The 72,089-nt window shown below is 31.4% G+C and overlaps 1 protein-coding gene across 1 annotated transcript; it reads right to left on the reverse strand.

The window, feature by feature from the left end:
- Positions 1 to 8,719: 8,719 nt before the first annotated feature.
- On the reverse strand, positions 8,720 to 30,211 carry LOC133337481 (phosphatidate phosphatase LPIN2). The gene is made up of 12 exons (XM_061545700.1): positions 30,011 to 30,211; positions 26,863 to 27,068; positions 24,148 to 24,291; positions 23,845 to 23,974; positions 22,496 to 23,652; positions 22,331 to 22,427; positions 20,039 to 20,167; positions 19,564 to 19,786; positions 19,260 to 19,489; positions 17,326 to 17,826; positions 17,149 to 17,252; positions 8,720 to 8,980 (listed from the first exon to the last, which is right to left on the reverse strand). Exons 1-12 carry the CDS (start codon positions 30,188 to 30,190, stop codon positions 8,722 to 8,724), a joined length of 3,360 nt encoding a protein of 1,119 aa, XP_061401684.1. The 5' UTR covers positions 30,191 to 30,211; the 3' UTR covers positions 8,720 to 8,721.
- Positions 30,212 to 72,089: the final 41,878 nt, after the last annotated feature.

Raw genomic sequence — 72,089 nt, forward strand, 5'->3', positions numbered from 1 at the left:
CTAGAATTGGTGCAATTTTAAAAAGAATTTTGTAATATCACAGGTAAAACTAATATATCTATATTTATCCTCTCAGGTATATGTTTTTATCAGCTCTATGAGATATCTTAATATATAAAAGTGCTTAGAGAGAGAGAGAGTGAGAGACTGACAGATCTTTGCCCAGACGAAACGTCTGAAGCTAGAAGCTTGTCATTTTGAATGTGGGTTGTTGTTGGTGTATAAGCGTGAGATAAGGCTGGGTTTTGGGAAATTCGAACTAGACGGGTATGAAAAGTACTAAATATGGCACCCTTTGTATTAGGCGAACGTGACCACTGATGGAAAGTTAGAAAAATGTACAAGAAAAGGGTTTTGGAAATTCGATCTATAAGTGTACGAAAAGTACTAAACATTAGTAAATTTAGTTCTAATTGTATATATATATTGAATGTATATAACTAGAATCTTGAAATTTTATATAGAATACAGTTTGGGAAGTAATGTTAATGTATGGAAATGGTTTATGAAATCCGTACTTATGTGTATAAAAAGTACAAAATGGTACTAAATTTGGTACTATTTGCATTTAGTTGAGCGAATAGAGATGTAATCCTGAAAAAGGAATTATAACTACTATTGGAGCTGGAGCCTACAAATGACTGTTAGGGTGTAGGATTGAGGTAGTTTAGGAAATTCGTACTTATTGGTACGGACAGTACTAAATTTGATAAAACTTGGATTTAGGTGAACGGAGATACCTGAAATTTTTTGAATTGGGATATGAAGGCATCGTACTTAATACTCAATTTGGTACAATTTGATTTTGTGTGAACGGATAGAGCTGGACTCCAGAATTTTGGAATAAGAAATACTTTATTACTGTATGTAAACAAAAAGTACTAAATGGTATCAAAAATTTTACAATTGGTTTTTGTGTGAACGCATAGGGCTGAAATCGTAAAATTTCGAATTAGAACTAGTGTTGAAATGTAGGATTGAGACATGGAGGAAGTTATGTTGTACCAAATGCTACTAAACTTGGTAAAATTTAAATTTGATTGGACGGATAGAAATTGAAATCTGCCACAGGATAAAGTTGGAATCCTGAAATTTGGAATTTAGGTTACTGTGGGAGTGCGGAATTGAGATATGGAGCTACTTTTGAAAATTCATAATTATGTGTACTAAATTTGGTACAATTTAGATTTAAGTGAACGGATGGAGATGGAAAAGCACTAAATGGTTCTAAATATGGTACTATTTGTTTTGTGTGAACGGGTAAGGTGGGAATCCTAAAATATGGAATCGAAATTACTGTTGGAGTGTAGGATTGAGACATGGAGGTAGTTTTGAAAATTCGTAATTATGTGTACTAAATGGATCTAAATTTGTTACAATTTAGATTTGAGTGAACGGGTAGAGTACAGGATTGAGGTAGTGTTGGAAATTCGAACTTATAAGTACGAAAAGTACTAAATGATGCTATATGTTGTACAATTTGGATCAATGTGAACGAATAGGGCTGGGATCCTGAAATTTATCATTAAAAGTACTGTTCGAGTTACTGGAATTGAGGAAGTTTTGGAAAATCGTACTTACGTTTACGAAAAGTACTAAATGATACAATTTGGATTTTGGTAAACGGGTGGAGGTGGAATTCTTAAATGTGGACTTAAGGTTATTATTGGAGTGCATGACTGATGTAGTTTTGGAATTTAGATTACTGTTGAAGTGTAGTATTGAGCTATGAAGACAACTTTGGGAACTCGAATTTATGTGTATTTATGAAAATGCACTAAAAATGGAACAATTTGGATTTGGTTAACGGCGAGAGCTGGAAACCTAAAATTTGGAATGTGGGTCACTGATGGGGTGTTAAAAAAAGTACCAAAGGGTTTTTGGTACAAAATTTAGTGGTGGTGGTATGGATGTAGTCTTGAAAATGTGTTCTTATGTGTTTGAAAAGTACTGAATGGAACTAAATCTGTGTAATGGAAATAAGAAAGAGATTTTGGAATGTGATTATGTGTATGAAGTGGTATTAGATGTAGGAAAGGATGTGGAATTCAGAATTTTAGTACAACAAATTATACAGTATTCACGATGAAATATTATTTATTTGTTTTGTATTCCCTTTCCGCATACGAAGTAGAAGGCAGTTCGGCAGTTAAATTTTGTTTCGATCTGGCAACTCCTTCATATAGAAACAGGTGTTAAAAAAACGCATCAGCAATTTATCTACAATGAAAGCACGCATTTCTATTTTTTCCATTGTAAACAATTGCGGAAGCGTCTTTTTTGAACCCTTGTTTCAATACAAAGGAGTTGCCAGATCGAAACAAAATTTAACATGTGTTCATAACAGAGATGGAAATTTCCAAAAAAACATAACTTTTTTCTATTTATACCGCGCTTTTTGTGCTAGGCTAAGAACTTTCCGAACTGCCCTCTAGCAGGCACTTTGCTAGAGTAAAATATATTTATCAGTTTATATCATCGATATAATTCACTGACCACCCATAGTATTTGACCACATCATGATCATCATCATCTCTCACATTTCTTTGTGGTCAAATTTGTGTTCATTCTTGTTGACATGCATTATTCCAGAAGTGTGTTGTCTGTCTATCTCTCTGCTATCCACATACATATATCAGATTTTTTTTGTATAGATTCAAATTTCCGAACAATAGCAGCAACCAAAAAAAAAAAAAAATGAAAAAAGAAACGAATTAATTCGAGTACATAAAATGTAATTTGACCACTGACAGACTGATGATACACAACTGTCAGGTACTTGTCTCAATTATGTTCACTTTAAATGTAACTGTTCTTTTCTCGAATTCTATGGTTGTATATTAAGTTTTTATTTATTTAATAAATATATACAACAATTGAATACCACTAAGCGATGTATCACATTTGAGAGTGGACCAACCAATAAACAATTAGAAATGTCATTGACTAAGGACGTGTGGGTGTGTGCAGGTATAACACCGGTATAAAATATAAAAAAACCATATACAAGTAAAAGCGTTTTTAAATTTAGTTGTGCCGAACTGTTTATACCCTTCACGACGTTATCCAAATATCCCGCAAATAGTTCTACCCTTTATTTGATACCGTTCATGGCTACAAATTTCACCGGACCCTTGACCCTCAGTAGCCATAAGAGGAGGTTATAATAAGGTCGATAGGTTTGGCCGCGACAAATTTTTTATACCCTTCACCATAAGTTGTTGATTAAAAATACCTATTGTCGGTTGAAATATTAATATAGGAGCTAATACAAAAACATACAGACACTGCGGTTAGATATACAGGGTGAGATAAATTTTAGAATAAGTTTAGATTTTTTCGAATTGATCACCATTGACACGAATTATGGCCTTCAAACGGCAAATGAAACCGTTACACGCTGCCGAATGTTGCTCTGCGATATTTTGAACCATTCCCGGCGAAGCGCTTGCTTCAGGTAATCGACACTTTGGTATTTTTTTAGTGCCAATCTTGTTTTCCAAAATACTCCAAACACAATAGTCCAACGGTTTGGTATCCAGTGATTTTGGTGGCCATTGTGCGCTGGAAATGAAGTGAGTAACCTCATTTTGTAACCATTTTTGGGTGGCGCGTGCTGATTGCGATGGTCCTGAGTCCTGTTGGATTGTCCAAGGACTGCGGCCAAAATATTTGCGTGCCTAAGGCTTTAAGGCAACCTGCAGAATATTTTCGCGATAATATTCGGCATTCATTCTGATGTAGGGTTTGGGCTCGGGAATTCCCGTCCCAGATATTCCCGGGATTTCCCGATTTTTTTGACATCGATATTCCCGGGAAAGCGGGAAATTATATTTTTAAATATATATAAATACGGAATCAAAAATGTCAATGCTTGCCGTTGATCCATCCGTCGTATTATTTGTTATCGACAATGATTGAAGAAAAGCTGCTGGAATTATTTTTTGAAATCTACATTGTAGCAACCGTTTCAGGTAGGCGAACGTCATGATAAAATTTATTCTTAATGTCATATAGATGGGTTCCTTTGCTGGAATCATGCCGGATTTAAATTATTGCTGTCTTGAAAAATTCAATTTCACAGATATTACAAAAAGAAATAAGTGACCACCGTGACTTAAACTGTATATATCAACTACAGTTTTTAAGAGGCCCAAAAAGTTTGGGGAATACGAATTTGCAAAAAAAAAAAAAAAAAAAAAAATCGCAAAGGTGTATGAGGAAGATATTTAGATTTTCAATGAAGTGGAATCTGGTCACCTAGTAGTGATTAAGATACTTAAAGGCATAAATGTTTTGAAATTAATTAAGGATTGCAAAGTCAACCCCTATAAGATCAAAACCTTGTCACAGTAGTTTTTTTTAAAGAAATAAGCTTTATATAAAGTGAGTAAAAATCCATCAAAAGTGGGAGAATATGTTCAATTATATAATATAATCAATTTCCAAAAACATACTAAAATACTTTTATTTAAAAGTGAATTCTTAATTATTTATTTTTATGTGTTATTGTAGAACGTACATTTTTTATTATTCTAATTATTTAATTAAAAATATATCATTCCTGCCCTTTAATATTTATACTTACAAAGGTTGTGAAAATTCCCGGGAATGAAAATTCGTAATTCCCGATTTCCCGGGAATGAAAAAAAGTCGAGAATTCCCAAACCCTATTCTGATGCCACGGCCGATTAATACGAACGGACAGCGCCCTGCCCTTTAATATTTTTACTTACAAAGGTTGTGAAAATTCGGAAAACCGAAAAAAATTGTAAAAAATATTATGAAAGAAAAATTTGCATTCCCAAACACTATTATGATGACACTGCCGATTAATACGGACGGACAGCAACCATCGGCTGTTATGGCGGCCCACACCATCACCATGACCGGCGCTTGAGTTCTGGTGGCCAACCGAAGGTGGACATTTTCAGCTGACCTCTTTGGCATGTAAACATGTTGCGGTGTATGTTCTTGCACTTTTTGGAATTTCAATGGCTTTAACCCGAGCTCATTTTTCAATGTTTGCCGCATGGAATATTGCGATATGTTCAGCTCAAGAGCCATTTTCGGCCCCTGCGACGCGGGTTTCGATCAAGTCGCTTCTTTACTTTTCGAACCATTTCTGCTGATGTTGCTGTTTTCTTCCGTTCACTTCGACACAAAAGATTTATTCACATTTAAATGCTGGAGTGCTCTACCGATAGCCACTTGTGGTTTTCCAGTCAAATATAAAGAAATCACACTATCACGCTTGAATTCCAGTACGAATAACTTTTTTTTTTGAAAATTCTCACCAAAATGCTTTTGTACGCGTGTGAACAATATAATGAGCTGTTACTGGAATAATAACAGCTGTCGGGCGAGTGGCTTAGAAATGGCAGCTGTCTGAAGCTGGTTACAGAACGGACATATTTTGCATGGCTACGAAAATATACAGCCTTATTCTGGATATTCGCTAGGGAGATATCTCACTTGTGAAAAATTATTCGCTTCCCACCTTATTCTGAATGAATCGGTAGAAGCCGAAAATGCGAGATGCGGATTCAAATTTTCGAAAATTTTTGAAAAAAATAATATCTATTTTAGTTTTTCGTTGGTATGCGGCTCATCAGGGAATTTGGTTTTTCCAAAATGTTTAATATATTTTCTTGTGACAGATCCTCACCCAAATGTCTGTATTTCGCCTCCATATTGCCTTTATACATTCCATGGCAATATTTGGTTGAGCATGCGTAGTTATCAATAGGATTTCCAATGACATTGTATTTGCTGTTTATGTATTAAAAATATGCATACAAGCATTTATAATATTCGAAATTGTCTTAGAATAAGTATTTTAATTTTTAGACTTCCTACGTTTTTTTTTTTTTGGGTTAATAGTTATTTTTCGTATACATACTTACGGATATGTACGCAGCTTAGGCATAATAAAACAATTAACATTTATGCAACGCGTACTATGATTTTAGCTTTATTTGTTATATATAAAAAAGTAATAGTAATGATAATTATACATATATAATATATTGTAATTAACACAAAGAGAGCAAATTATTTATCACAAAAATTAAATTATGAAATATGTAGTATATTCAGATCAATGTTTTTTTATTTATGTTATTTAAAAAATAATATTTAAGGAAATGTTTTCAAGATTTGAAATGCTCAAACACATCTGAACCTTATTGCTTGTAAACATTAATGTTATCAATGTGTATTCAATCATTGATTTTTTTTAATAAAAAAATCTTATTATATTTTGCAAATTATATAAAATAAGATTATATTTATGATTTGAAAACTATTTAAGTAAAAAAAGCTTTAACGTATATTTGTAACTCTAATAAACACATATCTTAAACGGCAATCAAACGAATTTAAATGTGTTGAATCTAATTTCTTTGTTTGTGTTTTATTTATAATAAATAAAATTGTTGGTGTACATGAACTTACGATTTATGTAAAAAGGTTTTATATTCCCAAGAACATTTCACAAACACCTCTAATAAAATGCGATTAATTTAAATTAATTCGCAATTTATTATTTCACTTCATAATTGTGTGCCGTTTTATTTAATTTCAATATTTTATCTCTCACAAAATGTCATCACATTCTCGCACTCCCTGTAATCCAGAATAACTAATGTTTGCCCAAAGCGATTTTTTCGCTTTCGAACTTCAATCAGAATAAGGCGAAAGTGAGAATGCGAAAAAAATCACTGTGAAAAGTTGTTCAGAATAAGTCAAAGGGGAAGAGCGAGTAAAATCACGTGGAATTGACATCAAGAATAAGGCTATATATGTATTATAGGAAAAAAGTACAACAAAAGATCTTCGGCATATCAGAAAGGGTACACAAGGTTATAAAAAGGCTCATTAGTGATGCCATATCAGTATGAAAACGTAACAAAGAGCAAATTTTTGACATTAGACTAGAGAAAAAACAGCTGACTTTCGCTAGTTGGGTGACCTTATTAATAGATCTTAATAGAATCGGCGTGAAAAATATTTGCCTTAAGGATCGAATTCCCTTCGAATATTCATGATTGGGCCGATAAACAAGGCTTTCTTTAAAGTGTTCCAAATCTAATCCTATACTCATCATTACGGACTTATTCCGATTTTTTATTGTTAAAGGTTTTAATTCTTGTTAGATACTGGGACCGATATTGCTTTATACAATAAAAAAAAAACTTCTGAATTGGAATTCGCACCAAATGAAACACTAACGTCAGGAGTTGGAATTCATGCCATGTATGGGGTCTATAGACATAAGGCTGAGTGCGGTGATCCAAAAAATTACAACGATCGGAATGTTTCTCTATACGAAACAGAACTTGGTGGCGAATTCGGTGATTTGGTCCCAGGTTTGATAAAACCCAAAAGTCGTGTTTTTAGTCAAAGGCAAAAATTGAAAAGTTTAACAGTTGACTTCCTTATTTTCAGCAGATCCATTGTCGAGCAAACGCATTAAGACTTTTCTAATTATTTTGATTATAAACTTTATGAGGAATTTGCAGAACATTTTTTTGAAAAATTATTTTCCTATAAAATTCACAATTATTCAGTTTTCACATTAAATGATATTCAAAACTTATTGGACTTATTTTTTTTTGTAAAGATTCAGACCTTAACAATTTCATATAAAAAATCAAATTACGAACATTTTTCTAGTTTGAAGCAAGTTTAAATAGAATAATTTATTTGCTTTTATAAATATGAAAGGGAACAATTTCAAAATCGACAACATTGTTGTTGTGTCTATTTTATTTTTTCTAAGATTATCTATTCGTTAGATCATCGTTCGATAACACATGAATAAATCACAATAAAAAATAATTAAAAAAATAGAATTCTTTTTTGTGTTTTAAAGTCTTCGGAAAAAATCACTATCACTGAATGTACTTAGTTAATACTTAAGTTTTGAATTGTTTTAGTATTTCAAAACAAACTAAATTGAACAAAAACAAAAAATGTTAGAACATCACTTAAAACAAATAAAATTAAGGATTTGCCTAAATTGAAATGGGGGGTTGTTATTTTGGGTTCCATTAATTTGTTTTTCTTTTTTTTTAAGATGACCTTAGTAAATTTGTGTAATGTTATGTATGTATGTGTGTTCGTTTATTATAAATATTAATGCATATTTTCTATATATGTATGTATTTTGTTTTGTCTTAGATTTTTTCTTTTTCTGCATGAAATATTTAATTAATTAATTGTTTTTATTGTTGTTTGTTTTTCATTTACTTTTAAAATAGTTTTGTTTGTATTATATGATTTTCATTTAATATAATTCATATTTCATTAGCATTATTCTTTTTGAAAATAGTTGTTTTTTTTCATTAAGATGTTTTTTTGTTATGTTTTTAATATGTATTAAATACCAGGAAAAAATATATAAATTATAAATAATAATTTTCTTAAAAGATAAATAACACAGAATTTAAATCAAATTATAATAATAAAATTATATACTAATAATAAAAAAAAAATAATAATAAATTTTATAAAGCAAAAAATTATATATAACAATAATAATTAATTTGGTTTTGTTGGTTTGTTTTTTATCTCATTATTCATAAATTCATTTGAAAATTATGAAAAAGAAAAATAAATTAAATTTATAAAAAAATGTGTGTGTTTGTTGAAATGCTTCGTTCTCATTCGGGGTTTTTTTCCAAATTTCTTGTGACGTAGAGTTGTTCTTGTTGTAATTTAATTTTCTGGAATGGTCGTTAGAGTCTTTGAAAGCGAAGAATTTACACTGGCGTTATTATCCGAGTTAACACTGTTGTTCAGTGTTGTATTGGCCGATCCTCCGGCTGTGGTGTTGTTGGCACTTTCATCTAAAAATAAATCAATTTCGGGTATTGGGTCACGCCAGTAGTTGAAGTTGGAGAATTCAAATGCTGCTGCCTCGTCGGGTTTGATGGGCGGAAATAGTTGATCAACAATATAGGTCATACTGCAATAGCTGAAATTATAAGAAAATTATTGGAAGGTTTATTATAAGACTTTAAGGCTTGGGTTTTATTTTTATATGTTTTGAGGTTACAATTAAAAAATATATATTTATATACATAAATGTAATAAAATATTAAATATAAATTCTATTTTTTAAATGGTCAAGTTGTGGAATTTCATATCCTTATTGTTTCCATTGGGAATGTAGGAATGCTCGTCGGCATTACCAAAAAATAGGAAAACTTTCGATACATTTTTTAGAACAAGGGGAGTGAAGTCTAGATATAAGGACAGGATGAACTCAGTGGGTTATAAACTGCTCCCAACACCTGTTTGAAATACATGAGCACCATATATCTGTACAGGGAATGGGATTTGCACTTTGTGAGGAAGGAGAGAAAATAAAATAGACCAATATATCGTATAAAAAGAAATTTCTAAGTAAGACCAAAATATCAACTTATAAAAGGGCTTCGTTAAAGAGATGATGAAGATATAATGAGATATCATTAACGCTCTCAAATTTGCGTTTTCCTTTAGAAAAAACTCAGAAAACTGAGAGGAATACATTTTGATTAACACTTCTTACTAGATTTTGTAGAAAAAGAAATAGAAAAATATTTAAAAATTGCTTAAAATAAATTGTTGGTTACAGCCGCTCAAATATGTTTCGATCGATCAAGGCCAGGGTGAAAAAATTTATCACATACGTAAACCGGCTTTTTATTTTTTATTCAATACAACAAATTATGTCTTTTGAAAATGGTATTTACCCTTCCCTTATTTTCTGAAAGAAAAATTAACAAAATCTCACAAATAGAAAAATTGCATAGCAAAAACAAAAAATAGTCAATATGTGACGCATAAAAGAAAGTTTACAATGCAAAATTAATATATAAATAGATATAATAATATAGATATTAATACTTTGTTTGCTTCCCATTTGCTTGAATTACAGCCTGTAATCTTATCGGCATCGAATTGACTAAATTGTCGCTTACTTCGCGTGAAATTTTTTACCATTCCTCCATTATAACCGATTTGAGCGAATCCTTGCTACGAATTTCTTTCTTTATTAATTTACGATCAAGATATTCCCACAATTGTTCGATTGGATTGAGGTCCGGAGATTGGAGAGGGTGATCCAATTGCTTAGGAGTGCGATAAAGCAGTCATTCCTAACCTATTTATGAAGTATGCTTTGTATCATTGTCTCGTTGAAAGATCCAACCTCGATGCATGCGTAACTTTTCAACACTAGACTTCAAATTTTATTTTAAAATGTTAAGGTATTCCATTTTATTCATGGTGGTTTCTATGAAAAACAAGTACCAACCAAATCCACCAGCTGTCATGCACCCCAGACCATCACTGAACCTCCACCGTGCTTTACAGTGGATAATAAAGAACTGTTCGGCAAATTTGCTGGTTTCCTTTTCCAAAAATTTCAAACTTGCTTACGCCGCAAATTATTATATTATTCCAGAAAGAAATATATATTTTTATATTTATTAGGAAAATCGATTCGACGTTTTTGGTTGGTTTTGGATATTAAGGGTTTTTTTCTTGGAACCCTTCCATGAATCCCATTAGCGTGTAGTTCTATTATACTGACACTAAAAGTAGTTCCAGATGATTCTGAAATGGATATTTTAACGCCACTTTCTACTGGGGGTTTCTTTACATTTCTTACAATCGATGGTATTCAGTTTAGTTTTTTTTTGTTTTGTTTCAGTTTTTTTGGCCTGCCACATTTAGGACGATTTTCCAATTTTTTCAAATAAGAAATTAAAAAAAAATATGACCGGTCAAGAGAGAATACGTCATTCTTGACTCTATTCAATAAGTTTTGGAAAATTTCGTTTAATAAAAAAGAAAAGAAAAATGTATGCCAAAAAAAGTTTCGTCCCATTCGGATCATAAAGGTGAACTGTAACTTTTTTAAAATAATAAATGGACTCAAAAAGTAATTCGATGTATATACTAAAAAGTAACTATGGGTCTATCTCGTTTCCATTTGGATGTTACAAACACATGTACCAAGACATAATGCCCTGTGCCACAGTGTGGTGAAGGATATAAACACACTTTTGCACAAAAATACCAAACAAAATGAACAGTTGACTTCTATTTTAGATGTGTTTTCTGTTTTATTGATATTATCGATAAATAGTCGACATCGTCGCATGAGTGTTACAGAATACCAAATTAATGTCAAAGTGATGTCGATGCGAAGTGATGTCGACGAAGAAACGTCGTTGACAACGACGACGACTTACGGAATAGGGGTGAATATTTAAAGCATATTTTTAGGAGCTCTAAATTTTTTTGCATCGTTTATTATTTTCAACTTTTTATTTTTATGTATAGAGGAAAAAACTGGAAGTTGTTCAATATCTATTGGCCTTAGGACATATCTTATAAGAAAATATATAATTCATGCAAGAAAGCCCATTAACAATTTTATGATCTTTTTTTTTAATAAAAATTATTTACAAAATATTCTGTATTTGGCTATAGCCTCTATCATAGTATAAAGGATATATTATTATTTTTAAAACATTTTTTTAGGAGCCATATTTAAAAAAATTAAATTAATAAAAAATCTAAAAAAAATCCTTATAAAAAATTAAAATATATAAAATATATTTTGAATTGAAATACATACTTTGTTTTGAGGAATGTGAGTTAAAATATTTGATTTATTCACAATATACACGTTTCATGATACTTTATATATATATATAATATATATATAAAATTTCTATGAAAAAATTGATTTTTTTTTCTTTTCAAAAAATTAACGTCTACATACAATAATATTCTCTGAATAGTTTAACACATAGAAAATTTTTTAAAGCATATCTTAAGGAGCTCAAAAACGGTAGATCGTGATTATTACTTAAAAAAATCTATATAACGTTTTTGCAGAAAATTTAACTATTCGTTGTTAATTTATAAATTATGTTTCTAGTACTAAAACATTGCCTTTTCAATTTCAATTTTTTTGGAATACTGAAAATTTTGAAGCATATTTTTAGGCGACATTTTAAACATAATTTTAAAAATGACTTTAGTTCCTGAATTTTTGAAGCATTATTTTAGGCGCCATTAAAAAAATAGTATTTTAATTCATAGTTTATAACCTCCTATTGCAATTGCTAAATAAATTGTATTCTTACGAATTTTTACATTTTTAAATATATTTTGTAGCATATTTTTAGTCACAGTTTTAAGAAAATGTTAAAAATCTTTATTTAAAAGCATATTTTTAGGGTTTTAGGCAGATTTAAATTGCAAAGATTTTTGAAGTAACCTTGTAGTTTGAAGAAAATTATAACAAATATGTATTTTATAAAATATTTGTATTCGCATTTTTGCTTTGCAATCAGATTCAGATGACCTTCGATTTTGTAGCATATTTTTAGGCGCAGTTTAAGATATAATTTCAAAAGCGTTTGTGCGAATATAAAGCCGATTTTTAGTGCTTCATTTATATGGATAATTAAAATATAATTGTTATAATTTTTATTTACATATACATAGATAATAATTGGCATAGAAGAAACAAACGTAATCTATTTAAAATAAATTATTTATAAAAAAATATGTTTCCATTAAAATAAAATAAAACAAACAAAAAAGAAAAATTTTGAATAATTTTATTTTACCAAAAACAAATGTCATGGCTACATTTTCTTTTTATTAAATTCAAATAAGGAGACACAGCTCTAGGCTACATAAACTTATCAACTAAATACATATAAATCATCACAATGTTAAAAATATTTATTTACAAGAATATACATATTTATATAAAAATATGTATATGTATTGAGGGGAAGTTTTGGGGATGTATATAACTTCCATATGTACATGTTTTATGTACACACATTATATATTTTGTTATAAACTAGTGATTACAATAGGGCACTTTTGTTCCTAGAATATTAAGGAGGGGTATAAAAATAAACTGTTATAAACTATTGATTACAATGGGGGATTTGTTCTAGATAATATTAAGAAAGGGTATAAAAATTAACTAAGAAACCCTGGTAAACCTTTTTAAAGATTTATTTTTTTTTTTTTTTTTTTTTTTTTGCAAAAAAAAAAAAGGAATTTAGAAAGGTACTGAATGTAACGCTTCTTGCTTGTGTTTACTTATATAAAAATACAATATTTTCTTATTGCACGCATATATTGTATATAAAGTAACATTTAAACTTAACAAACGTAAGAAATACAAAAACTAATTAATAACTTAACTAATTAACTGTAACTAGTAAATGATTTCGTTTACCGACAATACTTTTTGCTTACGTTTAGTTGTTTTCTAAACACAAACATCGGAAAAACATACATATTGTATTTCTTTATAGATACCATTATATATGTGGACACAGAAAAAATAAAAACATTAGTTTATAACACTTACAGATCTATAAGGATAAAAGCAATTTAATTGCATACTAAAAAACCAGGTAAATAAATATCACAATTTTGTTGGTGTTAGTATTACATATTAGCATGTTTTTATATAATATAGGTAGGTTTGTTCCTTGAAAACTTGCTCCATCTGCCTCTCACAGAAATTGAGGGCATTTATAAAAGTGTTCCATGTTTTTTTGTTTTCAATTTCCCTTAACACACCGATGAAGTATTATTTAATATAACATCATTTTTATTGTTATTATTTAATTGTGTATAGGTGTCACTGCTGTGTATGCTGTTATTATTTGTGTTGGCCGTTTCCATGGAGGTACTATTCATACTTGTTGTCTCGGAAACATCAATGACAATACCATCATCCTCATCTAAATATTCATCACTAAAGATGTCCTCCTCGTCACTTTCGGTATCGCTGAATTTCAGCTCCTCCTCTTCTTCGTCATCGTCAAAGACATCGGTTTTATAATCGAAATCATCGTCGAGGGCAGGGAAATATTCATCAACTTCGAGAGATTGATTGATGTAACCACTGCATATTGGCGACAACGGATATAGAGAGTGGGTGGTTGTTGTCATGATAGGTAGGGTAGAGGTTGATCAATTCGTGATCAAATAATACATTTGAAAATTAAGAACGTAATAATTTTGAAAAAATAAAACAAAACAAAGGAAAAATAAATTTCGAAACATAGAGTTTAAGAAAATAAGTAGATCGTTTTTTTTTTATAAATAATATCGATAGCAATTGTAAAGTGGAGATATGAAGCGTAAAAAATATATAACATAAAACAAGAGATTCATACAAAATAATAATAGTAATTTGGAATTTAAATTATGGAAAATCAAAAACATATTAAAAGAATCAAACAATAAGAAGGGAAACAAAAATGTAATTATAAAATTTTGAAGTGTTACAAAAATAATTTTTTTTTTCGAAACATTTAAATTTAAAAGATAGATTTATTAAAAAATCATTAAAAATGATATATAATCGTATGGTACGGTTGTCAGGCAATAAATATTGCAATACTGTTATTAAGAACTAGGCATTGATGTATGTTTCACTAAATTTCAAAATTGGTGGTAAGACCTTGCAAATCGGGCGGTATATGGAAGCTATACCAATATGCGAACTTAAATTGCTGACATTATGTACACATATATAAAAATATATATTTGAAATTGTATGTACAACAATTAATTGATTTCTTCAGAGAATATATGTGGAATAGTTTCCAATTTATTTGGAAAAGAAAGTACAAATTTTTATCAAAATAGAAATTTGCTGGATGTACCCATAGATAATTTTTTTACAAATAAATATCCTACAAAAAGGTTTTCTTTTGTAACCAGTTATGAAATTTGATGTAGAATAACATTGTCTTTGATGAAATACTCCTAAGATGTAGTCTTATTGAAGATTTTGGCATATATCTGCAAGGTGTTTAACATTTATTGAAGGCAACACTGAATTTGTTGCCCAAATAGTTAATTTTATACAGTACATTTCTAGAAAAACTATTGAATTTAAATAAATAGTTTTGTTTGAGACTTATATTGAAATTTGATGTAGAATATTTCATACTTTAACACTATATACGAAAAATTAAGTTTCATATTAATTTCATACTTTTTTATTCAAAATAAAAATCTACAGAAAATTTGTTGTATATACCCAAGTTAGAGATAATTTTTTTACAAATAAATATCGATATTACAAAAATCTTCTCTTTTGTAACTATTAGTGAAATTCGATGCTGAATCATTTGTCTTTGACGAAATACTACTAAGATGTAGTATTATTGAAGATGGACATATTTGAACAACGTGCTTAATTAACACTTACTGAAGGCAACAACGAATTTCTTGACGACATAGATAATTTAATACTTTAAATTTCTAAAAAAAAACTATTGTATTAATATACAAAGTTTTCTTTAGACTTATAAAATTGATGTAGAATATTTCATTATCTGACACTATGCACGAAAAATTAAGTTTCATTTTTAAGTTTTCATACACTTTATTGGTAAAAGTCCTGGGAAATTTCTATGAAAAAAATTATAATTTTTCGTCCCAAATCAACGTCTACATATTCTGTGTATATATTATATAAACAGAATTCGCTTGTTCAGTGACTTATACTAAAATTTGATGAAGTGACTTATACTAAAATTTGTCTTTTATACTAAAACGACACCTAGTGGGAAAACTTGGTACAAACTGTATAGTTTTTAATCTTAAATGAGTTTTTCATATTTTTGACGTTTAGGCTGACATTTTGGTCATTTCTGAGACTCATAGTAACATTTTATTGCGAATTTGTAGAATATTATGACCTGCTATAACCCCATATTAAATGAGTTTTCAATCATTTCTGGAAAAAGGACCGAAAATACACATTCAGGGAGTTGATTGATGGTAAACGTATTAGACAATAATATTGCTGATGTATAGATAGTGCCAAATACAACTAAAATGCAGGGGTTTCGAGAAATCCTAATCCGATTATTTTCAAATTTCTTAAAATGGGTGAATATTACCTCACCTCTTTAGGTTACCTCCCGACATAAACTTTTTAGTTTTCTGTCCCAGATTAACGTCTACATATTATGTATATATAATATATATACAGATTTCTTTTGTTCAGCGACTTATACTAAAAATCGATGGAGAATATTTTTGTCTTTAGTATCATTGTTCTAAAATGACATCTAGTGGGAAAAATTGGTACGCACTCGGTATAAGGTCGTTTTTAACCTTAAAATTAGTTTTCTTATTTTTAAGATTTTTTGGTCTTTTGGTCTCTTCTAAGGCTTATAGCAAAACTTTATGGCTAAAATGCAAGAGTTTCGAGATATCCTAATGCGATTATTTTTAAATTTCTTAAAATGGATCTCAGCTTTTTAGGTTACCTCCTGAAATAAACTTTCAAAACGCCAACACACGTGTCTTCTATTTATAGCTGAACTTTCATAATCCGTTGGAATTTCCTGATAATTGTCAAAAAAGTTTAAATTTCTTGCAATCCCTGTATTTTGATTTTCCATATTTAAACTCCGTTTTTACATATAAATAGACATTGAAAAAATTTCGCATACATGAATGTAACTTAAAAACTAAAACTTTGCTTTATAATGACAGTTTTTTAATAATGTGGTGGATGTGATGATTATTACAATAGGATAGGAGGCGAGAAAAAGAAATTAATGTAATAATTTAAAAGAAAATTATAATTTTTTTCTAGGTTAGAATAACTAACCTCTAGTTGGTTGGTTTAATACATTACAATTCGATTACGTTTTTGTTTGTTTCTTCTTTTGTTTCTTGGCCAATTATATTAAATGAGAAGTAATGTGTTTTTTTTACATATATGACACATACTCTACCATGTTTATGTTAACCTAACCAATGGTGGGATTTAAAAAATATGTGACAATACATTCAAACACCTGTTACAAAAAGATACATATATAATCTTACAAAACTAGGTTATATATAGAGAAGGCATTCAATTGGTAGCATTTTTAGATTATGACTATTAATTGTGTGGTTTTTCGTTGTTGTTGTTGTATTAAACAGTACACCAGGTGAGTGTGTGTGTGGTTATGTTGTAGTTTTTTTTTTCATAAATGAAATGCTATGCAGTAGCACACAACAACAAATCGTACAAAGGCAGACTTTTTTGAATGTTTAATAAATATAAATACATAAAAGAAAGGTACTTACGAGGATTGGAATGTTTGTGTCAACTCATGTTTTAATTCTCCTTTGGTATTTATTGTGAAAATACGCTTAATGGGTATGCCAACAGCACGATAGGCCCAGACATCCTGAAATAGAAAAAAAAAACATATATATTTTCCCAAAACCATAAAATCAAGTAGAAGAAAAACCGATACTCACATTTATACGATTACCATAACCAGCATAGAAGGGATCTTTGTTGGGGAACAAATCCCTAATATCCGATAGACAAGCAATTTTAAATTGTTCAGGTTTTCGCTCTATCACCTCTCGATGGAAGGCTGAGATCAATGATGTTGGATTTAGCAGTAAGGGGCCATCGGGCAGCTTTACATCACCCTGACGTATTGATCGTAAATATTCACGTGTTGCCCTCGATTGACCAATTGCACGTGCCGACAAATATAATAGCTTATAGCCATTTTGTTCAATTTTTGAGAAGAGTTGGGCGACACCCAATTGAGCCCAATCCTTACCAACCATTGGTAAAATGTGACCCAAAACATCTGATTTGGTGATGGTGCCATCAATATCAGATATAACAACTTTATCACTGTGACGCCAACGGAACAAATAACATTTGCAGCGTGTTGTACCCTGATAGGCGGTTGTAACACTAAATTCAATTTCATTCATACCTTCTTTGAGGTTAAGTTTTTTCTGAAAGGAAAAAAGGAAAATTATTAAGAAATTTCAATAGATTATTAAACGAAAGAGATCTAAAAATATTATTAAACGAAAGAGATCTAAAAATACAAGACACGTTTATCGGTGTTTTAAAAGTTAACGTCATCGTAACCTAAAATGCCAATATTTCCCCATTTCAAGAGATTTGAAAATATTCGGATTTGGATTTCTCGAAACTCTTGCAATTTTTTGGGCCCTTTTTCCTCATTTAAGACGAAGTTATATCATGTCAGTATTTTCTACAAGAATGTTCGCCATAAAATTCTATTATAAGTCTCAGAATAGACCAAAACTCAGGAATCAGTCTAAATGTCAAATATCTAAAAAATATGAAAACTCATTTTAAGGTTAAAACCAAGTTTATGCCTTATTCCGAGTTTATGCCAATTTTTTCCACTAGATGTCATTTTAGAACGATGATACCAAAGTCAAAATTATTCTCCATCAAATTTTAGTATAAGTCTGTGAACAAGAGAAATCTGTACATAAAATATATATACGGAAAATATGTAGACACTAATTTAATAAAAAATTCAAATGTTTTCATAGAAATATCCTAATACTTCTTTCAATAAAGTGTCTGAAAGTAACATGAAACTTAATTTTTCATGTGTAGTGTTAAAGAATGAAATATTCTACATCAAATTTCAATATTAGTTTCAAAACAAACTATGCATTTAAATTAAATCATTTTTCGAGAAATTTACAATATAAAATTAATAGTATTGGCAACAAATTCGATGTTGACTTCAATAAGTGTTATTTGAAGACCTTGCAGATATACACCAAAATCTTCAATAAGACTACATCTTAGGAGTATTTCATCAAAGACAAAATTATTTTACATCGATTTTCACTATTAGTTGCAAAAGACAAGATTTTTGTAAACACAATATTTATAGTAAAAAAAACTTTTAATTACTTTTTAACTGTCGTAACAAATTGATAGATTAGGAACAATCAGATTTCAACGATCACTATAAGATATATTACAAATATCCTAACAAAAAAATTGTTATCAAATTCGAATCATCCTTCCAATTTATACAATCTTCAATAGACCCTCAAATTTTCCGTATTTTGAGGATTTTAGAAAAAAACCCTCAAATTTTATGTTCATTTTAAAAATGTATTGTATTCAAATCTTACTTCAACTCATCTTCTATTTATATCGTACGTTTTTCGTTTTGTTTTATTCCTTATGCCTTTCTTTTTTCGCCTTAAGGTTTGACAAATATATTTAAAGATAGTAGCTTCCAATTTTCGGTATTTTGAAAAAATCCTCAAATTATATCTTCATTTTAAAAGTTTCAATATTCAAATCTTATTTAATCTCATTTCAGATTTATATCGTACTTTTTCGTTCTGTTTTTCACCTTAAGGCTAACAAATATATTTTTACTTACAATTGCTTCCGAGCTGAGACGCAATGATTTCTTATAATGTTCATTTTTATTTTTATCCCCAGTCGATTCACTCTTTGAAGAGGCTTGTGATAAATCTTCCATATTCTCCATAATGGCTGAGGTATTTTCAGCATTCATTGTTGAGTCGGTTTTGCTAAGAGTACGATCACTTAAATCTGGGGAATTAGGTCGTGATGTTTGGGTGGTGGCCACAGCAGTTTGATCTAAGTCTAAAAAAATAAAAACAACAACAATATTTTAGATTATAACTTATAAATATTTTTAGTTCAAATTTAAAACTTACTCTCTTGCTTGTCTTCAATTTTAACCGATTTCTGGCTATTGACTGGGGCCTGATTGACATTTTGCGAACGGCGCCAATACCACCAGGAACGTTTGGCTTGATTTTGTGTGCCAGTTGGAGTACCAGCTTCAGTATCAGTTTTATTGGCAGCAGCCTCGGCCTCAGCAGCAGCTGCGGCGGCAGCATCTGCCTTGGCATTAACCATTAACTGTTCAATGGCATCCTTTTTTTGGTTGAGGGGTGAGGGAGGGGAAGATTGTAAATATTAAAATTGGAAAATTTTTCAAATTAAAATTGCAAAAAATGCAATCAAGTGCAAAGGAAAGAGTTGTGTAATTCTTTTTCGAATTCGAATGATATAAATGTATGTATTGTGTGTGTAGATATATGAAAAGCATAGAGTATATATGTGTATATGTATGTATTTATAATATATATAACAAGACAATAACATATATATGTATATGTAACTTACATTAGTCAAAGGCTTCTGGAAAGTTATAATGGTCATGACAATTGGACATGCAGCCGCCCAGCTGTAATATTTACCATTAAGGCGGACCACTAAATTTGGTGATGAGAAAATGCTGGGATTTTCACAGACCTTTTGGTAGAACGTAGAACGAGCGGATTCACATTTGTTTGAAAAGTGGCACATCATGATATTCATTTTTTGGTTTTGTTTTATTGTTTTTTTTTCACCAATAAGACAATTATTTTGTTCATTGAAAAAGAGACGGGAAAGTGGGGAAAATTGGGATATTTGTTTAAACGTTAGTTAGTTTTGTTTGCTTTGTATTTTATATAAATGAGTAATTAGTATTAATTGTTGTTTGTTTTTAGGTTAATATTGTTTCTTTTAAATGAAATTTGCAAACTTTACTACTAATATTTCATACACAACAATGTTTTAAATATGTAATTTGTTTTTAATTTAAAATGAAGTAAAATTTATTATTTTTTAATTGTTATAAAATTATTATACTTTAATTTTTATAAAATTTATTAAAATAAATTCATTATCAATATTTTGATAATTTATTTATTATATTAATATATATTTAATTTTTGTCAGTTTGAGCAAAAATTATTTTGTGTATTTTTTTATATTAACATATATTTTTTTTATATATTTAGATCAAACAATTTTAAATTAAATTTTGGTGAAAATAAACGAAATTAAGTGGTAATAATTAATTTATAACAATCTATTATTAGATTTATAAAAATCTATTAAATATTTATTTTATCAGAAATATTTCTTTAACATGTTTTGAATTATTTTTTAATTAATTTAAATAAAATTTTATGTAAATTAAAGTGTATTTTATATATATTTGGTATTTAGGTATTTAGTTTATATGAAAAATTATAAAATTTTGTTATAAAAATAATTTATTGTAACATAACCTCAAAATTTATCAAAATCATTTTGGCCGGTCTTTGTAAGAAATTTTGTGATGGTGCCAAAAAATTTTTAAACAGATGTTCATACCCTCCATAATACGGCGAAATATTGTGAGGTCTAAAAAGAGGTCTATAGAGCACGAGCAAAATAACCTAGAAGCTACCTTTATGGGCGTAAAAAGGAGGAGAATTGCTATGACATAGTATTTGTTATGGATGACAATTGCGGATATAATGGCGACTATAATTGATTCGGGCCCGACATTTTTATACCCTTCACCACACTGTGGTACAGGGTATTATGTATTTGTGCATATGTTTAAAACATGCAAAAGGAAACGAGATAGAACCATGGTTTCTTTTGAGAATATGCATAGAATCACTTTCTGAATCTATTTATGCATGTCGGTCCGTCTGTACGTCAGTCCGTCTGTTGATTTTAAATTGTAAACAAAGTACAGGTCGCTTTTATAATTCGAATTGGATGAAATTTAGTGCAGCTAATTTATTTGGCTCAAGGACGAACCCTATTGAAATTAGTGAAAATGGTTTCAGATTTTGATATAGCTCTCATATATATATTATCGTTCGATTTGAGGTAAATGGTGCGCCAAATTCCCTATATAACTTTCGATTTGCACGAAATTTTGCACAGCGTATTGAATTAAGTCTAGAATGATGTGTGATAAGATTCATGAAAATCGGTTCAGATATAGATATAGCTCCCATATATATTTTCGTTCGATTTGAGATAAATGGTGTACTAGTCCCTATATATCTTTCGATTTGCACGAAATTTGGTGCTAAGTTTCGTGAGAATCGGTTCAGATTCAGATATAGTTTCCATATATATTTTCGTCCGATTTAATGTAAATTGTGCACTAAAGACCCAAAACAGTTTTCAAATTATTGTCTGGACTATTTTAAAGTCCCCATCTTGTTTCAATTCCCAAACTTATTTATTACGTAGGGTACAAACAAATCTGTTTCAATTCGAATTTCAAAAACAAAAAAAAAAAACCGAAAATAAAACCAAAATTTTGGACTGTCCCGAAAAAAACTGAAACGAACTGCAGCCTTTTTTAAATGTTGGACAATTTACAAAAATAAAAGTAATAACATATTGAAAAACCAAAAGCAGGACAAAATTTCACAATTGCACAAAGTGTGTGTGTGTGTGTTTTTTTCGAGTGTGTGTGTTGTGTATGAATAAATAATAGTAGTAAAGTGCAAAATAATAGTTCAATTTTGAAAAGTAAATTAGTAAAAACATGCCATACGAAATAGAGATACATTGACAAGGCAGGCAAAAGAAAAAAAAAACAATTTTGTAAAGCGAAAAAATTGCAACTAAACTTACATCCTTGTATTTGATGGCATTGCGCTCAAATTCCTCATCGGAGGGATCACGATTTTCTTGGAGGCCACACAAGGACATGGCAACGAAATCCAAATATCTAAAAGAAAACAAAAATAGATAAAATTAATATAAAAAGTTCTCAGAAGGTGTTTAAGGCATACATACTTTCCATCGGGTGCCTTGCCATCCTCATAGTCCGAGTCCAAACTCTTTTGACCCTCCAATGAACTGGGCGAATGCGGCAACGAGGTACCATTACCACTTTCACGATCATCATCTTGACCGTGCAAATTGCCACCAGCACCCACTGCTGGTGAATTTTCTTTGGAAATTGATGCTGAATTTGCATTCGGTATATACATGGCCAACATTTCGGGATCCATGCCCTCAGCATCGGCCAAATAAATACCACCATCCGTGCCTTGTTTACGCATTTTGTTATTTTTCTTCATAAAATTAAACATATTACTCAACATGGAGTTGTGCTGTGCCTGGGCCCGTGCAGCCTGATTTTCAGCATTCACATCACCCTTGACTTCGGGTGTGGGTAGTTCGCCCCATTTCCATGAGGCCGACGAGGTCATAAGATCACTATCGGTTTCCTTTTCACGCAACGATATCTCCAATTCACTATCACTTTGGATGGGCGATGAAGGGCGTCCAGCACCCCTACCAATACCACAGGCACCATTACCACCCGATGAGGTAACTTCGGTATCCGAAAAGAAATGTATATCTAAATCGTGTATACGTGAGGTGGTTGGTGTAATGGGTGATGTTTTGCATTGCTGCTGTTCACGTTCGGAAATTTGACTTTCATCACCGGCAAGAGCGGTCACAGCTTCAACGGACTTGGGTGAAGCTTCATCATTTGATGAGTTGGTGGTGTTATTTGAGATCGATAGAGAGCTAGTGTCGGCATCTTCGGCCGCTTTGTTATTTTCGTCTGTGGTTGGTGTACCATCGACGGGGGTGTTGCTACCCAGCGAGCTGCTCGATGATGTTTTACGTTGAGCATTTTTCTTTTTCATTTGAGACTTCTTGCGGCGTTTCTTTTTGCTTTTCGATTCCTCTTTAATGCTATTTGTGTTGGAGGATAATTGTTGTTGTTGTTGCTGCTGTTGATCTTGTTGCTGTACATTGATTTTATTATCTGTGGTTTTGGATTTATCGGCAGCAGCAGCACTTTGTGATGTTAGGGTGGCATCTAAGGAGGAGGTTTCCGCAGCTGGTTGTTTTTTCTTGGCTTCTTCGACAATGTCATCTTCTTTGGTTTCACTTTCAAGACGTTTTTCATCTGTTTGAGTGCTGTTACTCCAATCCTGGAAAAAAGAGGGGCCATTAGAAATAGATTAGAGATTTTGAAAAATAATTTTTTAATAACTAATTTTTAAAATTTTTAATAATTATTTAACAAAATTTGAAGGAAACACCTTTTCATACACAGTTTAGAGGTTTTTAAAATTAATTTCAAATATTTTTTTATTAGGCCCTTTGCTCCGACTTTACTTTACCTTATCCTTATCAATTGCATCGAATTGAAAGATTTCTTCATGTTCAGCCCATTCCTGGCGCAATTTTTGTGTGGTATACTCTTTGAGTTTTTCGCTAAGGTTACGCCTTTCCAGGGTGTTATCAGTATGTCTGGAATAAAATAAGTATCATTGATGATAGATTATCTCCAAGTGGGGGAAAAAAGAAAAGGAAATCAAACAAAGAAATAAATTTAATTGTCATGCCAAAAACATTCACATTTTATTTTTTAATATTTTTTTGTTGTGTTTTAATAACTTTCATTTGTTTTCAAAAAATACTACCTTCTATGGCTATAATCGGATATTTGATTTTCAAATTTATGCGATGGTTCATCCGACTCCTTAGCTGACTCTTTAGAGAAATCAATGGAATTACGTCTGGGCAATGGCAATGTCATGGGTATTTGCAGCGTTTCACTAGCATTTCTATTTGTAATGGATGGTGGTGGCCGTCAGCGTTTCAAGTAATTGTTGTTGTTGTTGTTATAGTTGTTGATTGGTTGATAGTTTTGTGAATGAATAGAAAAATTGTACAAAAAAAGAAAAAAAGAAGAAAATAATGAGGAATAAAGTATAACAAAAGAAATTAAATAAAATTATGTTATATAAACTAATCTAAAATAAATAAATGAACTATTTACAGTGGTATATACAGCAATAAAGGTTTAAAAAAATAATAAAAAATAAATATTTACTGTTTTTAAATATAATATATAAAAATAACTAAGGATTATAAAATATAAAAAAGTGGGTTGCACACCATTTTCATAGGGAACCCGTTTTCTAGATGTTGTCTTTTTTAAAGTAAAAATATCCAATTTGTTTCGATTAAGTAGTTTTTTGAATTTTAAATAAATATAATTATATATTTATTTAAAATATTATATATTATATTTTTTTTTTTTAAATTAAAGCAAGAAGTTTTCATTTAAATATATATACAAAAAATTTTTTAATCTCAATCAGAAATCCGTTCTGCACCAATTTAAAAAAAAAAATCATATCTAAATCTGAACCGATTCTCACGAATGTTAACCCACATCATTCTAGGCTTAAGTTAGTACGCAATGCCAAATTTCGTGCAAATCGAATGATATATAGGGACTTTGGTACACCATTTACATTAAATCGGAGGAAAATATATATGGGACCTATATCTAAATCTGAACCGTTTCTCACGAATGTTAACCCACATCATTCTAGGCTTAAGTTAGTACGCTATGCCAAATTTCGTGCAAATCGAAAGATATATAGAGACTTTGATGCACCATTTACATGAAATCGCACGAAAATATATATGGGAGCTATATCTAAATCTGAACAGATTTTCACGTAACTTAACACACATCATTCTAGACTTAATTCAGTACGTTATGCCAAATTTCGTGCAAATCGAATGTAATATAGGGACTTTGAAATCAAACGAGAATATATATGAGAGCTTTATCTAAACCTGAATTGATTTTTACCAATTTCAATATGGTTCGTCCTTGGGCCAAATAGATGACCTGTGCCAAATTTCATTCAATTAGGATCATAAATTTAACATGGACAGGCAAACAGACGGTCGGACGGATATGCATAAATCGAATCAGAAAGTGATTTTATGCATATTCTCAAAAGGAACACTGGGCCTATCTTGTTTCCTTTTGCCTGTTACAAACATATGCACAAAGACATAATATCCTGTACCGCAGTGTGGTCAGAAAGTGATTCAAATTCTCACCAATTACTTCGTTTACATAAATTTATCGACAAAAATATAGCCAGACGAACGGATAAGCTTAAATCGGCTCTGAAAGTGATTCCAAGTATAATCTCAAAAGTAACAATGTGTTTATATTTTATAATTTTATAAATATTTCGAATCTCTTGAGGAAATTTTTACAAAATATTTTGAATTCTAATAGAAATAATCATAAATTTTTGCTATTTGTTTTTTCCGATATCATAAAGGAGAAATTGTTATCGTAATAAAAAACTGTACATACAGATATAATATTTACAATATATACTTTTAAAACTGTGAATCTTGAGTTTTAGACCATTTTTTGGAATTAAAAATACTTTGATTTGAATTTGAATTGCCCATGAAAATGGTGTAAAAATAAATAAATCAACTAATTTATTTAATATAATAAGCAAATGATTGTATTGTATAATGACGCGTGTATGTATGTGTGTGTGTGTGAGAGAGGTGCAACAAATTCTATAATACATAATTCAATTTAAGATTTGAATTTTGAAAACGTTTGATTTATTTAAATTTGCAAACAGTACGGCCTCAACTGGGCAATCAACCACTTCTTTATTAAAAAAATACAATTATTATTAAAAGAGGTGGGACACATAAAAATGGAGAAATTTGTTTTTCATTCAAATTTTAACTGAAAATATTAATATTTTTTTAATTGAGTCTCCCTCATCCTTGAATATGCTCATAGCATATTTTTTGTGCAAAGGAATTGCTACTAGTAGCATGATTTAATTTTGAAACAAAATATAAAATATTTTAGTCTAAAGTCTCAACCTGAAATAGTTTCAAAGTAAAGTGTAGGTGCAGCAAAGGTCTTATAAGAAAAACACTTCACAAAAATTTAAACTCTTAGGAGGTGTTGGTTAGTGAAGAAAATATTAACCCCTTTCAGGTCGTATTTCACAAAATTTGTAACTGTTTTTTTTTATAGAAGATAGTTTGGCGGAGAAAATAAGAAAAATTGTAGGCCAACTGTGGCAAGAACATTTTTGAACATCTTCCAGGCCACATCCTTGGTCGTATTGCAATAATTTGCAATGTTTTCTTCCTTTTAGAGGTAGGCATATTTAAGCCCGTACTGTTGAAAATTTAACCAGGAATTATTATTTCTTTGAAATTATTTTGAATTTAATTTGTTCGTGCCCTGTGCGATTGTGCCACATTTAGAAGAGACAATGTGCTGTTGATAGAATATTGCATGCATGCATTTGTTTGCTACTTTGTTGTTGTTTTGTACGTACTTATCTAAATCGTTGTCATTATCTAAACTAGTTCCATTTTTTAAATATTTATCGGGAAAATGATTTGTGGGTATGGGCGATGTTGCCATATTATCGGGTAGCTCTTCGACATCTTCTTCGGGGCATTCTTCAACGAAAAACGCTTCACCAGATTCGCCCAATTTCATGTGTATGTCGACGGGTTCGCCATTGATTTCAATGTCGACCTGAAAGGAGACGAAAATAATTAAAGAAATTAATTTTGAATTTTTTAGTAAATAATAAATATAAATATTTTATAATACAAAATTAATATATTTTGAGAATGTTATCATAAAAATATTTTTTTTTTGTGGCAGAGATGATTCACTTTGGAACAAGTAAGCGTGCACTATATGGAAATTCGATAGATAGAACTTTAACCTTATGAGTTTTATAATAAAAAGAAAATCAGACGACCCTTTAATTGCCTCTGAATATTTTTGGTGGCAGGGATGATTCATTTGGGAACTAGTAAGCGTGCACTATATGGAAATTCCGATAAATAGAATTTAGAGTTTGGAAGTTTTATAACAAAAAAAATTCAGCCTGACTATTTTGCAAAAACAAAATACAAATGGTATCCCAAATAAACCGCCAACACTACAAAAAAAAAAAAAAACATTAATTGTCTTTCAATAATATCTGTGCCAAAGTTTTGTATGACACATTTCTTTTAAAATGTTTATGATTTGAATATTGCAAAAAAAAAAATAATAATAATTACTCCAATGACAACAACAACTACTACTGTTTTCTTTTTAAATTTCTTATCTATGGCGGCCCATAAAAATATTTAAAATAGAAAAAAAACATTATCGATAATTTTTACTGTCAGGCATGTTTTGTGTATGAGAAAGAAATAGCAATATACTATTTATGCTGTTCGAATTCTAATCTAAATTCTAATCTAAATGGGGGAAATGATTGAACTTCAAACTATGTAGAATAAGAAATTGGGGATTTTAAAAGTAGAAATGAAAAAAATCGATGAGCAAAAAGGGGACTTTAAAAAATATTATGATATGATATTGAAATTAAATCTGTTGGTGGTTTTTTTAAGCCTACCAGAGGCGTGAATTTCTTAAATGAAATTTTTTAAAGGACCACACTAGGCATAGCTTTTAAACCCGTTTTTTCAAGCACTACCAGAGGCGTGGTTTTCTTAAAGAATATTTTTTCAAGGACTATCAGAGGCGTGGATTTTTTTTAATGAATGTTTTATTCAAGGACTGCAGCGGCGTGGATTTTTAAGGAATATTTTTTCAAGGACTATAAGAGGCGTGGAATTTTTTAACGAATGTTTTATTCAAGGACTGCAGCGGCGTGGATTTTTTAAAGAATATTTTTTCAAAGATTTTTAAAGATTTTTTTTGAGGACTACCACAGGCGTGGATTTTTTGAAGAATATTTTTTCAAAGATTTTTAAAGAATTTTTTTGAGGACTACCACAGGGTGAATTTTTTGAAGAATATTTTTTAAGGATTAGAAAGACGTTGATTTTTTAAAGAATATTTTTTCAAGGACTACCAGAGGCGTGAATTTTTTAAAGAATATTTTTTCAAGGACTACAAAAGGTGGTAGATGTTTAAAGAGTATTTTTTCAGGACTACATAGGTGTAGATTTTAAAATAATATTTTTTGTAGGCAGGTAGTGCAAGTTTTTTCTTTTGAATTTTTAAGTTTTAGCAACATCTTCCCGCCGAAGTGGAAGAAATACGACATTATGGGTCTTTGCAGAACATGGTCCATGTCTCGACAGAGCCTCCATATAAACGTCCGAACCCATTTTAAATAGTTTCATGATCCCAGGGGCATTTTCCAACCGAGGTGGCTGTAAATGGGTCTCACATGTTCTTAATGTGTAAAAATTTCTTTGCAAAATATTTTAAATAAAAAAGGCCAACCCTTTTCTAACAAAGTAGGTTAAGGTTTTGGCATAATCGACTTATAAAACCCCTTCTCTCACGTTGGGTACATGAAGTTCTTAGCCGAATGGTCCAACCTCAGTGTCTGTAATTTGGTACTTCGTTTTCTTTGAGGCTCAAAATACCTCCTGGCCGAAAATTTACAATAACGATTTTAGAAATGTTTAATGCGCATAGAGGATATAAAAAGGTTCGATCCGATTTCATGAAACGAAGTTTTTATTTGTTAAAAACAGGGTCTTCCGAACGTAGTGGAAAAATATGGCCTTCCTACATAAAATACAGTGGAATTGTCTTTTATTATTAGAAGACTCCATAGGACATCATTTACACCAAATGAGACTTCCATAGGATAGGATACCCTATTTTTGGGAACATAGAAGGTCATGCACAAGACATCGAAGATTCTTCTATATATGGAAGACTTAGGGTTCTTCTATACATTGAAGACTCAATATTATTCTACACCTAGAATACCATATAGTCTTCTTATGATAGGAGAAACTAGACCAATAAAATTAAAATGAAAAAGATATTTTCTTTAAAGAAAATTGGTCATAGGTGGTCTTGCATACATAGTAACCCAATAGGATATTTGATAGATAAAAGTCCTATGAGGTATTTTTTTTATATAGGGCCTTTTATACATAAAATAGGAATATGGTCCTCTAAAGATAAAACGCGAATAGGAATTTCTGTATTTATAGGGTCTTCTATGGTCGACTATATCGACCTTCTGTCTAGTGACGGCCTTTTCGAGCTTCTGTCTATTGAATTTTGGAGTTGGTTTTCTATATATTAAAGTCCTATAAGGATAGGAGTTGAATGGGACCCTCAATCCTGTCCAACTAATTTTTATAAATATTTTTTTTTAATTAAAAAGGTCTTCTCCATCTATTGAAGATATATTTGTTGCTTTATCCTATTACGATAGGAGTTAAATAAGACCCTAGATCTATATATTAAAGACCTATTGGAATAGTAGTTGAATGAGACCCTCTATCGGGTCCAATAAAGTTTTATTTTTTTAATTAAAAGGGTCTTCTATGGGTGAACATATCGGAAGACGCATTAGGTCTTCCATCTATTTGGTGCTTCATCCTATTACGATAGGAGTTGAAAGAGATTTTCTATCCGGTCCAACTAATTTCTATATATATTTTTTTAATTAATAATTTTTCTTTAATACTCTCGTTACTCACCACTTTCTCACGACTCCTGAGGACACCCAGCTTGCCGAAACGCACATGAAATGGTGAACACTGGAATTCGCCATCGGGCTGCTCAACAACAATTACATCAATGGCTCCCGTTAGGGTGGCACCATTGATTTCACTGTAGAATTCCTTAAAATTACTGAAAACTTTTACCAAACTATTCATGTTGTTGGAGTTGTTTGTGTGTGTGTGTCTATAGATTTAAGCTTCGGATGAAGATACTTTGATGTATCGGATCTCTGCTGATAAATTACTTTGTGTGATGTTGCTCAGCTGTTTTCTAACCACCCAGCTGCAAGTATGTCCGGTGGTTTAGTCAATGACCAACTGAAACGTAAATTGGCTCAGGTGTTGCCTTAACTTCCAATCAATATTGCCAATAATAATAAATATGAAGTATGAAAAAAGAAACGGCGACTAACTGCTATCGTGTGTTTTTTTTATTTTTATGGCAAGCGTATTGATGAGGAGGTTCTGTAGTGTGTTATCGCTCCGATCCGTATCGATGATTACGTTTTATGGGGGTGATGTATTGTTGCTGTCGACGCAATTTTTTTTTGGGAGACGTCAAACACCTAACGTTCAAAAGTTCCTGTTACGAATATGTGTCCTCCGCAATTTCGTCGTACTGCGAAATTCCTCAATAAAAAAATTATTTTATTAAGGCTATTTTATTGCTCAGCGGCAATTTGTTGTTGTTTTCCTTTCTTTTCTCGGCTTTTCTGTTCAATAAATAATTGTGTGTGTTTTTTTTTTTAATTTATTTCTTGGCCATTTTATGTGGAGTTATTTTTGTTGCTGTTTTTGGTTTAGCTGATATCTATCGATCATTCGATATTCCTTCGGCTAGTTAAAACATTTCTTGTTGATAATTTTCCACAATTCAATATCTTTTGTCTAGCTACTCCGATGGTGTTGTTGTTTTTTTATCTGCAATGAAAAAAAAATGTTGAAACAATTGATTATTAATTTTGAAAATTGTTTGCAATTTTTTTTTTGCAATTTGCTAATATTTAATACAATGTTTTTTTTCGCCTACGATAAGAATATACTTATTGTGTGTCACACAATCTATAATATATATTTTGTGTGTGTGTTTTTTTTGTACAAAGTCCATTTGTTGCTAGATGAATCATCAATAGGACCATTACTTAATATTAAATTTCATGTTCATTTAGTTTGACATCAGTTGCAGTGGGTAACAGTGGCGAGGTGATGCAAGTCGATATATAACTTGAAGACCTATAACAATCGGAAAGCTCTTATATATCTTTCCATTTGCACGAAATTTGGCGTAGCATATTGAATTAAGTCTACAATGATGTGTGCTAAGATTCGTGAAAATCGGTTCAGATTTAGATATAGCTCCCATGTATATTTTCGTTCGATTTTATGGTAATGGGGCAACAAAGCCCTTACATTTCTTTCGATTTGCACGAAATTTGGAATAGCGTATTAAATTGAGTCTAGAATGATATGTGTTGAGTTTCGTGAAAATCGGTTCAGATTTATATATAGCTCCCATATATATTTTCGTCCGATTTCATGTAAATGGTGAACCACAGCCCTTATACTTCTTTCGATTTGCACGAAATTTGGCATAGCGTGGTGAAATGAGTCCAGATATATTTTCGTCCGATTTTATGTTATTGGAGCACTAAAGCCCCTATATTAATTTTGATTTGCACGAAATTTGGCACAGCATATGGAATTAAGTCTAAATTTATGTATATTAAGTTTCTTTAAAATCGGTTCAGAATTAGATATAGATCCCATATATATTTTTGTCCGATTTGATGTAATTAGTGTACCAAAGTCCCTATATTTATTTCGATTTGCATGAAATTTGGCACAGCGTGGTGAAATGAGTCTAGAATAATATGTGTTAAGTTTTGTGAAAATCGGTTCAATTTTATATATAGCTCCCATATATATTCTGGTCCGATTTTATGTAAATAGTATAACAAAGCCCCCAAATTTCTTTCGATTTGCACGAAATTTGACACAGCATATGGAAGTAAGTCTAAAAGTATGTGTGCTAAGTTTCGTGAAAATCGGTTCAGATTTAGAAATTTTCGTCCGATTTAATGTAAATGGTGAACCACAGCCCTTATACTTCTTTCGATTTGAACGAAATTTCGCATAGCATACTGAATTGAGTCTAGAATGGTATGTCTTAAGTTTTTTGAAAATCCGTTCAAATTTAGATATAGCTCCCATATATATTTTCGCCCGAATTTATGTAAATAGTACACCAAAGCCCTTATATTTCCTTCGATTTGCATGAAATTTGGCATAGCGTACTGAATCGATTCTAGAATGATGTGTGTTAAGTTTTGTGAAAATCTGTTCAAATTTAGATATAGCTCCCATATATATTTTCGTCCGATTTCATGTAAATAGTGTACCAAAGCACCTAATTTTCTCTCGATTTTCACAAAGTTTGGCATAGCGTACTGAATTAAGTCTAGAACTATATGTGCTAAGTTTCATGAAAATCGGTTCGGATTTAGATATAGCTTCCATATATTTTTTCGTCCGATTTTATCTTACTGGAAGGTCCCATAAAATATTTATAGAACCTAAAAAAATACCTATGCATAAAAATGCCTGTATTGCAGCCAAAATGTCTTCCTATTTGTTACATTCCTAATCTTGTTCAGCCTTCTTCTGATGATCTACATTGGTTCCGAATAGTCTGGTAATGGTCTGTAAATATCATCAACATGTGCCCAAGGTTGCACAATATGGATTTGCATGCTTATTATTTTGTTTGAGGCAATAAGACCAATATTTTTGTCTTCTTTTTCAGATTCTTTTTTTTTTTTTTGCTAGACAAGAAAACACGGGACTAGAAGAAAAAAATAATAAGAACGACAACAACAACAAAATATATTATGAAAACAAAAGTCTAAAGGTAATGAATGATGTTCTTATTTTATTGTTTTTGAAAAAAGTGGCCAACAGTTTTTTTTGGCAATGACCAGCAATTAAAGAATCTACAAATGAGCGGAAAATCGCCAGAGCATGTGTGTGAATAGATTTTCTTTATTTTTCTCTAATTGATTTTTCCTTTCAGGGAAACTAGAAGAAGAAAAATCTATAGTATGTACGTACAGATGTGACATACAAATTGCGCCGTTAAAAAAATAAATTTTTATGAAAAAATTTGAAGAGAAAATTATGATAATAAATATTAAAAAATTTAAATACAATTTTGGTAAAAAAATATAAATATGTAAATTTTTAAGAAGATTTTGGTAATATTTTTCACATCACTAAATTAAATGTGAAAAAAATTAACGAAATCTAAATAATAATTTAATTTCATTAATGTAAAAGTTGGTTCATAAAAAAAAAAATTAAAAATTTACAAATATTTAGGGCAGAATGGTTAAAGTATTCCAAAATCCCGCCCTCCAAAATGTTAAAATTTATCTCAATAAACAAACTGTAAATAAATAATAAACATACACACAGTTTACAAATATGGATGTGTGCTGAGACCCTTATCCCCAAAAGTCTACCCACAGTCCTAAAAAATCTGAGTATGTATTTCCAAATCCAAGTGGTGGGTGTGAAATTTTAATGAAAAAATAAAAACAACAAACACAGCTGCACTTGAACTTGACATTCAAATTTACGCAATGCAACTACATGGTCATGCGTCAAGTTTTGATAGCTGCGGAACATATAACCATAGCTTTTTTATTTTAACCGGCCTTTGTTATTTTTGGACTTTGTCATCATCATCATCATTAACGTGACAACTGGTATGTATTTGCCTTGCACTTGTAGCCACGTGTTGATAACATATGCAGAGAAATATGTACATAACAAAAATAACAACAACAAAAGGAAAATACTTGCAACAAACTATGTGTTGAGGAAACCCTTAAAGTGTTAAAGGCAATGTTGTTATTTAAGGGTTGAGGGTGGGTGTACGAAAAATGCTTAGTCTAGGGTTTTGTTTCTGGAAAAAATTGAGCCCCTAGAAATACACTAACATATACAGACAACCTACATAGGTAGACAATACTTTTTAGGTATTAGAAACGAAAAATTCCGAACCTGTCGTAATAAAAAATATGCATATACTCGGGGCTTTGCAAAAACATAAACCGAAATTGATTTTTTGTATGCAGATTTGATACCCCAGCAGAACACAAAATATTTAATAACAGCCAATCCGGTTGAAAACCCTACCAAAAATCATGAAAATGTCGAAAAATCGGAGAAAAAATTCTAGTTTCGGCTTGCCATCACTTGGTGGAGTGACTTGCCACTATCCTAGACCGCAAGTTACTGTGGAATAGGAATGTTGAGGAACGCTCCAAGAAGGGATTGCTGGCACTCTATTCATGCAAGAACTCCATAGGCAAGAGTTGGGGATTGAGACCCGGAATTATACACTGGTTGTATACGACGATTGTCTTACCCATACTTACTTATGGTTGTCTTGTCTGGTGGCAGGGGGTGAACAAAAAGAAGCTGCTGACAAAACTGTACTTAGTACAACGATCGGCTTCAATTCTGATCACCGGAGCATTAAGAAGCACACCACAGGCAGCCTTAAATGCAATCTTGAATCTCCAAACATTCCAGGCGGCCAGGTGTGCCCTGAGACTCCGGGAAACAGATGCCTTGAAATCGCTGAACTATGGTCAAGCCAGCATCCTAAACATAACACCAGATTATGACCTTTTTTGGGGGGGGGATAGTCATATCAGTGATTATATTCCCCTCCATAGGGACTTTAATGACATCAAAGTTAAATTTCCTAGAAGGAAATCCTGGACTAGTGGCTCCCTACCTCTGCCAGGTCTGTCAATCTTCACAGACGGGTCCAAGATGGAGGAAGGCACTGGTGCAGGCGTCTACTGTAGGGAATTAGGTATACAGAACTCATATAAACTCAACAATGACTGTAGCGTTTTTCAAGCAGAGATTCTCGCAATCACGAAAGCGGCCGAGATAGTAAAAGCACTTAATGCCGACATTACGGGACCGGTGACTATTTATGTAGATAGTCAGGCGGCTCTGAATGATATACGACAAATAGTTGGACTATGCTGGGTTCCAGGACATAACGATATTGAAGGGAATGAGATAGCCGACGAGCTTGCTCGAGGGGGGTCAGTCTTCTGATTGAGAGATCTGTGAAACCCCCCATCAGCTATTACATTGGCAGAATCCGTGCGTTACATTGCTAGGTAGTCGGTAATAGATGGTTAAGGGAACCTGCTTGCAGAATCTCTATATCTATCTGGCCAGAATTCTCTCTCGAAAGAAGGTATTCGTTGCTGGATTACAGCAAGAGGGAGATCAAAATCGTTGTGGAGATTATTACTGGTCACTGCAAAGTTAGATCTCTCACTTCTAAGTGGGACTCCATTGGAGAGGATTACTGTCGTCTATGTGAGGACGAAGAAGAACTGAAAACAATTGAGCACATCATCTGCAAATGTCCATCGCTGATCAGCAGAAGACATAAACAGTTTAGATGTCATGAAATTGATAATCTAGTCTTCTTCTCTAAAATAGACCCTAACCAAATTCTAGGCTTTGTCAAAAAATTGACTTGGCTAAAATAATCTCTCTTCCGTCCCCTTTTTTTCTCACTATTCTTCTCTCTACTCTTCCACTATATTTTTTCTTTTCTTTATAGGTATACCTATACATAAAGGATGATCACAATGGACATAGTTTCCGAGTGGACGGTTGTTTCAACAATCTTACATCCCCAACCTAACCTTATAGCCCATTACGAACACTAAACATCCTAGAAGTACTAGGAAGACTTATATCTTAAGGTTGCTGGATCACAGCAGCCCTTTATGAGAGCTATGCTATATATTCCGAAATTTTCTGCCAATACGATTTTATACCCCTCACCACACTGTGATATTATGTCTTTGTGCATATGCTGTCAGATAGATGCATGGTTACTTTAGATAATATGCATATAATCACTTTCTGAGTCGATTTATGTATGTCCATCCGTCTGTCTGTCCATGTTAAAGTGTAAACAATGTAAAGGTTGCATTTATTATCCGAATTGGGAAAAATCGGTTAAGGTTTACATATAGCTCCCATATATAGTTTTGTCCGATTTTTAGTAAAGAGAGCCGATTGCCGCAAAATTTTGCAGAATGGACTGAAAATACTATAACATGTGTGTCAAGTTTTATTGAAATCGCTTCAGATTTAGATATAGCTCCCATTTATGTATGTTCCGATTTAATGTAAGTTCTGCTCCAAAGTCCCTATATATCTTTCGATTTGCACGATATTTGGCGTAGCGTACTAAATTGAGTCTAGAATGATGTGTGCTAAGTTGCGTGAAAATCGCTTCAAATTTGGATAAAGCTCCCATAGATATTTTCGATACAGGCCACAGTTATGGACCAATCTTCACGAAATTTTGCATGCAGGATGGGTTCTGGCCAATGAAGACCCCTATCTATTGTTTCTGGTAAAGATCGGTTAATGTTTATGGGATGAAATGGACCAAAAACTTTATTTTTGTCTGATTTTCTGGTCGCTCCAGAGGCCGCAATTATGGCCAAAAGGTCGCGAATTTTACATGGAAAAGGGAATCGGGTCAAAGAATAAGCATGTCTGTTTTGATAAAGATCGGTCAATATTTAGCGGATCAAATGGACACTGACTTTTGTGTGAAAAATGTCAAAATTTGTATTCTATGGCGTATATATTTAACCCTGAAGGTCATAGACCCGAGAAATTGATAGTATATCCAAGAGGAGTGATTGACCTTTAAATTGATACCAATTATATTGTCGTACATAGTCGGATGAAATATTTACAGGTGCTTACGTCTTCAGATATTATTTAGTAACCCATTACCACACTGGAGGGCGGAAATATAGCGCAGATCGCTTCGAAATGTTCCATGAGGTTCCAGTTACGGTCAAGGACAACGCCTATAATTTTCGGCGATAATAAACTTACTTTTTGGAATTTTTTCGAGTCGACTTATAAACAACAATTATAAGCCGAACATCACCACAGATCCCACGATAAATCGAATATGGAAATGCAATTAGAAGGGCTGTACTTAATACTAATAATATTTGTTGACCTCAACTCGGTCAAGAGAGTGCAACTATCACAAAATATTGCCCTGGATCGGAATAAAAATCCGCAGAAAGTTAGAGTTCTGAGGTAGTTGTGTAGGGTATCGTATGGTCGGCCCCGTCCGACTATACTGCTCCGCTCACTGGTTTCGAAATAACTTTGGAAAAAATTTACCAACATTTTAAAGATTGACTTGATAATGTCACCATTAGAATTCCTGTTCTTAAAAAAGTAAATTATGAACTAATTACTTAGTTCCCCATACAAAATTGTCTGAGCGAACACCGACTTTTGTACGTTGCTCAATTCGAATCTCTCCGAATCACCAAGAATTTTGTCCCATCTCTAACAATTGAGAGAATTTATCGAAACAAAATTAATTTTGACAGCATGAAAAAAAATTCTCCAATTTTTTAAATGTGACATTTGAGTTGAGAAAGTATAAAAATGTATTGAAAACAACAATATTTTCAGAAAAAATGGAAAACATGAATTAAAAGTAAAGATATAGGGGTTGATATTATAGTCAGGAGAAAGAGAATTATTTTTTCTATTTAGATCCATATGCAAATATGTTAGAATTTCATGCAAATATGTTAGAATTTTGGTGTAAAACAAGAAACAAAAAGTTTGAAATAAAAAACACTGATGACATGAATTAAGAATAGTGTCGAATGAACGGGTTAATTCATGTACGCAATTCTGAGAGCGAACTACGTTGTTCGAATGCCCGTCAGAACATGGCATTAAAGATCAAAAAAGTCCACTTCGACGTTTAGACTTCTTAATACAAAAAGTCGATTAATCGATTTACTTATCCCTACTTTTCTATAGCTTCCAATTCTCCCAAATGTCACCTATGACTGTAAACATGATCCAATAAACAGGTCGTGTCAGAAGCAATCGTTATCGACAATTTTGGAGTAAAATCCCCCATACTGTCAACTATTTTGTTTACGTTTTCACACAATTTTGTCAAAATCGAAAACATTTTGACAGCTCGGCTGAAATCATCTGGCCTTATTGGATCATGACTGTAACTTGATTTTAAAATTTTGCCATGACCAAAGAAATTACACTTTAAAGGTCTTCTATGGCAAGATGTGACACGTTTACACTTTAATTTTATAATTTTGTTAAATATTTTTTTTCTAAACTTTATGTAACAAATAATTACGTATTATAACATTGTTGCGGTAGCCCACAACAATACAATGACTTTGATTATTTGACTCTGCATGCGAATGTAATTTTCTAAACGTCACACAACTCTTTCGCTCACAAACCTCTCTCACTCCGCCCTCCCTCCTCTCTCTGTACCACACACACACACACTTGACTTCACAACAAAGTAAATAATAACAAAAATCAGATGTTTTATTATAACAACAACCAGTCATTTGGAATAGAAACAAATAATAAAACTACACACGGAAGTTGCAAAGAAAAATACCCTCAAAATGGAGTGATAACAAATATTGGAATATGATTTATTGGTAATATTGAAAGAATGACAAAAATATATATTTTTTATTTGGTTACAATTTATGGCTGGTATTAGAGAATTTCTTGTAATAGCATTTGGCTGGGGATTTCAGATTATGGATTACTTTTCGGTTTATTGGTTTAGTGAAAGTGGAATTTCCAACGATTTTTTTTGTAGCAAATCTCGTGCTTGTTAATAAAGCAAATAATAAATCGGATTTAAAGTATTTTCGAGAATGTCTTTTGCCTTGCGGCTGACTAAAAAACTAAAAAAAATAAGAAAATAAAAAGAAGAAAAGAAACTGAAATAAAATTAATAACAAACACACATTTTGATTTTAACTTCATCAGAGCCGGCAAAATGTCGTTGTTATTTTATTAATTTATTGTATAGTATTGAGTATGGCGTGATATCGTACGCATTGCTCACACGATATCATGCCATTTCAGAATAAACCAATCCAATTCATAGTCAAGCTTGTCGACCGACACAAGTCAAAGACTCAAATATTGAAAACTGACAATGTGATGACGATGATGATGATGGTCTATGGGAAGGGTTCATGGCAATGATCGCTGGGTATTATTTGTTGTTGCTGTTCAAGTTGCCATTAACAACACCAACAAAACACTTCACACATATGCTTGGTTTTGTTTATGTTTGCTTTTCACAACAAACGAAGCCGTTATTGTGGTTGGTGGTGGTAGTAGAAACAGCTGATATTTTGGAAAAAAAGTAAATAAATAATCATTTTAAGAAGAAACCAGTTAGAACCAATAACAAAATCGAAATTATGAAAAATTCCAAATGTTTTTGAAGATGTTTTTTTTTTTGAGTTTCTGAATGTTTTTCTGGTTTTTGAAAGGTAAATCAAGTTTTGAAAGGTAAAACCGGAAGTAAAACATATGGAACATAACAAAAAATAAATAAAATATTTATTCTTAATTGGGTTGAACGTTGTAGAAATATTTGAATGTATGTGGTTTTAAAATGAACTTTATTTAGCAAAGAAAGTTAAGTTTAAGAAGCATATGTGGGCTGCCTATAATAATTGCGGCGACAAAATGCCCCCAAATTGCGCTATGGGGCCTATACCAAAATGACGACCGAAATTTATTATTATTATTTTTTGTAGAATGGATTGACCCACAATCAGAACCTAAACTTTTAAATTACACTTTTCAAAACTTGCAAAAAATATCGAATAATGGGTGTACCATTACATGGGGGCAATTCCGGAATTCGGTCCAATATTGATACATTTTGATATGGATATTTTATACCCAATGATAATCTAAAATACACACTGTCAATGAAATCTCTAATTCAAGATCTATTAATAAGGCCAACCACCTGGTCTCCCTGGATGACCTTATTAATAGGTCATTCAGTGTTGTATTTCAATGTTTGTTGTCATTTAACATTTAACAAAGCCAAATTAATATGACTGAATCGAACGTATTACTTCTAAAATTATCGTATAAAATTGTAGAACAATGGGAAACCCGCTAATGATTGTTAGGTGTAAATACGACTGTTAAACATATGATCACACGGCATGGACCTATGCCGTCTCATGAAAAATTAATCAGTTTAAACAATTTAATTTTTTAGTGACTTTTTTTTAAGGAATTTGAAGATTTCAAAATATGTGTTTTTCGGCCATTTTAAAATAAAATACATCGCCAATTGACGTATTGCGATGACGTTTATTATTTGAAAAGTGTTGTAAACGCAAAAAACGTTTAAATTCAATATCAGAATTGTATTTCAATATTTGTTGCCATTTCCCATTAAAAAAAAATAAATAAAATAATGTTATATCACTGACTTATTTTGAAATTCTTGTAGAACATTGCGAAACTCCCTAATGATTGTTAGGTGTAAATACGACTGTTATGCTTATGATCACATGATCACTTATATTCTGAAATCCCATGGAAAATTAGTTATTTAAAAATGTGAATTTTAGGCCCTAAAACCTGAACATATATATCAATCTCCATGTTTAAAGAAATTTAAAGGTCAGACCTTTCTAGAAACATATTCATATTAGATTTTTACAGCAAACATGAGAAGTAGTTGATATGCAACAGATCTTCGTGAATGATATTGTTAATAGGCAAGGTTAGCAAGGCCCGTTTCTTCCTACTATAAATTCAATTTACAATAATAAATTTTTACAGTAAACTTGGGAAACAGCTGATCTTCTTTTGGATGACCTTAATAATATGTCTTAATTGTTGTTCTGTAAAGTTGTTCATCTGTTAATATTTCGCATGAACATCGATTTTATGTCAGCTGACTTCTTGATCAGCTGTTTATGGTCCAAATTGATTACTCAAGGGCCTATATATTTTGTAAAGCCTAATTGTTTGGATTAAAAAAATACAATTAGGATTTTGAAGATTTATTATTTCAGGACTACAAAATGTTGAATTATGATAAGCAATAAAAAACATCTTTTTTATTTTAGGATTTCGCAAAGAATCGAAATTGTGATTTTCATAAAAAAATTGCCAGGAGAATTTTCAAAAATTAAAATATTTTCTTTAACTTCTCCTGAATGTCTCTTTAAAATTTCAAATGAAAATCTCAACAACTCTGGAATATATAGCCGATTTTTTGTGTCAGCATCAAGCGAGGGCAAGAGTGCTTCTCAAACTCTAAACGAATTTTTTACAAATCGCGGACACGATAACTCACAAAACAATTAATCAAATTAGCTCCAAATTTTAACACGTTATTATGTACGTACATAGATATCATATGAACTAGGATAAATCCAATAGGTAAATTTCTTCCCTATTTCCCTGCTTTGTTTTTTTTTTTGTGGTTTCCAAGGCTTAGGTCAACTTTTTTATTTTTAAAATAATTTTTCACAATCTTACAATTTGAAGTTCAATGCCTCAATACGTACAGTATTTATGTATTGTATTTTCATCGAACATATGCTGTATTTGTGTAAATATATATATTTTGTAAAAAATATCGCCTCTTTATAATTATATAATTAAAAAAAGCGATGAACTTATTTTTACAAAAATGATTTAATTTTATTTTTTCTCTCACTTTTCTACATTTATTTTTTATTTCTTATATATATATATATATATATAATATTTTCTCGGCAAACGTGTTGTAGGTAGCTGGCAGATGGCCTGCATCCATCCCGCGACATACCTATACAGATACAGTTCACTGTTATCGGCCATTTTAAAATAAAATGCATTGCCAATTGACGTATCTAGTATTGCGATGACGTTTATTTTTTTGTATTATTTGTAAACTGATGTAAACACAGAAAATGTTTTAATGCACTTTTATTTTTTCTACAAGTTTTTGGCTTAATCAGCAAAACAAATATATATTTAGTTAATGTGTTTATATGTATGTATGTAACAATTAATGTTAAGGAATTTCTATTAAGTTAGAAAATTTGCATATTTACAAATAAATAATAATATTTGTTTAAGCAGGAGAATTATTTTTCCTTTATTTTTGTAATAATATCAACAAAAAATTCTCAATAAAATTCTTCTCTGTCTTCCAATGCTAAATTTAGATACGCTTGGTTCCTGCGTCAATGCTAATCCAATTGAGTCAAAACACAATTTGTAAACAAATACCTTTTTTGTTTTTATTTATTTTTTTTGAAAAGGGAATTGATTAATTTACATATATATGTAAATATTTACTTGGCCTTGTCACAGGAAAGTTCATTTCGATTCGGATTACTTTACGACAAGGGCACCCTATCAGGTCAATATCAACAGATCTAAACATATGTACGTATTTCTATTTCAAGGTGTTTTTACCGGGCTAATCAGGAATGTTTTAATAAAAACTCCTAACGACAAGAAAAACACTTTTGTTGTTTTTAAAAATTTTGTGATCTTAAACTTTAATTAAATCCATTAATAATTTATTCAATAATAAAATAATTTAATAATAAATTGCACAGTTTTGCAATTATGACAGGTGTTCTATATTTTATGTACAAAACATTCACACGCATATTTGCAACTTAGTAATGTCACCCCATCAGCTGTTTTCCTTGATTAATACGAGAGCTCTCTGGGTCATTTTACTTTTCCCACTCTCTCTGTCTCTCCCTCCATATTAAAGTGCTTGGACATTTAATGCAAATACTTAACTTAATTCAATTGTGGCATTTTATTTGATTAAATCTCATGATTTCATTATGTACGATGAAAGCTTTATTCATTATCAGTCACTGAGTCTGTCTGTCAGTCGGTGGTTCTGTCACACAAACGTACACATGTGTGTAATTGTCATAGCGAATACTCTGGAAGTGTAATAATAAAACATATGGATGGAGATTTGAGCTGTATAACAGTTCAATTGTGTTTATTTATCTGATATGACTTCCTTCTCTCTCTCTCTCCGCAGATGAGAGATGTGTTTTTGTGGTAATAGGATTGCCATATTAAATAATAAACAAAGACTAAAATGAGTGGAAATTTGTTTTAGTTTTTTACAACTGTAGGAATCTTAAGTTACCATATTACAGATTTTTAAGGGTTATATTTAAACCAATTTAAGGCCCCAAAAGGCTTAATTTTTCTTAAGGTGTTTTAAAAAAATAAGGGGTTAAGAAGATAAGTCAGCTTTTTGTTTAATTGAACATTTTGAACTTTGTTTACATAATGGAAGTCAACTCACAGTAATGGATTTTGCCAGCAAACTTGAGATACAGCTGATATCCAGCTCATGGCACAATTAATATGTAGTCCATTTAGCGCAGCTGATGACTCGATTAACTGTCAAAATGTGTAATTTATACTTGAATTCGATGTACAATGTTGCCAACCATGTGAAATATTATATGGGAAAATTTTACAGATGGTCGAGACAAAAACATATGATTGATACATCACCTTATTATTGCATCATAATCCAGCTAGTCTCCCTCGATGTTCTTATTAATAGGCCCTGCTTGACATAATTCTGTTTTTAGAGGCGTTTTTATTAATTGAATTGAACATTGATGTCTTAAAGAATGCTGGCAAAATCAGACATTGTGAAACTCCTTAATGATTGATTTGTGTAAATACGGCTGGCTGCTGATCAGGGTTTCCAAGCACGTCGCTATTCAAGAATGGTCCCAAAAGGTGGAATTTAAAAAAAAAATTGGAAATCATAAAACGTGGATTTCAAAAGAAAATTGAAGGCCAACCATTGTGAAATCCCTTAATGATTGTTAGGTGTAAATACGACTAATCACTATGAAAATCTCAAAATGTGATTTTTCTTTGAAGAATGTTTGAAATTTTAAACCGTGGATTAAAACAAAAAACTATCTTCCAAAATATGAAATTTTTAAAGCAAATTGAATACATAAATCAACAATCAGACATTGGAACACCACTGGATTTGTTTTGTAAATGTAAAACGGCATACACATTAGAACTTTTTACCGGGTTAACCTACTTTATGATAATTTATTTGACATATATGCAAAGAAATTGACAATTGAAACCCATTGGGTCAACGAAACCGGTTAAATGTAAATGTACTATAAATATGTTAGAAAAGTTTTTTTTTTATAAAATTGAATAGGTGACATCGTGGATTTTGAACTAGTAATACGTAGTCGATTTTTGCCACCGACGAAAAAGTCGACTTTTCGAGTTTTGCCCTCGACCAAAAAGTCCACTTTTCGATTTTGTCAAACCTATCCAATATCGATTTTCGACTTTTACCGACAAATAAAAAATATACTCAAATTTTGATATTTAATGTCAAGTTGTGGAAAGCGCAATTTTTGGGCAATAAATAATAAACCAAGAATTTATGAAGAAAATCGACTTTTCATTACAACAAGTCGATTAGTCGAAAATCGATTTACATATCCCTACATATTTCAAAATATGAAAAATCCACTAATGATTGTTAGGTGTAAATACGGCTGGTAAACATATGATAATAGTTGCAAACGTGGCGTCATGATTTTTTTGGATTTTTTTTTTCGGAAGATAATTCATGTATTCAAAGTGTTTTTTTTTATCTAAAAATCTAAACTTGTGAAATATGGATACTTATCTGTTATAAAAATAGAAATTGGATTTTGAAGATATCAAAATGTGGAACAATGACAAAGTTAGGCACTGTGAAACCCATTAATGATTGTTAAGGGGTAAAAATATGATCACAGTTGCAAAAATGGTCAAAAGTTCTCTCTAAAGTTCTCATGATTTTTTAAAGGAAATTTAATGATTTCAAAAAGTGGATATTTATTTCTGATGGTAATTGTTTATATTTATAAAATTTTAATATCTCAGATAGTGGATTTGGAAGAACAGTCCAGGCATTGAGCAGTCCAGGAATTGAAAGTCCCTTAATGATTGTTATAACCGTCAATTTGTTAAACATTTAAATTTAAGCTTTCATAATATGGATATTCTGCTGTTGCCAAACATGGTCACTATATTCTCTCACTTTTTAAAATACTTTATGAAGCCCTTTTAAAGGAAAAATATAAAAGAAATTTTGAAGGAAAACATTTCTTCTATATTTTTCCTTTCCTTCAAAAAATTAGAAATCTTGAAACGTGGATTTCAAAATGAAATTGAAAGTCAAACATTGTGAATTCCTTAATGATTGTTAGGTGTAAATACGACTAATCACTATGAAGATCTCAAAATGTGATTTTTTTGAAGAATGTTAGAAATGTTAAACCGTAAATTAAAACAAAAAACAATTTTCCCAAAATATGAACAAGTTAATACATAAATCAACAATCAGACATTGGAACACCATTGGATTTGTTTTGTAAATGTAAATATTTTAGAAAAGGTTTTTTTTTATAAAATTTAATAAATGACATCGTGGAATTTGAACTAGGAATACGTAGTCGATTTTTGCCACCGACCAAAAAGTCGACTTTTCGTTTTTTGCCCCCGGCCAAGAAGTCCACTTTTCGGTTTTGTCAAACCTATCCAATATCGATTTTTGACTTTTACCGACAAATACTAAATATACTCAAATTTTGATATTTAATATAAAGTTGTGGTAAGTGCAATTTTTGGGCAATAAATAATAAACCAAGAATTTATGAAGAAAATCGAGATTTCCTCAAAGATCAAAAATCGACTCCGACTTTTCAATACAATAAGTCGATTAGTCCAAAATCGATTTACATATCCCTACATATTTCAAAATCAAAGACATAAAAGTATAAAGATAGGACAATTGATACGTAAACAATTTTCAACAGATGGCTTTTCCTCTGTTGTTACGATATCATAACAACAGAGCAAACAATATTAAACGTTTTAAACGCTATATTGCAAGCTTATAAAACAAAAACATATTTTTTGAGTACAGATCTCTAATTTTATTTACATTTTATACACACATTATCGCGTATTTGCGTTTTTATTGTTAACATGCCTCTGTTATGCCTGACTCCCCCTGGATATTTTTTCATAAACTATTTTGTCAAAATGCATTTTGTCGAGTCTTTATGGTTTCTATGTCTTTGTCAAAATATGAAAAATCCACTAATGATTGTTAGGTGTAAATACGGCTGGTAAACATATGATTATAGTTGCAAACGTGGCGTCATGATTTTTTGGTTTTTTTTTTTTTTTTTTTTTTTTTTTTTTTTTTTGAAGAAAATTCATGCATTCAAAGTGTTTTTTTTTTATCTAAAAATCTAAACTTGTGAAATATGGATACTTATCTGTTATAAAAATAGAAATTGGATTTTGAAGATATCAAAATGTGGAACAATGACAAAGTTAGGCACTGTGAAACCCATTAATGATTGTTAAGGGGTAAAAATATGATCACAGTTGCAAAAATGGTCAAAAGTTCTCTCTAAAGTTCTCATGATTTTTTAAAGGAAATTTAATGATTTCAAAAAGTGGATATTTATTTCTGATGGTAATTGTTTATATTTATAAAATTTTAATATCTCAGATAGTGGATTTGGAAGAACAGTCCAGGCATTGAGCAGTCCAGGAATTGAAAGTCCCTTAATGATTGTTATAACCGTCAATTTGTTAAACATTTAAATTTAAGCTTTCATAATATGGATATTCTGGGTTTTGATTTTTTCTAAATTCTAAAAGTGTTTGTTCCATAGTGATGACTAACCCAATAAATACTAACTAATTTGTTAATATATTTATTATATCATCAGTCATTGGGAACCCCCCCTAATGATAGTTAAGTGTAAATACGGCTAGCAAACATATGATCGCAATTGTAAATGTGACGGATTTTAAATTATTTTTTCTCTCTCTATCTCTCTCCTTTTTCTGATTTGATGTTTAAGGCGCACCACTTCTTCACAATTTTCTAAAATATTTCTTTAAGGTTTTACACATTTAAAGAACATTTTTTTTATATTTTTAGGTCATCATCGTCAAAAACATTTTATTTGTAAAAATTAACCTGTTTACAAACTTTTTTTGCGCAACTTAATTCAGAAACGTATTTGCTTGACAAATTCACAAAAAAAAAGGAAATTTTCATTTGTAATTATAGTTTAAATTTTTTAGTTTAAGATTATACCATTTTGACAGCTCATTGTACCAACAGCTGTTCTCTGATTTATCCATCTTTGGGAAACCCCTTAATATAGGCCAAGTGTAATAACGGCCATTCAACATATGATCACAATTATAAACATGAAGTATGTTCTGGAACGCAAAAAGACTTTAAAAAAATGTAATTTTATAGAGAAATTCGAAAAGCCGTTTCAATTGTAGAAGGTAATTGCTGGCTCTGGAACAGAGCAATGATTTCTTCACTATTTTTTACTATAACATTTTTTCCTATGCTTGGATATTTAAAGAATATTTTATATGAACTGCCATAAGTAATTTTTAGATATTTTTTTTTTTTGTATATACATATTTGAAAGCGTGAGCTGATTTTTAAATATATATTTGACCAAAAAGAAGGTAATTTTCTAACCCTCAAATTTCAGACTTTCATTCGATTCGTAAACACTTTGTTTCCAAACTCAAGAAATATTTAGGTAACCAGGCTTTAAAGTCTAAATCGTCTATGGATGTTAGATATTTGTTAAAGTTCGCATAAGGGTTTTCAAATGGTTGAAAGCCCCTAGAAGGTATTCTTAATATGAAAGACCAGAGAGGGTCCGTCAGAAACAGTGACGTAAATGACATACATTTCCGACGTATAATACATACGTCGGAAACCCACCCCAAACCATTAGGTTTTTGACAAAATAGCTTTTTCCATTAATCAATTTCGAAATTACATATGCTTTATTCAAATCCATATCAAATTTCAAAATTTCTTCTCCACAAAGTTTAGAATTTTTTATCAGTTCTTGTGAGGAATAGTCAGATATATGTAAAAATAATATATATTCTTGAAAATAACTGTATATGGTGATAATATTCAAATAAATGACGTTTACTACATTTATTACATTTTATACAGGTAAATGACGTTTTGGACGTTTACACCTTTTTGACAGTCGAAAACCTAAAAATTCGTAACACGGACCATCCCTGTGAAAGACCTATACAATATACACAAATACCTTGCAAACCCCCATTTGCATATTTGAATTGTAGTTTTTTTTTTGTTTGTTAAACGGAATGGGTCATTCCGATTTTTTTTTTTTTTGAATTCATTTACAGTTATACAACAAGAGACACCTTTCTGAGATACATACCTCCATACACATGGATGTGTAAATGTTTCTAGATGCAGCAGCGGGCATAAATATTATTTATTTGTTGTCGTATTTTTTTTCACTCAATTTTGGTGCGGTTATCTTGGTTTTTGTATCTTTGAAATTTAAATGTTGATTGTGCAAAAAAATGAAATGAAATAAATAAAAGTATTCTTAAATTGGCCTCTCAGTTCTTTGTTTGAATTTAAGTTAATTCTTTTTTTGTTGTGGCCTGAAAATATAAAAGTGTCTGAACCAACAACAACGCCGACGTTCGTATCTGTTGGTGAATGACAAGCAACAAATGAATGCATGCATGGCAACAATAAATTGAAAAAATGCATTTATGAGAAGAAGAAGGCGAAGAAAAAAGGTTTTTTGCTGTTGTTGTTATATAAATTGTGTGATATATATTGAGAAATACATGGTGTGTGTCATGAGCTATATATAAACTAGGGTAAAATTTATTTACCTGTAAGTTTATTTCAATATTTTGCAATATATAACTACTCACTCACTCCTAGATTTCGTAGTATTACTCAAGTACATACATATGTATGTGCGGTGTAGATATATATCAACTTAATAATTGTATAATATTGTTTATTATTTGCCATAAATTGTTATTAACAATAATTGGTTTATTGTATTGTATATATAGATATGTATTTATATGCACATACATTGTACATATGCGTGCATTGTTAAAAATACAAATATACTTCGTTTTTCACGCACGCATTCACTTCTTCCCAAAGCAAACATCGTCAGACATTTTGTGTACATTGAACTTTTGAAAAGAAAAAAATATTAAAGTGAATATGTGTGTTTTCTTTTTTTTAATAATTCATATCAAATCTCAGACATTTGATAATGTTTAGATTAAGAAAATTAAATAGCTTCAATGGCTATGTTTAGAAAAAAATGTCTATAGATCATTTATAGATAGGAGCCCAGGAATTCCATTTATGGAAATCAAAACAGACATACAAAAAAACCTAGTTTTTTTATATTTTTTTTTTTTTTATCAAAAAAGTAAATATATATAGAAATATTTATGGAAATATCTTTAATCAACTTTAAAATTTTCCTTTTGTTGATAGTTTACAAAGGGTTTTTTTTACTTTCCATTCATACATTTGTTTTTTGTATCGACGATGACTAATTTCAAATAATTCCATTAAATAGAAAAAAACAATAATTACAAAATATTTTCTACATCATTCTTGTAAACCAACTCAGACATTGGGAAACCCCCTAATGATAGTTAAGTGTAAATGCGGCTTGCAAACATATGATCACAATAGTAAAAAAGAAGACTTGCAAATTGTTCTCTCTTTCTTTTAAATGCTGTGTAAAAATTACAAGGAGATCAATTTAATAATTACAAAATTCAGGTATTCAGGGCTTGAATTTCGTAAATATATTTTTTAAATATTCGGATCCAATTCCATAGCATTGTGGCAAAATCAGACATTGGGAAACCCCCTAATGATATAAACATGTGGTATGTTCCCGTACTTTAAAAAGTGTTAAAATTGTTTTTAATTTAGAACAGCTGATGCCTCGATTAACTGTCAAAGTGCGTAATTTGTACTTGAATTCGCTGTGCAATTTTGCCAACCATGTGAAATATTATAAGGAAAAACTTGACAGATGGTCGAGACAAAAACAAAGGTTTTTGTTTTCATACATCATCTTATTATTGCATCATGGTTTGACTTAAAAGAAGTTATTATTACAACATTTTGGCAACATCGGTTCTCTGATTTATCTGCCTTTGGGAAAACCCTTAATGTAAGCCAAATGTAAAAAGGTCAATCAACATATAACTATAAATTATAAACATTTGATATGTTCCCGTATTCAAAAAGTGTTAATTTTTTTTTAATTTTATAGAGAGAAATACGTAAGTCATTTCAATTAATAGAAGATAATTGCAGGTTCTTGAACAGTGCAATGATTTGCTATTTTTTACAAACACGATTTTTTTCCAATGCTTGGATTTTAAAAGAACATTTTTTTCATTGACTGCCATAAGTGTAGATTTTAAATGTATTATTATTACTTTGAATTTATTTGAAAGTAGAAGAAGAATACCAAATTAAAAAGGTTTGACCCAAAAGAGGATATTTTCTAAACAAACAAATGGATTAAAGGGACAGATTTTGTCTTTGACTTTGCCGATCTTGATTTATACAGGGAATGTTTTTTATACATTTTTTTAAATAAGAATAAGAAACTGTAAATTCCTAATGATCTCATATATTAGAATGTTAAAAGTTTCATAATTTATAATTAATATTTAAAATATTGTTCCGAATTAGATATTCACTACATACATATCGTTAGCTTAAATGCAAAAAGGCGCAACTAACAAAAAATTGAAAATTGACTTTTTGAATGAATATTATGAATGTCAATAAACTACATGTGTTGGCAAAGTTTTACACGTCTGCGGTCAAAAAAGGACCTTCTATTAACAAAAAACAAAAAGACGTAACTACAAGTGGGTTTATTTGATAAATGCAAAAAGGTGTAACTAACAAAAATTCACGTTTTTACTTAATTGTATGACTGTCATTAAAATAAATAACTAAATTTGTTAAAAAAATTATAGTCTATTATTCGTCATATGCAATATCAACCTGCCGGGCATACTTTTTCATTTCACATAACATGTTTATAGTTTTCATTCAAAACAGTTTCTTGCTTCTCCTACACAATTATGCTTTTGTTAGTTACGCCTTTTTGCATTTTAGCTGACGATATATAAATTTACCAAGAGATGAGAAAACGTTTTTCATTTTATTAAATCTTTATTAATATATTACTTCAATTACAGTGCTTTTTAGAGAAACAATTCTAGATTCCCCCCTAAATTAAATAAATAAATTAATTGAAATGCATTATTATGTTTTTATTATTAAAAAATTCATACTTTATTCCTGTGCTCTAAAAACTGTAATTTGTTTCTATTTATCGAAATTGTTTTCGATTTTTCATTTATAAATTTGAATATTTTTGTGTATGGAAACACTCCGTATACTAGAAGAATTACTCATAATAAAATTGTCAGTAGCAATTAAGGTGTAAACCGACCAATAAACGGGTCATCAAAATTACTATTACATACTATTATTTTAAATTATTTTTTTTCTCCCGATGAGTCAAAAATTGATAGTTAGATTTTTACAAAATTCTGATTTTTCCAAATTTATTATTAGTTTACTATTTATTTTCAATCTATAAGCCGTGTTATTTGATCATTAGCGCAATCATCAAGTCATTGGGAAACCCCCCAATGATAATGTCGTGTAAACATGGCCTGCTACATGTAAATAAACTAGTAAAATAGCTGATGTTTCTCTCCCCCATATTAAATGCCTTACTGTTAATGAGATTTGTCAATAATTATCTTTATTTAATATTTATTTTGCCATTACAAAACATGTTTACTTCATAGTTGGCACAATCAATCACTGGGAATCTCCCTTAGCTGATGTGTAAACACGGCCTGCCATACGTCAATCTAGTACTGCAATTACTAACGAGACTCTTGCTTCTCGAACTGTAAATGCAATATATCAATTAACTGTTATCATCATTTCCTTCTCTGGGCGAGAGAGAGAGACAGAGGGAGAGTGCAAAAGAAAACGTTAATTACAAAAATTTGGCAAAAGCAAACATTTGTCTGTTTGCCGTGTAACAATTTGGCACAACAAATTTATTTAATTTCATATTTAGTACCACCTCCCCCCTCTCGAAACCAAAACCCAAGAACAAAGAAAGAAGAAGAGAAAAAAACATCTGTGAAGGTACAGATGATGGGGGCAGTAGTAAATTAAATTTAATGTCGGTGTCAAAATCAATGCAACAGATGTTGTTGCTGTTGCTGGGGAAAAGTCACTCTCTCTCTCCACCGAATAAATGAATGGTGAATAAGAAGAAGAAGAGCAGTCATAATGACCGAAAAGAAAGCGGCGGCATTACTCAATCAAAGGCCGAAGCATACATGCATGCAAAAAGAAGGGCAAATGTAAGAAAAGGAACAGGAAAACAAATAGAATGAATGCACCCATTAAAGACCCCGAACGATAGAGTAAACAAACAAATGCAAATGAGCTGCATTTTTTTTTTTGTTATCGCATGCATACATACAAACATACAAATTAAATAAACTTACAAACATATGTATGTCTATGCATAAATTAACAAAAAAACTTGGAATAAAATAGAAAAACAAGTACAGCAATTAAAGCTAGCTGTTGGATCACGACATGCATATATACAGAAATGTATGTATGTAAAGAACATAGAACCTCTTGTCAAAGAGGAGGTGTGTGTGATATAAGGAGGGTATTTATTGTCAGCTGGCCTTTTAGAAGAGACCGGGGTAATACCCCGATCTTTTTTGATAAACAAAAAACAAGAACAAACTTATAAATTGAACATTCATATGTACATACAAACTTAAGACACTTCCAAACGTCAAAAACCCAAACTGTTTATTTGTTTAATCAATCGTATAGAAAGAAAACACATAGGGAGTGAATGAGTGACTGAGTGAGAGATATCAAAGTCCAATTCATTTTTTTTGTTTTGCCGCAATGAATTTGCAAAAACCACATTTAAATGACAAAACAACACGAGTTATGAAAAGAAAGGTAAGGGGTAATCATCAAAAGAGAGAAAGTGTTACGAGAGCGAGACAAACATTTAATTGAAGAGATATAGTCTAGTTTTCAGGCGACAATAAGAGAGTTTTACAATTCTCCAGTAATAGGGAGAACAATGGCTGTGGCACATATTTTAACCGTATTTAAGGGGTTATATACACTAGATATAAAAAGTACGAGTACGAATATGGATAACACAGCTAAATATTATTTTATAGAACACAGGATAATACAAATGTAAATTAACAAACAGGGAGTGTCGGAGAGAAAGAGATAGAAAATGAATTGAAAAAAGTGTTGAATAGAGAATAGGGGTATGCTACAATATTTCTCTAATAAAGGACAAAGACCTAAAAAGGGATATGAAATGAAAAATAAATTCTAATGCTGACAGATATTTTTTTTTTTACGAAAATGTGATAATATGCTATCATATCTTTTTATTGCAGGGAATTTTTTCTTTATTTTATGCCTTGATTGAAATATTACAGCTGTTTGGCATGGTGTGTTGCCAAGAAACAAAATGTAAGGGACAATATTATAAATGTGACAGCAGCACACATGTGCCGCTAAAAAATTTTGCAAATAAATGACTTCCGTTTTCGTATATATTTACGAAAATATAATTAATTAATAATATGGAAATTGAAATTAAAAATTCAATAAATACAAATAAAAATGTTAACTTAATTTTATCTTGATGAGATGTAAATATGTATTTGGAAAATAAACAGCATTTGATTGGAAGAAATTCAGTTTTTTTCTCAAAAAATAATAATAATTTTAATCGATTCTTTGTAATATTTATGAAAAGAATATAAATAATAATTAAAAGTATTATGAAGTGAAATTACATAAGTTCAATTATTCACAAAGTATACATATGCATATATATCATATATACTGCATATCTATTTATTAGTCAAACATAACAAAAATCATAGAAAAAAAATATCCTCACAATTTTTCAAAATTATTGTATAAAAATGCTAGGCAAATGGGTGGGTGTCTTGCATTAATATATTTTATGAAACGACACCGCCCTGAGTAATACCTATGCGTAATGCTAAATATCTAAGAAGATATATAGGTAAATGTTTAAGTGACTAATAATTGATATTTTCAAAACAAAAAATAAAATTTATTTTTTATATGTAGAACAGCCATGTTATTGTGGAGAATTATTTTAAGAATATGCAGTATCTCAAGGTATATATTTTTATTTTTTAAGTTTCCCTCGTCAGAAATGTAACTAAAATTTTCGATTCTTTGTATTATTAAGGCCCAACTGAATATTCACGCCAAATGCAGTTGCAATATTGTATATCGGATACTCAAAAAAATTGCCAGTTGTATTGTCAAATGTCTTAATATTTTTATTTTTGATGTTTTTAAATAAACTATTATTGTTATATATTTATAAAATAGTATTTAAATGCTCAAAAACAGTAAATGCGAACCTCCTTAGTTAAAATGCAGTGTAAATACGGCTGGTAAATCAATCCGATCAGCTGATTATAGGTTCAATTGTGGAAATTCTTTTACGAGTTTATTTTATTAGGAAAATTTTGAAAACTATAAAAAAGTGCAAGTTGTGTTGTAAATTGGTATTTAATATTTTCAGTGGCTGTAAAATCTCTAAATAAAAATGATCAAATTCGATCATTTAATACCTAATAGTGGGCATTTGGTATTTAAACATTTAAAACATATTTTTTTTCTCACAAATGATTTCGGTATGTTCAAGGACCTATTATAACATGACTTTTCTCCTAGGAGTCACTCCCCTTTACTTTTAGATATTTCGAATGTCATCGTCATGGTAGAGAGTATACAAATTTCGGTCGAATCAAACATCGTTTTGACTTCTAAAAAAATATTTTAGAGGACCATTAGTGGAGCATTTAAAATAAAAGGGAACTACCTTAGTTAAAAAGTAGTATAAATACGACTGGTTTTAAATATTTTTTCCAACAACTGGCATTTTTTTAAAATAATTTTTATTCCAAAAACAACCAATATTCGATTTTTATCTCAATGTTAGCTCAATTTTATAACTCCAATACTCTTGAATTACTCCGTTTTTTATTTTATTTTTCAAACTCCATTATTTTTTTATTCTTGATAATTTTTTGCAATTTTCTTAAAATGTTCATAATTTAGTTTAAGCTGAATTAATTTTAGTTGTAAACTTCTAATGTTCACTGTATTGCAAATCGGCTGTTTTTTTGACACATCTCACAGAGTTAGGGTCAAAGACCTGTAGACATAATATGACATGAATCAATTAATTATAAACTTAAAACACAATAATTAAATAACAATAAATAATTTAATGATTAATAGGAATATTTTAATATTTATTTCATTTTTATAAATCTGAAAATGTTATTTATTATAACTTTGTTTTCACTTTTAGACAATTTTTAGGATTTTTTTATTTTTTTAATGTTTTATTTAGTTTAAAATATTTCGGATGTAAACTTCTAATGCTCACTGTGTTACAAATCTGCTGTTGTTTTTGGTACATCTCACACAGAGAGAAATAAAGCAACAGATGACAACCAACTCTATTTTTTAAATAATAAACCATATTTAATTTTTATTTTCCCCCAATAATTATTTCTATAACATATTTATTCCCCCTTCATTTTAGGTTTTTTCTTTGATTTTTCCTTCCATTTTCCCCCTATTTAATTTAATTCTAATGAATTTTGTTGTAAACTTCTAATGTTCACTGTTTTACTAAATCAGCTGTTTTTGGCACATCTTGGCAATTAAAGAGCGGCGGAGCAACACATGACATGAATCAATCAAATTAATTATCATTATGACAGCACAGATAAACAATCCATAAAACATGTTGATTTTTTATATAATTAATAACAAAATTTCTCATTTATTTTCATGTTTTTTATTTTATATTTTTCCGAAAAAAAAAAACTAATAACAAATTACCAAAAAAAAACCACAACAACCCCCTAATTGTTTGGGGACAGAAAATTTTCTCTTACACAAACAACAACGATAAAAACACACACACACAGGGAGGGGGAACAACACTGCATTGTTCCAGAGAGTGCGGGAGAGAGAGAGAGACAGAGCAGCGAAAGCAAAGTAGTCACACAATTGCTTGGGTTTTTTTAATTAAAAAAAATTGTACTATTTAACACTATAATTTACCTTGTTTACAATTTAAAAGAACACGAACACAATCCACAATAATTTGAAAAAAAAAATTCCAAAATTATAGACACCAAAAACCCATAAGAATTCTTATAACACAAAGGTTATCTCTTGGTTTGGCTTGTCTTTGTTGTTTTCTGGTTTTTTATTGATGTGGTTGGCTTGGCTTGGTTGGCTGATAATTTAATTTGGCGATTTCTCTTCTTCGTCTTTGTTGTCTGTGGTTGTTTTTTATTATTATTTTTTGTTATAAAAATTGTTTTTTTAAAGATGTTTTGAAAAACTAGTGAGTTGTGTTTTTTTAATTTCACAGTTTTACTTTCATTTACATGACGGTTGTTTTTTCTTCTTCTTCTTCAAAGACTCACTCACTCTATTTCACAAGATTTTGTTTGGTATAAAAATTAAAACTTGTTTCAATTCTCGTTTAAATATTCGTTTTCTATTTAATTTTTTTTATTTCAAAATTTATTATACCAAAAATTCTTCTTTAAAATTGTAATTTATTATCACTTTTATTAATCTAGTTATTTGTATTTTTAATTGAATTCTGTTTTGTCTTGCACAAAATGTTGTTTAGTTCTTTATTTTTCTGTACAGTGTTCTATGACAGCTGTTGGGGTATTTCTTTTTTTCTTTGTTTTCCCTATCGGCTGCCGTTTCGTTTCTAGTAGTTGCTCCGACAAGTGCGATTATTAAACTGAAAACTTGCGTTTTGTCGACCTCGAATATTATAAGAAGACATTCATTCGTTGCTTGTTCGTTGGGTTTGCAGCTCGCTCACTTACTCGCTGGCTGGCTGGTTGGCTAGCATCCTCACAAACCGAAACAGCATGACCAGTCTGCTGCACAGACTGCCCCAACAATAACAACAACAATTCTCCCCCCAAACATGAAAAAGACGTTGAAAAGCAGCCAACAATTGTTAATCAAATTATGGCGAAAACAAGAGAACAAGAGTTGCACACTCATAGGGAGGCTAAGAGTAAAGAGAGCCAACGTTACACTGTGTGTGGGAGTTAAAAAAGGGGAGACTTGCATTGTTAGAGCTTTTGCTGTTGTTAAAGAGGATTCTCTTTCGTTTACATATGTAAGTAGAAAATAAACAGTGATGCCAATAAAAAGATCGATAAAAACGCCAATTTAATAAAATCGCCATTTTGTTCATAATGAAGAAATAAATTCAATTAAAAATGTAAAACGGCATATACATTACAACTTTTTACCGGGTTAATCTACTTTATGAGGATTTATTTGCATAAATGCAAAGGAATTGCCAATTGAAACCCACTAGGTTAACGAAATCCGGTTAAATGTAAACGTACTATAATATCAAGGGGCTGTTGTTGGATTTTTGCTTTATAATTGTAATAATTGTAGTTTTTTTTTTTTTTTGTAAAGTGAAAATTCGTTTATCTGCACTGTCAAGTTGATTAGTAATTGATTAATTCATGTTATGTGTTGTCCTGCATAGGCATATTTTACGAGCGCCAAGATACAGCATATGACCGCTGCCCTGATCATGACATCAAAATTCTGCGAGGAGGTTTTAATCGGAAGGGAAAATATTTTTGGCCCCACCGACGGAAAATTCAGTCTCCATGGAGAAGCATACGACAACGAAATGAGGTTGGTTGACTTCGAGGCAGTAAAAAAAACATTGTAGTTAGCAGCACTATATTCAAGCATTCCGATATATACAAGACCATCTGGATTTCTACTGATCAAACAACGAGAAATGAAATTGATCATGTTGTGATATACGGAAGGTGTTCGCCCAGTGTTTTAGACGTTAGATGAATACGAGGAGCGAATATCGATTCGGACCATTACCTTGTAGCTGCCAAGGTTCGCACTCGTCTTAATGTAGCAGGTGCGATCTAATGTAATGTTAGACGTCGAAAAGCTGCAAAAACAACTGGTAGTAGAAGCCTACTCCGCTCAACTTTGTAACGATAACTTTTCTCCGGTTGCTGGGATATGCTCGCGGGGATAGGATTCGTCCCAGAAAATTTATATTGAAGTGACCGTAAGTGAAAATATGTAGTTTTAGCTTTCAAATTCAGAATACTTCGCTTTATAAAAACTTAAATTAATACACGTATCATATATACTTAAATTATTAAAGGCTGCTACTACTGTTCCGGTATGGCTGTTGGTTTTACAGGAACTGAGGTTTGCTGGTTTTGGCGATCCGGAATAGGTTCCGGTCCTTGCTGCTGCTATAGATATAAGCCTCGACGCTTTCCTAGGTTTCAACACGTTTCTATAAAGGCTTACGACGGCTCTTTACTTCGGGTTTCCTAAAATCCATATCCTTTGTATAAAGGCCCTTGACGGCTCTTTATTCCGTTTCTTAAAATAACTTTTAGTCATATAAAAGCCCACGACGGCCCTTTCTTTCGAGTTTTTTCCCTTAAAATCACTTTTCGTTATATAAAGGCCCACGAAGCATCTTTATTTCGACTTAGTAAATCACGGATACTTATCAATCACTATTTGAGACTCATCGGTACTTTCTCTTTTTCTCCACTGGCGGTCTTTCCTATGGTATGGACCTTTCCTGCTTGCTAAACCTTGCAACTTATCCACTGGCAACACGAAAGCACTTCTTGTCCCGATAATAAAGGAACACAATGACAAAGAATTGCCCACTCCCTATAAACGGCAGAAAAGGCAACTCTTGGATACCAAAAACCACCATCAAGAGGCCCGTGGTATGATCAGGAGTGTCGTAATGCAACTGAGATGAAAAACGCAGGGCATAGGCCCTATACTATAGGGTAGCCCTGTTCAACGAACTTTATTATACATGTATAAAAATAGTTCGTTCTCTGCGTTCTCTTTTAGTAAGTAATTTCATATGGCGGTTTCTCATTTGTTCTCTAAGAATTTTTCCGTTGCACACCTCTAGTATAGTAAGGAGAAAAGAAGAGAGGATGAACGTATTTTCAGAAAGAAGAACAAGAAAAAAGTGAACGTGAGCAAATCGAGGAGTCATAATGAAGTACGAAAATTTTACCAACGGGTAAAACACCAAAGCGATGGCTTGAAGAAGGGAACCTGGTAACAGATACAGACAGCGAGTTGAGGATCTGAAAGGAGCATTTTGCAAAGCTTCTGGTATCAAATAGCGGCGGTGAAGAAGATACCCCCAGAACCAAAATGATATGCCGGTATAGAGTGTATACCAGCTAGCCAAGATGGGGTCAGAGTAGCAATTAATCGGCTGAAGAATAATAAAGCAGCAGGTGTTGATGGATTATCAGCCGAACTATTTAAGACCGGTGGCCAGACGCTGATCAGGAGCATGCACTAGATGATTAGTACAATTTGGCTAGAGGAATGCATGCCCAATGATTGGAACCTCAGCATTCTGGGTCCGGTGCACAAAAAAGGTGACAAGACGATATGTGCCAACTTTAGAGGAATAAGTATACTTCCCATAACATATAAAGTGCTATACAGCGTCAATGATATTATTGGATCGTATCAATCCAGCTTCAGGCCTGTCAAATCCACTATAGACCAGATTTTCACCAGATCCTGGAAAAGACCCACACAAAACACATCGACACTTTCCAGCTATTCTATGCTATGAGAAGGAGTCTGCCAAAGTGGGACTGGCAGTAAATGGCGAGAAGACCAAGCTGATGGTATAACGAGCAAGACGTCTTTGAAATTCGAAGGAGCAACTCAAAAACAACGAAAAAATTATTACGAAGTTTATGAAGTCGGTTATTCCCTTAGAGATAATTCTAGAACGGACATTTGTTAATCTACATAAAATTGTATGAAACGGATTTGGTCCAAAGAAACTTGGAGTCTAAATCCGATATTTCGACGAGGCGCAGTTATATAGCAAAGTGTTTTTACCCTTTTTGTCCATAAAATCGATTTATTGGAAATCCAAACGATGAATTCTTCCCACAAACGAATGAGACTTTTGGCAATATTTTCCATATTTTATGACAAATCGATATGTGCTTAAGACATTAATATGGCTTCAATTTCGTTTTAAACTAAATCAGCGTTTTCTCTTTACGTACGTCTATAGTTGACATCACTGCTAAACACTCGGAGGGCTAAAGCTTTTTTTTGTATGTTTAAGAGAAAAAGAGCACAAAAATCCGCACCCTACATGCTCTCGTATGTGCTCCACTCCCGCAACACTCTTACGAACAGAAAGATTCTGTTAATTTTTGTTTACCTATTCAAAATTTGAATTTCAAAGACCCCATTGGGGGTAATGGGTATGGAACGAGGGGAGGGTGGGGACTTCCTTTTCTTGTTTTCAACAAAAACAAGTTTGAGGTTTGTGGAATTGTTGTAGTTGTTTTTGTGTATTTATGTATAGTACACCGTGGCCGCAAACTACTACAGAGCCCACTATCAAGACAACTGTTATGGTTTTGTAAGAAGTCATATGGTGGGGCCTGTCTCCGATGTCTGTGTTGTCACAGTTAGCGTTTTTGATTTGCTCAAATCTGGGGGTGTGTATTCTGTTTTGAATATAAATTTTTAATATCGTTGTTGTTGTTGTGGTTTGTTATTGTCGAGGTGTCAATCAACGTAGATATACATATTTTTTTTTTAATTTTATTATGTATAAACATACAGATACAGTATCTGTGTTATTTTTTTAATTTAATATCATGGCGTGATTGAAATTGTTGTAATTTTTTAATATATCTTATCAGGAAAATATTAAAATAATATACGAATGTTTTGAATATTTTATTTGCTATAGAAGAAAAAATAACTACACTACATTTGTAAACACGATACAGGCCACAGTTATGGACCAATCTTCACGAAATTGTGCATGTAGGATGGGTTCTGGCCAATGAAGACCCCTATTGTTTTTGGGAAAGATCGGTTAATATTTAGGGGATGAAATGGACCAAATACTAAATTTTTGTCGGGTTTTCTGGTCGCTCCAGAGGCCGCAATAATGGCCCGAACATCGTGAAACTTTGCATGGAGAAGGGGATCGGGCCAAAGAATAAGCATGCCTGTTTTGATAAAGATCGGTCAATAATTAGTGGGTCAAATGGACCCTGACTTTTGTGTGAAAAATGACAACATTTGTATTCTATAGCGCATATATTTACCCCTGAAGGACATAGACCCCAGAAGATAATATTGTATCCAAGAGGAGTGGTTGACCTTTAAATTGATACAAATTATATTGTTGTATGTGCTCGGATTTGGGTGTTACACCTAAATATTTACAGGTATCTCAGTATTCGTATATTATTTAGTAACCCATTATGACTCTAGAGAGCGAAACTATAGCGCTGATCGCTTTGAAATGTTCCATGAGGTTCCAGTTATGGTCAAGGACAACGCCTATAAGTTTCGGTGATGATCAGATAATAATTTTGGAATGAAGTGGACCGAAAACTTAATTTTTTTGTGTTATTTTCGAATCGATCTATAGACCACAAATGAAAGCCGAACATCACAACACAACCCACGGTGAAGGGAATCTGGACAATAACTGTACTGAATACTCGTAATATTCGGAAAATATGTCAGAGTGAGGAAGAGGAGCTTTTTACCCCTAATAGGGCAAGAGGGTGTAAAAATCACGAAATATTGCCCAGGCTCGGAATAAACATCCGCAGAAAATTTGAGTTCTGTGGTAGTTGTGTAGTGTATCGTATGGTCGGACCCGTCTGACTATACTGCTCCGATCACTGGTTATCTATAGAAACAAATTTCTTCTGAAACTGAGGACTGATTTTTTCTATAAAAATAACTTCTCAGCTACTCAGGACTAATTTCATTATAGAGGACGCATTATTTCTATATGCAAATATTCCCTCAGGAATTAAGGGGATATTTGAGGACTGTATTTTTTTCTTTAAAAAAATCCCTCAGGATTGATTTTTTTTTTTTTGCAGAAAAAAATCTTAGATACCTAGGACTGAAAATTTTGAGTAGAATAAAATCCTCATATACTGAGGATTGATTTTTCTATATAAAAAATTCGTCAGTTCTTATAGAAAAAAAATTGTCTGCACTGAGGAAATATGTATTTGTATAGACAAAGTTTTGCAGATTTGTATGTACCGAAAGATTGTTTCCTAAAAAAACAAATTCTTAGAAGACATATTTTTCTATTGAAAAATAGTCAGATACTGACTGTTAAAAAAACCATGCTCAAGGACTTATTTTTCTATAGAAGAAATTTTTATGTCATTTAGGATTGAATAGAAATAACTTAATTCAAATTAACAAACTTTTAATATATATTTTGTTTAATAGAAAAAAAAATCGAAAGTACATTGTTTACTAAAAAAACAAAAATTTTCGCTGTTGAGCCCAGATTTCTTCATATAGAAACCAGTGAGCGGAGCAGTATAGTCGGACGGGGACGACCATATGATACCCTACAAAACTTCCACGAAAATCTAACTTTATGTGGTTCTATATTCTGAGCTTGGGCAATATTACGCGATAGTTGCACTCTCTTTACCGACTAGAGGTCAAAAGCAACTCTTCCATACACTGACATATTTTCTGAATATTACTAATATTCAGTACAGCCCTTCTAATTACTTGTCCAGATTCCCTTTACCGTGGGTTGTGTTGTGATGTTCTGCTTTCAATTGTGGCCTATAGATCGACTCGAAAAAAAACACAAAAAATTAAGTTTACGGTCCACTTTATCGCAATCTTATTATCTGATCATCACCGAAAATTATAGGCGTTGTCCTTGACGATACCTGGATCCGCCCTCTAGTGTGGTTATGTGTTACTAAATAATAAAATGAATACGTAAGCACCTGTGAATATCACATCCGAGTACATACGACAATATAATTGGTATCAATTTAAAGGTCAGCCACTCCTCTTGCATATACTATCAACTTCTTGGGTCTATATCCTTCAAGGGAAAATATATACGCCATAGAATACAAATTTTGTCATTTTTCACACAAAAGTCGGGGTGCATTTGACCCGCTAAATAGTTTTGAAAACTGGCTTGCATATTCTTTGGCACAATCCCCTTCTCCATGTAAAAAATCGCGAAGTTTGGGCCATAATTGCGGCCTCTGGAGCGACCAGAACATCACAAAAATAAAGTTTTTGGCCCATTTCATCACCTAAATATTAACCGATCTTTTCCAAAAACAATAGGGGTCTTCATTAGCCAGAACCCATCCTATATGCAAATTTCGTGAAGATTGGTCCATAACTGTGGCCTGTATCGTGTTTACAAATTATAATGGACAGACGGACGGACGGACACATGTCTAGATCGACTCAGCTAGCCGAGAAAAAAATTGTTAAGGGAAAATAAAAACACGAATAATTTTACGGAATTTAATTAATTAAATATTTTTAAAACATAAATAACATCTAAGGAAGTTCAAAAAAAAAATTTCGGAAAAAATTTTATTAAGGTTTATTTTTGTTTTAACATCAAAAAATGTTAAGAGAACACATCAACGCTGGTGTGCAAGTCTGCCCAACTATGGTCTAGGACCAATATTTCACGGCGTTACAAACTGTTGGGGCTGCACAAAGCTATAATACCCTGACAACATAGTTGTATAGGGTATAAAGAATAAATTTCATTTCATTTGTTTAGAGTCGTTTGCGTACAGTGGGAAATCTTTAAGTAAATCGATTTAAAGCAAACTTGATACTGAAACAAACTAGACTCAATTCAGTACTCTATTTCAAATTTCGTGCAAATCGACCTAAAAGGGACTTCGATGCACCATTTGCATTAAATCGGACGAAAATAGTCATGGGAGCTATATCTAAATCTGAACCGACTTTCAAATTTAAATTGGGTTATTCCTTGGGCCGAATAAACCTCCGGAACTGAGTACTATTTTTCTATAAAAAAAAAATAGTCAAAAAGGAAGGACTTCTTCTATAGAAAAAATGTTCTCAGTGACTGAGGACTGAATTTTTTCTTTTCCTCATGAACTGAGGAAAAAAATTCCATCAAGATCTAATACAATTTGTTTTTTCAATAGAATAAGGTCGGAAAAAATCTGTCCGCGCAAAGGAAAGATTCATTTTATAGAAAAAAATATATCTACAGAAATATTGTTGCTTTAGAACAATTTCGCCGAGAACAGAACATATTTTTTCTAAAGAAAATGTAATTCTCAGATGCTAATGACTGAATTAATATTTTAAAAATTAAAATATTAAAAATATGTTTTACAAATCCACTCTTATGAATGTCCGTTAAAAATACTATATATATATATTAAATCTACGTTTATTGATGTTAAAAAATATTTTTAATAGATCCACGTTAACGGAAGTCGTTTAATTTTTATACCCTTCACCACACTGTGGTATAGGGTATTACGTCTTTGTGCTGGCAAAATAAATAAATAATAGACCCATGGTTCCTTTTAAGAATATGCATAGAATCACTTTCTGAGTCGATTTAGGCATGTCCGTCCGTCTGTCCGTCCATGTATTTTTGTGAACAAAGTACAGGTCGCATTTATGATCCGATTTGGATCATATTTGGCACAAGTCACTTATTTGGCCCAAGGACAAACCCTATTAAAATTGGAGAAAATCGGTTCAGATTTAGATATAGCTCCCATATATAGTTTCGCCCGATTTTAGATAAATGGTGCACCAAAGTCCCTGAAAATTATTTGATTTGCCCAAATTTTTGCATAGTGTACTGAATTCGGTCTAGAATGATGTGCGTTAAGTTTCGTGGAAATCGGTTCAGATTTAGATATAGCTCCCATATATATTTTCGCCCGATTTTAGGTAAATGGTGTACCATAGTCCCTATATATCTTTCGATTTGCATGAAATTTGGTATAGCCTACTGAATAAGGTCTAGAATGATGTGTGCTAGGTTTCGTGAAAATCGGTTCAGATTTAGATTTAGATTTTAGATATATAGGAGCTATATATATATAGTTTCGCTTGATTTTATTTGCACGAAATTTAACACAGCGTACTGAATTAAGCCTTGAATGATTTGTGCTAAGTTTCGTGAAAATCGGTTCATATTTAGATATAGCACCCATATATATTTTCGTCCGATTTAAGACAAATGGTGCACCAAAGTCCCTATTTATTTTTCCAGTTGCACGAAATTTGGCACATCATACTGAATTGAGTCTAGAATGCTGTGTGCTATGTTTCGAGAAAATCGGTTCAGATTTAGATATAGCCCTATATATATTTCGGTCTATTTTATGTAAATGGTGCACCAAAGTCCGAATATATTTTTCGATTTTCACGAAATTTGGCATATCGTACGGAATCGAGAATGATGTGTGCTAAGTTTCGTGAAGATCCGTTCAGATTTAGATATAGCTACCATATATATATATTCGTCCGATTTTACATAAATGGTGCATCAAACTGCTAATATTTGTCCGATTAACACGAAATTGGTGCAGATGCAGCCATAGCTTCCATATGTAATTCGATCGGGTGTCTGATTGAGATTAAATTTTTAACAGTGCAGCGTACCGAATAACGTGATTCAATTTTACTATAAATAGTTTTTTTTCCATAAATTTGTCCCATGGTACGCATACGACTCTAAATATGCCAGAATGAAATTAAATTTATCATAGGTTGCAGGAAGGCATGATGATGTTCCTTCAAGGGAACATTGACATACGATTGTAAGGATACATCTGTACAATATACCCAAAGTGGTGAAGGGTATCATATAGTCGGCCCAGTCCGACTTTACTACTTTCCTTACTGGTTTTAAATTAAATATTTAAAAAATATATTTTTTTTTATTTTTTTAAATTTTTTAATTAACGCTGATTGGTATCCTTAAAAAATGTTTGTTAATAAATTCACACCTGTGGAGGTCCCTTAAAAATATGTTTTAATATTTGATATCCCTTACGTCTACATGCTAATTGATATCCCTTATTTTTTAAATAAATATGGTGTCTCTTGAAAATATTTTTTATAAAAGCCTCGCTTATGGATGTACCTTCAAAATATTTTGTTTTATAAAATCCACGTTTATAGATGTCTCTTAAAAATATTTTTATTAAAGCGACGCTTAGGGATGTCCTTTTAAATATTTTATTTACTTTAAAATTATTTTTTTTTATAAAATCCACACTTATGGATGCCCCTAAAAAATTAATATTTTTTAAATCCACGTCCATTAAACATATTTTTTAAAAAAATCAATGATTTTGGATGCCAATAACAAATAATTTTTATTATTTCTTAATAAATATACGGCTGTTAATTACCTTAAAAATATTTTTTAATTAATTCACAGCTGTGAATGTCCTTAATTTTTTTTAATGTCACGCTTGTGGATGCCCCTAAAAATATTTTTTTAAAAGTCAGCCCTTATTAATTAAAAATATTTTTTATAAAATCTACATTTGAAAATTACCCAAGAAATATTTTTTGTTTTTCAAAATAGTCAGGCTGAATCAAAGTTTGTTGTTTTTATTAAAAAATGTATTGTAGTTGTCTACAAATGCCTTGTTGACCACGAAGTCAGGCGCCAACGAAACGAACTTCTCATTGGGGTATGAAAGGTTTTTTATAAAGAAGCAATAAATAGCTTCTTGGGAGAATATCCCAACAAAAAACTAAGGGAACTGATGAGGATCAGTGGCGAGATCTGAAACCATACAATGCCATACATTCCCCACTAATAAATAGTTTTTTTTATAAAAATACAAATACAGAAATACAAATGGTATCCCAAAAAATCCGCCAACACTACTGAATATTTTTTTTATAAAATGCACGCTTATGGATGTTCCTTAAAATAATTTTGTAATAAATCAGAGATATTGAGTTCCCTTGAAAATCCAGAATTTTGTATACAGAAAAAATGTCTCAAAATTTGAGTAAAAAAATACCCTTGGCAAAAATTATTCATACATAAATTATGAAAAAATATTCAGTACGTATACACTATATAATCACCATATATTACTCATACGCACTATGTGCAACTAAATGAATATATTCACTGTGGGGGAAAAAAAATTCTGTTTCCAAGGCAACACACATATGTTTTCAACCAAAACTTATTTTAGTCAAACAAAAATATCGATGCACTTTAATAAAAGAAAACTTGGGCGATCACCCTCATGAGTCAAGTGGTTGTTGGGGATTAAGTGAATATCCAAAATGTTAGTCATTAACTAAATATTTTTATGCAATTTTAAAATAAAAAAATCTATAGAAATAAAACAATAAAAATAAATAATATAGATCCCCCTAAGACACTCATTCACCCATTATTAATATATATTATTATTTTTTTTTGAAAAAGAATAATATAGAAAATAATGGAAGGAAACAAACACATATATTTGTCTACTTAATCATCAATGTGTTTTTATTTCTTTCATTTCCTTTCATGCCAAATCCATAACAACTGTTTGTCACATGAGAAAATACCAGCCATCCATCCATCCATCCGACAAACCAGCACAACCATCTATAGGAATATTGAAAAAATTTAAATATATCTAAAATAGAAAATATAATTTTATCTGTTTATTTTCAACCGCAGTAGGAATTTTTTGCTACACTCATAGCTACACAAAAATATATATTTTTGCGGATTTACTCTGAGCATAGAAGAAGAAAATTAAAAAACAACAAGAAAATTAAAAAAATCATCGTAAAAATATTTATCAATGAAAAAAAAAACATCTACTAGACATGTGAATTGGCTTAGCAGCGAACGAATCTCACCGAGGAAACGATGACAAATAAACAACAAAACCGTGCAAAAAATATAGACGAAAGAAAAAAAAATAACAACAAACAATTAGTAAAATATTTATGTGGAAAACAAGGTCACAGACAGTCTATAAGGAAAGGCGAATATAATGGGAAAAACGAAAAAAAAAAAACAACAATATAGTACATTTTTGCCATGGCATTAATCATGGCCGAAACAGCAAGTTAAACACGTGCTGAAATGAGGAGGTGGTGGCGAAAATTAAAAAAAAAATTTTAAATATCAAATAAAAATAATTTTCAAAAAGTCCGATTATATTTCATTTCCTTAAAAATAAATGTTTAAAATCCACTTTTATTTTCCCCCTAAAATAATGTTTTGAAATCATTGACAAATAATTAAAAAAAATCCACGCTAATGGATTCCATTTTTATCCATCCATTAGAAACTATTTTTCTTAACTCTACTCCTTTTTTATGTCCTTACAAACCCAAGCTTACGTCTTTAAAATATTTGTCTAATTTTTTTTAATGGATGTCCTTAAAAAAATATTTTTTAATAAAACCAAGGAGGAAACCAGTAAAGAAAGTAGTAAAGACGGACTGGTCGGACTATATGATACCCTTTACACCACTTTGGTATATTTTACATATATATCCTAATAGACGTCGCCTATAAAAATCATATTAACATGAAATTGAACGAACTTAAGAATGTGATCTTTATCTATATGTGAACCGACTAACATCAATCCGTACATATATTCTGAACTCTATGCTAAGTTTCATTTCATTCGGCCAGATTAAGAGTCGTTTGTAACTCGATTTATTGCACACTTGATACACGCTATTCGGTTATCCGCACTTTTCAAAATTTAATCTCAATCAGGCAGCCGTTCGAAATATATATGGAAGCTATGTCTGCATCTGCACCAATTTCAACAAAACATAATAACGTCATTCTAGTCTCAATTTGATACGTTGTGCAAACTTTCGTGTCAATCGGACAAACATTAGGAGTTTGGTGCACCATTTACCCAAAATCGGACGAAATTATATATGGGAGCTATATCAAAATCTGAACCAATCTTTACGAAACTTAGCACACATCATTCTAGACTCTATATAGGGTCTTGGGTGAACCATTTACATTAAATCGGACGAAAATATCTATGTCGGCTATATATAAATCTGAACCGATTTTAACGAAACTTTGCACATATCAATATGTGCCAAATTTCGTGCAAATCGGAAGATTTATAGGGACTTTGGTGCACCATTTACCTTAAATCGGACGAAAATATATATGTCAGCTTTATCTAAATCTGAACCGATTTTTACGAAACTTCGCACACATCAGTCTAGTCTGATTTCAGTACGCTGCGACAAATTTCGTGCAAATCGGAAGATTTCTAGGGACTTTGGTGCACCATTTACCTTAAATCGGACGAAAATATATTTGGGAGCTATATCGAAATCTGAACCGATTTTCACGAAATTTAACACACATCAGTCTATGCTGAATTGAGTACGCTGCGCCAAATTTCGTGCAAATCGGAAGATTTCTAGGGACTTTGGTGCACCATTTACCTTAAATCGGACGAAAATATATATGCAAGCTATACAGTGGATGTCAGCTTATTTGATGCATGCAAATAAAAAAAAATTAATCCATGTAATCCATACATTTTATAAGATATTGAAAACATGTAAAAGGCATATTAAAAGTAAAGTTTTTTATTTCAAAATAATTTTTAATTTTATTCATCTTATTATCATACCCTACACAACTATGTTGTCAGGGTATTATAGCTTTGTGCAGCCCCAAAAGTTTGTAACGCCGCGAACTATTGGTCCTAGACCCACCTTTAAGTATACCGATCGTCATATCTCGACTAGCTAAGTCGATCTAGACATGTGTGTCCGTCCGTCCGTCTGTCCATTATAATTTGTAAACACGATACAGGCCACAGTTATGGACCAATCTTCACGAAATTTTGCATGTAGGATGGGTTCTGGCCAATGAAGACCCCTATTGTTTTTGGGAAAGATGAAATGGACCAAATACTAAATTTTTGTCGATTTTTCTGGTCGCTCCAGAGGCCGCAATTAGGGCCCAAACATCGTGAAATTTTCCATGGATAAGGGGATCAGGCCAAAGAATAAGCATGCCTGTTTTCATAAAGATCTTTCAATATTTAGTGGGTCAAATGGACCCTGACTTTTGTGTGAAAAATTACAAAATTTGTATTCTATAGCGTATATATTTACCCCTGAAGGACATAGACCCGAGAAGTTTATATTATATCCAAGAGGAGTGGTTGACCTTTAAATTAATACCAATTATATTGTTGTATGTGCTCGGATGTGGGAGTTACACCTAAATATTTACAGGTATCTCCGTATTCGTATATTATTTAGTAACCCATTACAACTCTAGATAGCGGAACTATAGCGCTGATCGCTTTGAAATGTTCCATGAGGTTCCAGTTATTATTCAAGGACAACGCCTATAATTTTCGGTGATAATCAGATAATAATTTTGGAATGAAGTGAACCAAAAACTTAATTTTTTTGTGTTATTATCGAGTCGATCTATAGACCACAAATGAAAGCCGAACATCACAACACAAACCACGGTGAAGGGAATCTGGACAATAGCTGTACTGAATACTCGTAATATTCGGAAAATATGTCAGTTTGAGGAAGAGTTGCTGTTTACCACTAATCGGGCAAGAGGGTGCAAACATCACGAATTATTGCCCAGGCTCGGAATATACATCCGCAGAAAATTTGAGTTCCGTGGTAGTTGTGTAGGGTATCGTATGGTCGGCCCCGTCCGACTATACTGCTCCGCTCACTGGTTCTATATGTTTTTGAACATCCAATAATGGAGTGCATTTTTTAAAAATATATTTTTGAACATGAAATTACGTCTTTATTTTTTAATATTTTTTTAAAAACCAAATATAGCGTGGATTTTTAAAAATATTTTTTATATAGCCAAATAAAAAATATTTTGTAGCTTTGTGCAGCCCCAAAAGTTTGTAACGCCGCGAAATATTGGTCCTAGACACACCTTTAAGTATAACGATTGTCATATCTCGACTAGCTGAGTTGATCTAGACATGTGTGTCCGTCCGTCCGTCCGTCCGTCTGTCCATTATAATTTGTAAACACGATACAGGCCTCAGTTATGGACCAATCTTTTGCATGTAGGATGGGTTCTGCCCAATGAAGACCCCTATTGTTTTTAGAAAAGATCAGTTAATATTTAGGTGATGAAATGGACCAAAAACTTTATTTTTGTCTGACTTTCTCCAGAGGCCGCAATTATGGTCTAAACATCGCGTATTTTTGCATGGAGAAGGGGGTCGGGACAAAGAATAAGCATGCCTGATCGATCATTATTTAGCGGGTCAAATGGACCCTGACTTTTGTGTGAAAAATGACAAAATATGTATTCTATGGCATATATATTTACTCCTGAAGGACATAGACCCGAGAAATTGATAGTATATCCAAGAGGAGTTGTTGGCCTTTAAATTGATACCAACTATATTGTCGCATGTGTTCGGATATGAGAGTTACACTTAAATATTTACCACACTGTAGGGCAGAAATATAGCGCTGATCGCTTTTAAAATTTCCATGAGGTTCCGGTTATGGTCAAGGACAACGCCTATAATTTGCGGTGATGATTAGATATAATTTTGGGATGAAGTGGACCGAGACTTATTTTTATTGTGTTTTTTCAAGTCGATCTATATGCCACAATTATAATCTGAATATTACACTGGATTTTGTAATGATCTGTCACTATTCAGCGGGTCAAGTCAACCAAGACCTTTCTGTGTAAAATGAAAAAAAAAATGGATATTATGAAATAAAACATAATTCGAAATAGATGTCATGGCAAGAAATAACAGCTATTGACCTCTAATCGGTTAAGAGGGTGCAAATATCGCGAAATATGGCCCATTCTTGGAATAAAGAAAATTAGAGTTCCGTGGTAGTTGTGTAGGGTATAATATGGTCGGCCCCGTCCGACTATACTGCTCCGCTCACTGGCTTTTCAATTGGAACAGCTTATTTGATGCAGAATAATTGAAACAAAAAAAGTAACATAATATTTAATTTGTAATACATTTTTAATATTTTGTGTGGTAACCCTTTTGATCAATAACAGCTTTTAGTCTTTTCTGCAAGGATGCAACAAGTTTTTGTGTGGTT

This window comes from Musca vetustissima, unplaced genomic scaffold (genome assembly GCF_032173495.1).
Source record: "Musca vetustissima isolate MV318-11 ecotype Yass unplaced genomic scaffold, APGP_CSIRO_Mvet_v1 utg5354, whole genome shotgun sequence".
In the NCBI taxonomy this organism is placed as follows: domain Eukaryota; kingdom Metazoa; phylum Arthropoda; class Insecta; order Diptera; family Muscidae; genus Musca; species Musca vetustissima.

What these genes read in the sequence shown, in the direction of transcription:
- LOC133337481 (XM_061545700.1), bottom strand. Translation starts at nt 30,190, where the DNA reads ATGAATAGTTTGGTAAAAGTTTTCAGTAATTTTAAGGAATTCTACAGT. An exon ending in GTTATGGTAATCGTATAAAT is followed by an intron (nt 17,253 to 17,325) that starts GTGAGTATCGGT and finishes TTTCTATTTCAG; the next exon opens with GATGTCTGGGCCTATCGTGC. An exon ending in ACACAAACATTCCAATCCTC is followed by an intron (nt 8,981 to 17,148) that starts GTAAGTACCTTT and finishes TTATAATTTCAG; the next exon opens with CTATTGCAGTATGACCTATA.